This window comes from Alnus glutinosa, chromosome 2 (genome assembly GCF_958979055.1).
Source record: "Alnus glutinosa chromosome 2, dhAlnGlut1.1, whole genome shotgun sequence".
Classification (NCBI taxonomy): Eukaryota; Viridiplantae; Streptophyta; class Magnoliopsida; order Fagales; family Betulaceae; genus Alnus; species Alnus glutinosa.
In genome coordinates this window covers 15,969,228-16,041,316 of record NC_084887.1, presented here as the reverse complement: position 1 = coordinate 16,041,316, position 72,089 = coordinate 15,969,228, and the positions used below count along the sequence as shown (strand labels likewise).

Sequence of the window (72,089 nt, the reverse complement as noted above, 5' to 3'; positions counted from 1 at the left end):
TGGCAGCATCATCATCCTCATATTGATCTTCATCCTCCCCAGAAGAAGCTGAAGCTTCCGTAATTTGATCCTTCTCCATGGCCTCGGGAGATCCATCTCCTCAACATTTTCTGCCTCAACTATGGCAGGGGCTTGTTGGCATATGTGCGAAATGCTATGGTTCCATTGCTGCAGGCTAAACTTAGGAAAGTCCGTTATAGTGAAATCTTCATCCAAGAACGCCACCCCTTTGAATGCAGGAGCTGAGTGATAAGGAAGAGGAATGGTAGGGACCAAGTCTCTGCAGCTTTTGTTCTCTTGGCGATCAGCCCTTCCCAACACTTGTGCATTGTTGTGAGTTTTAATGAGTACTCGCAAGCGCACGAATCGTTTGCAATATAGTGTGTGTAAGTGAGAGGTCGAATCCACAGAGAAATGGTTAAAAATCAGTATCTTGTTTAATCAACCTCATTTTAACCTAGTTCCAAAGGTTTGAGGGTTGAACAAGAACAAAAGCACTTAGCAAAGAGATGAAGTGAAATATGCAAATAAAAATGAACTAAGGCTAAGGAATCTACCAAACCAAATCCAACAACTCACACTCTTGATTCCCACTTGAACACCCAAAGAATATTAAGCTTTGGATGTCATTCAAATTTCTTAACCACAAACTCTAGAACCATTAAATGAATCCAACTTAAAGATAAATCACAAAGAGTACCCATTTGAAATCAAATCATCCAATGTATCCATTCAGTGAACAAATCACAATGGATATCATCATTCAAACCGATAAAACAATGTATCCATTGGTTGAAACACATTAAATGTCCTATATCTACCACCAACCACATTCATTGCAAAAGATAAAGCATTAAATGAATGGAACTTGAACAACAAATATGATATATCATTAAATGTGCAAGTAGTATAACAAGAGTGTGAGTGTCATCAATGGAAAGGTTTCATCCTCAACCTTAGTTGAGGTTACTAGCCTTCCATGACTAAGAACACCACAAGAAAATGAAGAACAAACATGAAAATAGAAGAAAAGTTTTACAAATTGAAAGTGTCTAAGAACAAAAGCTACTGAGATAAACTACAAAATGCACGAAATTAAATCTATCTACTGTTCTCTAAACTCTCCCAACAAGGAGGCATGGCTATGGGTTTATAAAAGAAAATTAGGGCTAGAAACCCATGTAAAATGACTCCTCTAACCCCCTCTAGGGTTCCTCTCTTATTAGAGACAACCAAGGTCACGAAACCAGCGTGTTCTGCTGCGAAAATTAGAGGGAGAACTGCTTTTTGTCATGGAGACGCTTCTGATTGGGTGTTCTGACGCGCTTCTGCAAAAGTAAGTTATGGGAAATTTCGATCGATCGACTTTTCAGGACTTTCAAATTTTCAAGTATTTTCACATGAAATTTTTGCCATTCCTCTCTTATTGACCTATAAAACACAAGAACACAAAAACTAACAAAAACATCAGAAAATAGCAAGGCTAAAGGTCTAACTAATGTAAATCAAGGAGTCCAAATATATAATATTTGGTACTCATCAAATACTCCCAAACTTACATTTTGCTAGTCCCTTAGTAAAACAAAATGAAAAACTAAATCAAAGCATGAAACATAAATCCTCTTCCGTGGGAGAAACGATTGCATTTAGCATATACAACAAGTCTTTTAAACTCCTAGGACTCCTAAGTGGACGAGTGAAGTCTCGTGAGGGTTTGCCAGAAGTGATACCCACAAACATTGAAATGCTATATTATCAATTGAGCAAAAATCCGCATTAAAACACATGGTTCACACATCATGAGCATTTTTAACAAAATGAATACCACATCATCATGTTATCAAAAATCGATCGACTCATAGTTGAAAAATTGAGACAGCACATGTTCAAAAGTGTAAGGTGTTAATAACATAGAATCATAAGGTTTCAATTTTTCTCAAAGCATGTGTATCCGAAAATTCGCAGGACTTCCATTAGATAAAAATAACCAAGGCTTAACTTACATTTATTATTATTTATTTATTATTTTTGTGTCGGCTGTGCAATGCTTCACTCCATTAAGCTTTCTAATTGACCCATGTAACGAGTGTTAGGCTAGTGACTCCCAAACCAGATGGTTTTAGGGCACTACATGTAAAAACATCTCTAAGGGCTTAATTACTCAAGTAAAAAAGGCTACGAAGTCAAACTAGCCAAACAAACATCCAAGCTGAAATTCTCATCTTTTTACGCGAACACACAATGCTTAATGAGGCAAGGGGCCCGGTTACTCAATGAGAAGTCAAATTGGTGATATTATTCTAAACAAGTTTTTTTTTATTTTTTTTATTTTTTTTTAATATATATATATATATATAACAATAAGCCAAGGTTTCATCAACAAGTCATCCTACAAATCTCAAGACACATAATTTTTAATTCAAATCTCATACCCCACAGAAACACTGCTAATGTGCTTGTGATAAACAATTTAAACATGTCAAGTCTCTCTAATCCAAAGATGAGTCAAAAGATCTCAGATTTTAATGATATGCAAAATTCAACATGTTAAACAAACCAATGAGATGCAAACCATAGTAAGATGTAACCATGCTCAACTAACAATAAGGTATATATATATATATATATATATATATATATATTTAAGCAAGTATTAACAAAGCAAACATTAAATAAAAACAGACAGAAATGTCTACCCCACCCCCAAACTAGAATGACACATTGTCCCCAATGTGGCTAGAGATACAATACCGAAATGGTGATGCAAGTTGGGCACACTGCAAGAGAAACGCTCCCCTAAACTTGAATGGCAGACACTGTCCTGAAAATCTCAACTAAAACACAAGAAATAAAATCAAATGATAAGGAAAAATGATGAGGGTTGCCTCCCACAAGCGCTGAGTTTTCAGTCTTCAGCCAGACTTTCCATCCTGACGACAATCACTCTGAGTAACTCGGGTCCTCTAAAAGGGTTGTCTCAACCTCCGAGCTCTGTAACTCCAAAAATGGCTTCAGTCATTGCCCGTTCACCTTGAACGTGCTGCCATTTTTTGGATCCTCAATCTCAATGGCCCCATAAGAAGACACTGATCCAACTATGAAAGGACCTATCCATCGAGATCGGAGCTTCCCTGGAAACAGATGCAAACGTGAATTGTAAAGAAGGACTTTCTGACCGGGCTCAAAAAATCTCCTCAATATGTTCTGGTCGTGAACCTTCTTCATTTGTGCTTTGTATATCCTAGCACAATCATAAGCATCGTTCCTCATCTCTTCCAATTCATTGAGTTGGAGCTTCCTCTGTGAGCCAGCCTTTGTGAGATTGAAATTCAGCTGCTTAATGGCCCAGTAGGCTCTGTGCTCCAACTCCACAGGTAGATGGCATGCTTTCCCGTACACTATACGGTAAGGTGACATGCCAATCGGTGTTTTGAAAGCTGTCCGGTACGCCCATAATGCATCGTTCAACCAGAGAGACCAATCTTTCATTGACGCGTTCACCATCTTCTCTAAAATCCTCTTGATCTCTCTGTTTGAAACCTCCACTTGTCCACTCATCTAAGGGTGATAGGGAGTGGCAACCTTGTGCGTGATGCAATATTTCTTCATTAGCTGCTCGAAGACCCGATTGCAGAAATGCTTACCACCGTCACTAATAATTGCTCGAGGTGTACCAAAACGAGCAAATATAGTGTCCTTTAAAAACTAGACCACAACTTTGTGGTCGTTGGTCTTGCAGGCAGCAGCCTCTACCCATTTGGACACGTAGTCCACCGCAACTAGTATGTACAGATAGCCGAAGTAGGTCGGGAAAGGTCCCATGAAATCGATGCCCCATACATCAAAGATCTCAACAATAAGAATGGGGTTGAGGGGCATCATATTTCGGGGTGAAATACTCCCTAGCTTCTGACAGCGCTTGCATGAAACACAATAAGTGTGAGCGTTTTGAAAGATGGTCGGCCAGTAAAAACCGCACTGCAAAATCTTTGCAGTGGTCTTCTTTGCACTGAAGTGGCCTCCACAGGCATGATCATGACAGAAGGAGATGACACTGGATTGTTCAGGCTCGGGAATGCATCTCCTAATGATCTGATCGGGACAATACTTGAACAAGTAAGGATCGTCCCAGAAAAAATTCTTCACCACGGACATGAATTTGGACTTATCTTGCCGCCCCCAATGCAAAGGCATTTGACCGGTGACAAGATAGTTCACTATGTCAGCAAACCATGGTGAGTGAGAATGAGCAATATGCATCAACTGCTCATCGGGGAAGGTCTCAAAAATGGGGACGGCTTCGTCTGTGCAATCCACGGTAATCCTCGAGAGATGATCAGCCACCACGTTTTCAGAACCCTTCTTATCCCGAATCTCAATGTTGAACTCTTGTAAGAGCAAAATCCACCGAATGAGGCGAGATTTAGCATCCTTTTTGGAGAAAAGATACTTCAATGCCGCGTGATCCGAGTAGATGATGACTTTCGATCCTAGTAGGTAGGATCGAAACTTATCCAGAGCAAATACGACTGCCAGCAGCTCCTTCTCAGTGGTCGAATAATTCAGCTGGGCGTCGTTCAGAGTTCGACTTGCATAATAAATGACGTGGGGGAGTTTGTCAATGCGCTGCCCCAACACAGCTCCAACGGCGTAATCGGACGCGTCACACATGATCTCGAAAGGTGTATCCCAGCTTGGGGGCCGAATGATGGGTGTGGACGTCAGAATTGCCTTCAAGGCCCCAAATGCCTTCTTGCAGTCCTCGTCAAAAATGAAAGGGGCCTCCTTCACCAACAGTTCGTACAAGGGCTGAGCGATCTTGCTGAAGTCCTGGATGAATCGCCGATAAAATCCTGCATGGCCCAGAAAAGAGCGAACCTCTTTCACCGTTCATGGGGGCGGAAGGTTGGATATCAGATCTACCTTCACCTTGTCTACCTCAATCCCCCGATGAGAGATGACATGCCCGAGCACAATTCCTTGTTGTACCATAAAATGGCACTTCTCCCAATTGAGTACCAGGTTCTTCTCTTTACACCTCACCAAGACTAACGTGAGGTGGTGCAAACACTCCTAAAAAGATGAACTGAAGACTGAGAAGTCGTCCATAAATACCTCCAGGAAACGCTCCATCATGTCAGAAAAAATGCTGATCATGCACCGCTGAAAAGTAGCGGGTGCATTGCATAGCCCAAAGGGCATGCGTCGGTAGGCGAACGTCCCGAACAGACAAGTGAAGGTCATCTTCTCTTGGTCTTCAGGGTCCACAGGGTCCTGGTTATATCCAGAATAACCATCCAAAAAGTAGTAATACTCGTGCCCGGCCAACCGCTCCACCATTTGATCAATGAACGGAAGAGGAAAATGATCTTTCCTGGTGGCGGTGTTCAGCTTGCGGTAGTCGATGCAGACTCTCCATCCAGACTGTACTAGAGTTGGTACCAACTCGCCCTCCTTATTCTGCACGACCGTTACTCCAGCTCACTTGGGCACGACATGAATAGGGCTTAACCATTTGCTGTCAGAGATTGGGTAGATGATTCCTACATCCAATAACTTGATTACTTCTCCTCTGACGACTTCCTGCATGGTCGAGTTGAGCCTTCTCTGTGGCTCCCTCGATGGTTTGGTGTCTTCCTCTAGATGTATCTTGTGCATAACCACCGAGGGGCTAATTCCCTTAATATCTTCTATGGTCCAGCCTATAGCTTCCTTATGCTCTCTCAAAACGTCTAACAATTTCTCCTCCTGAGCAGCATGTAGATCCGAAGCTATGATTACAGGCAAAGTCTCGGCTAGACTAGGAGCTTATACTTAAGATTGTCCGGCAAGGGCTTAAGTTCTTTCTTAGGAGGCTCAGGTACTGTTGCCTCCTCTTCTTCCTTGCTCTCCAGAGGAGCAAACTCTAAAATGGCATTTGCTTGCTCAAGTAACGCATCCAAGTCCAGATCCTCTCCGAACTAAGCAAAGCATGCCTCCAGGGGGTCTTTGGTGCTTGATTCTTCCTCTATGATCTCCTCAATCAAGCAGGCACTTCCGATCTCATCGCATTCCCTCGGCCTCTTGCTGATGTCAAAGATGTTTAGCTCCACTGTCATATTGCCGAAAGAGATCTTCATTACCCCCGTCCTACAGTTGATCAGGGCGTTAGCCGTAGCTAAGATTGGTCGCCCGAGGATCACCGGTATTTGAACTCCAACGTTCTATACCGGCTCAGTATCTAGCACTATAAAATCCACGTGGAAATAAAACTTGTCCACCTTAATCAAAACATCCTCCACTATTCCCCGTGGTATCTTAACTGACCGGTCAGCCAACTGCAGTGTCAAGGAGGTAGGCTTCAATTCTCCTTGCAAGTGAACTGAATAGGGGAGGAGATTGACACTGGCTCCAAGGTCAAGCAGAGCCTTCTCAATGTGGCTGACTCCTATCGTGCAAGAGATAGTAGGACATCCAGGGTCCTTGTACTTGATAGGCAGCCTACATTGGAGGATTGAGCTGACTTGCTCGGTCAAACAAACTTTTTTTGGGACATTGGTTTTCCGCTTGACGGTGATCAAGTCCTTCAAGAACTTAGCGTAAGACGGTACTTGCTGGATGGCATCCAAGAACGGGATGTTGATCTGCACTTGTTTGAACACCTCCAGAATATCCTTGAACTTTCCTCCTTTCTTGGACGCGAGAAGTCTATCAGGGTAAGGCGCCTTAGGTATAAATGACCTAGGAGGAGTCTCTATGGTCGGAGCTAATGTAGATGGCTTGGCATCTCTCTTCTCTACGCTCCTGCTTCCTTGTCCTTCTTATGCAACAGGGTTCTCCTCAGGGTGAATCACTTGGTTGTCTACTTGTTTCCCTAACCTAAGTGTGACAACAGCTTGCACATGCTCCAACCCATGCACTGCATTTGATGAACTTCCCTCATGGAACTGTAACTTTGGATTTGGCACAGGCTGACTAGGGAGCTTTCCTTTCTCTCTCTCCCCCAGGTGACTAGCAATTTGCCCGATCTGGGTCTCCATCTTGGCAATAGCTTGAGTGTTCACCATGGTAGCATTCTTTACGTCATTGATGGATTGGCCTGTGAGCTGGATGAAGGCCTTAAGAGTGTCTTCCAGAGTGGATTGTGAAGAAGAGGCAGGGGCTTGAGTAGGGGCTTGGTATGATGGTGCTGGCTGGGTAGGACGACTCTGCTGGTGAACCGGCTGATGAAATCTAGGGGGTATTGAGTGTGGGATTGGTGAGGAACTCCCCCTTGAGTCATAGGCTGGTTTTGCTTCCATGAGAAATTAGGGTGGCGAAAGGTCTTGGAAAATGGTCCATTGGCTTGCTTCCTATAGTCGTTGAAAGCGTTCACTTACTCCATTGGTGACTCGACAAAAGCTGGCAAAGATGGGCAAGTTTGTACTAAGTGCATGGGACTAGCATAGATGGAACAACAATCAACGTGGAATGGGTTGGCAACACTGATGGATTTGCTTACAACTAGAGCTTCGACCTTCTTTGTGAGAGCATCTATCTTCATTTTTAATTCTACATCCTCCTTAACCTCGTAGATGCCTCCCTTCTTCTGAATGCGAGCAGCTTTATCTCGACAGCTTGAAAAATCCCACTGTTGGGAATTGTCGGATAACTGATCTAAGGTCCTATACGCCTCCTCTCCCGTCAAACTCAGAAATGCGCCTCCGTTCATTGACTCGATCATGCTACGGTTGGATTGAGTTAATCCTTGATAGAAAAATTGCACGAGTCTCCACTTCTCGTATCCATGTGGAGGGCACTTAATCAACATATCTTGAAATCTCTCCCAACTCTTAGAAAATTTCTCATCTTCTTCTTGAGTGAATGAGCTTATTTCCTTCATACACTCATTGACTTTGGACATGGGGAAGAATTTGTTGTAGAATTTGTTTAGCAAGTTCTCCCAAAAAGTGATGGAACCAGGCATGTTTGAATCCAACCATGCCTTGGCTCTATCATGGAGTGAGAAAGGAAAAAGCCTAAGATGCACAGACTCTTCAGAAAAATTTTGAAATTTGAAGGTGGCACAGATGTCTTTGAATTTCTTTACATGGCTATAAGGATTTTCGAGGTCCAAGCCATGGAATGCGGGTAGGAGTTGGATGACATGGGGCTTAAGGTCAAAGTGAGTGGCATTGGTTGGGGGTAACACTATACATGAAGGAGAATTTGTTGCAATGGGTGCAAACAAATCCCTAAGTGTCCTAGTATGATCGACGTTTTCTCCCCGATTCCTCTCATTCTCACCCGCATGCATGCTATCTCCCATCTCAATAGAATTTCTAAGCCTTCTCCTAAGAGTTCTTTCAATTTCGGGATCTAAAGATGTCAAGTCTAGGTTCAATGATCTTCTACCAAGCATACACCAAACATACACAAATGTTTAACCAAAAGACAAAAATAAAGAAAAGAATTTGCTAATGGGGATCAAAGTTCTCCAAAGTACAATCTAGGCTAGTTCCCAGGTAGGTGAGGGGGGTCACACTGGACACACTTAAATCCCAAGACCTTTCCTTGCCAGAATTCACCTTGTCATTGCCCTTAGATAGCTAAGTAGACCCATACTAGCAAAAATGTTTTTTTTTTTTTTTAAAATCAAAAGAAAAATAACACAACTAAGATAAAAGGTAAAGACTAACAAAAATGCATACAATTTACACAAAGATAGCAGCAAAAGTAAAAATAAGAATACTTACAAATTGGGACCAAAGAGAATTTCTGGTAAAAATTTTTGCTACTGATCTTATCCAGGAGCTGCCTTCTGAGTTGAGGTCGATCGATCTATCAAAATTGTAGTAAATCGATCGAATCTTTGAAATGTTGCAGGAACAGAAACAGGAACAAAAACAGAACAGAAACTCTTTTTTTTTTTTTTTTTTTTTTTTTTTTTGTTAGGACAAAACAAAACAAATTGAGGGTAATATGAAACACAAACTACACAGAATTTGAACTAAATTATAATGAACTAAAAGAAAGATAAAACAAACAGCAAAATATTATCAAGCAGAAACAAATTATGAACAAAAATGAACAAAATGGACTAAAAGAAGTACTGGAAGAGAAATACTCACCTTGTTCCGAGCTACTGCTGTGCAGGAAATTCGTTCGATCGAAGTCTATTTCGATTGATCGAAACTCGATCGATCGAATATCTTTTCGATCGAGCTACTTTATATTAGGCAGATGCTAACTTGATCGATTGAAACTCGATCGATCGAATTTATTTTCGATCGATCGATTCTTCAGGGCACCCAGTAAGTTGTAGAAGCTGCAAAACAGATCCGGGAGAAACAAAGAACGAACTTACAATACAGAATAAAAGCTAAACAACAGAAAAATGAAACAAAAATCTATCTAACTAGTAGAAAAACAAAATCAATCAAACCGAACCAATTTTTTTGAACCGATTTCCCCGGAAACGGCGCCAAAAACTTGTTATGAGTTTTAATGAGTACTCGCAAGTGCACGAATCGTTTGCAATATAGTATGTGCAAGTGCGAGGTCGAATCCACAGGGAAATGGTTAAAAATCAATGTCTTGTTTAATCAACCTCATTTTAACCTAGTTCCAAAGGTTTGAGGGTTGAACAAGAACAAAAGTACTTAGCAAAGAGATGAAGTGAAATATGCAAATAAAAAGGAACTAAGGCTAAGGAATCTACCAAACCAAATCCAACAACTCACACTCTTGGTTCCCACTTGAACACCCAAAGAACATTAAGCTTTGGATGTCATTCAAATTTCTTAATCACAAACTCTAGAACCATTAAATGAATCCAACTTAAAGATAAATCACAAAAAGTACCCATTTGAAATCAAATCATCCAATGTATCCATTCAGTGAACAAATCACAATGGATATCATCATTCAAATCGATAAAACAATGTATCCATTGGTTGAAACACATTAAATGTCCTATATCTACCACCAACCACATTCATTGCAAAAGATAAAGCATTAAATGAATGGAACTTGAACAACAAATATGATATATCATTAAATGTGCAAGTAGTATAACAAGAGTGTGAGTGTCATCAATGGAAATGTTTCATCCTCAACCATAGTTGAGGTTACTAGCCTTCCATGACATAGAACACCACAAGAAAATGAAGAACAAACATGAAAATAGAAGAAAAGTTTTACAAAGAGAAAGTGTCTAAGAACAAAAGCTACTAAGAAAAACTACAAAATGCACGAAATTAAATCTATGTACTGTTCTCTCAACTCTCCCAGCAAGGAGGCATGACTATGGCTTTATAAAAGGAAATTAGGGCTAGAAACCCATGTAAAATGACTCCTTTAATCCCCTCTAGGGTTCCTCTCTTGCTAGAGACAACCAAGGTCACGAAACCAGCGTGTTCTGCTGCGAAAATTAGAGGGAGAACTGCTTTTTGTCATGGAGACGCTCCTGATTGGGTGTTCTGGGGCGCTTTTGCAAAAGTAAGTTCTGGGAAATTTTGATCGATCGACTTCGGGCAAAATTTCGATCAATCGACTTTTCAGGACTTCCGAATTTCCAAGTATTTCCACATGAAATTTTTGCCATTCCTCTCTTATTGACCTATAAAACACAAGAACACAAAAACTAACAAAAACATTAGAAAATAGCAAGGCTAAAGGTCTAACTAATGTAAATCAAGGGGTCCAAATGTAACGCCCCGAATTTGAACCTGCAAATTCGTAAGCAGAAACCTCCGGTTTCCACGTGACATTACTACATCAGAGATAAACTCTCGCAGCGGAATATATATTTTTCTTCTAAAGACTTAGGAATTGATAGCATAACACATTTAGAATTGACTGAAATACCTCGATACGTTTATTAAAAGTTACTTAGGTTTTATCTTTACATCCTATATGCACACTAGGTGCATCAAAATTAGTGCCACAGGCGGCACATAAGCATATAACATAAAACATGTCGAACATGACATTGTTATAAATATTTACATGCCATAAAACAAATCACACATAAGCACAACTAGTAATTTATAAACTAGCACATAATAGTTTGTTGATGGTTTCAAAAACCATCAAAACTGGCATATGGGTCCATGCCTTCGTTCTCCAAATCTGCATCAGTAACTATGCAAATATGACGTCATCATATTTACATAGACAAACAAGTGAGTCATCCATTTTCATAACTAAGTTACCATCAGATTAATAACAGTTCATAAATAATATAAATGCAAGAGTTGTATGAATATGCATCGTAGTAACCATTTAGTTTGTGTTTTATGATCATCTTACTTCAGACCTCTCGTTCTTAGGTATCCAAACCCGTTCATGTCCTTTGCCTCACACTTAAAGTCTTAACTGTTTGCACTGGAATCCTACCGGTCCCAGCATTAGTTATATATTAGGAATTTGGACTCACCCTGGGTCACTATGAACCCCTTGGATCCACTGACTAGCCTTCCTTCCACTTGCTAGTACTTTAGCTTGTTGATGGCTATCTCATCAGCCGTTATTAATTGGACACAACATGCAATGCATGAACAACCACATGCAATAAACACACCACATAGTCCTAATGAAATATAGAATCATTCCTCAGTAAGTACATCCATACTTACTCTCCTTGGTGTAGTTTCTTAGCTCCTTTTCTGTAACAAATATATACAAAGAAGATGATATATACATCAATCCTTTTTCCAATATTAAAATTGATTATATTTTTACATCACTTTACTCATCATTTTTAGTTATCAATTAAAAGGTAATTACTTCAACATGAATCCTACAACGATTCATTGAGAAAATATTACAATGTTTCATGTTTAAGCACCGAAACACAGCATAATGCTCTTGGTAATATAACACTTAAACATGAATCCTAATAGGATAATATTTTTATGTAAAGGGATAGGGAAATTAGCGGCACAACCACTTTGTAGGATTGCATTTTAAAGTAAATGAATACGGGGGTTGTTAAACCAACTCCGTAGTAATGCAATAAATAAACAAGTAAATAAATACGAGGGTTGTCAAACCAACTCCGTAGTAACGCAATAAATAAACAAGTAAATAAATACGGGGGTTGTTAAACCAACTCTGTAGTAACGCAATAAATAAACAAGTAAATAAATACGGGGGTTGTTAAACCAACTCCGTAGTAACGCAATAAATAAACAAGTAAATAAATACGGGGGTTGTTAAACCAACTCCGTAGTAACGAAATAAATAGACAAGTAAATAAATATGAGGGTTGTTAAACCAACTCCGTAGTAACGCAATAAATAAACAAGTAATGAAATCAAATAGTAAGGAAGAAGTGTCAAGATTTACTTACCAATTTGATTTGGAGAGAAAAATAACTTCAAGAACACCAAAGTGGTTGTGTGGTAGAAGGAGAGAAAAAGGGAGAGAAAACTAAAGCAAAAGCTTTCTTGAAAGTTGTCTAGGATTTGTGTGGAAAAACAAAGGGTCTTGCATGCTTATTTATAGGAGGAAAGCAGGGGTATTTAGGTCCAAAATGAAATAAAAGAATTAGCTTATTGGATAATGTCTTGCAAATTTGGATTTTAGAATTTTCGTCCAACTAGAGGGCAGCCTACTCCGAGAATTATTTTGATGGTCAAACCTACTCCGATTGACGTGAAATTTTGAGGGTAGATAGAGGACTTCATGACAAACATTTTCTCTTTTTAGTTCGTCCCATTTCGAGTTCGTTTTGACTTAGTTCCAATCAAGTCAAGGTTTCTGTCTACAAAGCCAAAATATCTTTTATCCACTTTCTGCGTTCACACTTGCTTTATTGATTTTTCTTTCTTGTCATGATTACTCTTGAGATATCCTATCCTTTCATCATTACTCTTGTTTTTTTATACATAAATGTTTCTAGAAGCATGGAGATATTTTTCTTGACAGTTTTTCGTTTAATATCGACAGTTGGGTTATTTAGGCTCGGTTCAAAAAGTCAACTGGTGGACTTTTTACTAACTTTTGCCACATGATAGATCTTTCTTTTGTAAGCACAATGGTTTTTGAATTATCTAAATCTGAGTCCGTTTGACCTGTTTTCGGTTTAATCAAAGTTTAAAGCTTAAATGTTACTTTTAGGTTTTAAAGGGTTTTTAGATTTTGATCTTTTAATTTTTTGAAACAACTTTAGGTTTGCTTATAAAAACATGTGGATATTGTCTCCTCAACAATATTAATGATTTCTCAAGAGCTTGAAATTACTGGGCATTACACCAAATATACAATATTTGGTACTCATCATGCATTTAGTCCAAGATAAGGACTGGGGTGGAGAACCAATAACCGCTATGGATGGCATACAATGCTACTAACAAGCTGCATCTACTATCACAGGCTTAATATCAACAGAATCTAAAGCATGTGAAGTAGAAGTGCTTAAATCAGCATTTAAACTAGGCTTGTTAGAAATATCTGAATGAATACACAGCATGCTTTTCAAATTATCACTTGAGAATTTTTTCAAGAGATTTTCAGATTCCTTTAATTTATTCTCAAGTGTATCAATAATGTCAAATAGCATGGTATTCTCAGATTTCAAAGAGTCAATCAACACATGTGATTCAGGCAATTATATAATTAAAGACTCGTTCTTGCTTCACCTTTTTAAGCTCTTTTTGAGAAATAATTTTATCGAATTTCGTAAAAACTTTAGAGAGCTCAATATCATAATTTTCTTCAGATAACTGAGAGAAATCCATGATAAAAGGTATAATAAAAAAATAGAAGTCGCAAAGAGATAAGGATCACACTCAAGAATTAAATCCTTTAAACGGAGTGTACTCGCTTTGATACCAATTGATAATTATTGGACTTCTAATTTATCAAGTGTGCAACAAAATATCACAATGCGGAAAATAAACAGACATATATTTTGTTGACGAAGGGGAGACTCAATATAGAGAAAAACCACTCCGGGACAGCCAAACCCAGGATATCCACTATTCAGAAGACAAAGCTAGTTACAAAACAATAGCACTCACATATCCTTATGCAGTGGTTGTACCTTGAACTCTAATGTGTAACCCAACACGAACGCCTCCCAACCAAGTCACCTACTTGAAGGGGTCTTCAATGGAATCCTTTACCTTAGGGCCAACCCCTAATATAGAATTCAGTTTTAGCACAACAACAGCACTTGGCAACGGCTTGAGAGTGAGCAGATCAGCATAGTAACTCTAAAATATAACTCTCTAAGCACTATAGAATTCAATGCCGAATTCTTACAATTCTCAAGACTAGGGGCATCTATTTATAGGTTGTAGGTTCAAATGAGCGCTTGACTTGATATACCTAGGCTCTGTCCGGACGGTAGACATAAGGCGTCCGGACGGACAACTGTGTGATCGGCTTTCCAAATTTCATATAAATTCTTTCCTGAATTGAGCTACGTCCAAACGGTGTTGCCCTGTCATCCAGACGGTCGCACTTTTGCTACACGCAATTTCCATATCAAGGCTTGGCGCGTCTAGACCATAACATCTGCCGTCCGGACGGTGAATCTGATGCATGCAATTTCCATATATGAAGCTCAAGCATCCGGACCATGAAGACCGTTGTCTGGACGTCTGAATTTTGAATGCACGACTTGCCTTATGAATGAGCGCGTCCGGACTCTCATCCACATCGTCCGAACGGTTGCAGCTGTCTTCCCATATCTGGGTCTTGGAAATAAATCCCATAGTTGATTGAACACTGAGTGGCATCCGGACGTGCTGTTGAAACGTCCAGACGGATGCAAGCTGGAGCAGTTCGAAGCTTCTCGACATAGAGGAAGGTCCAGACGGAAAGTTCTCGTGGTCCAGACGGATGATGCTTGGACAGTTGAGCATCCAAACGGTATAACATGTTGTCCAGACGGTTGCAAGGGAACTGCTCAACATGTTTTGAATTCTGCACAGAGTCTTCTTGAAGCTCACAACTAAAGAGTAAACTCTGAATAAAATAGCTTCCCTGTATAAAAGCATCATTGTTTATGTTACTGACTGATGAGTGTCCAGGCGTTTCACTAGGCTATTCGGACGATAAACTCGGGATCAGACTTTTGCTAAGCTGTAGACTTTGCAGAGTCTTCTTGGAGTCCGGAAAGTCCTTCTTGACGCTTGTGACACTGATCTTGTCATAATAAGGCCCTTTCCATATCAGAGAAATAAACTCTAAATATTTGAAGACTCTAAACTGATACGACATCCCTGTGAAATCAGCAACAGTACATGATAGTGATTTTGCTGAACAGAATGCAACCAACACAAAGACTAACAAAAAACAATAAAAACATGCTATAAAGGTAAAAAGAAAATTATAACCCTAGCATGTGGTAAGATCGAACCTGTCTTCAAAGAAACGGAATCAAAATTACCAATACAGAAAAACAGTCGCCCGACTTGCTTTTTTGATCTTCCCCAAATAATACCTGCAAAATTTTCTCAAAAGCAACAAGAGAAATAGGGGGCAAATAACAGTGGTTTCTACATTGTATAGAAAACAAAGATATAACATGTAGAAAATCATGCAATGCAATCAAATCTGATGCACTAAGATTAGGAACCAAATCCTAGGCCAACTAGGTGAGTCCATTCCCCCTCAAGGGGTGAATGTTTGCCTCCTTCCTGACCCATGCCTACCTTCCTTTTGGTGGTTGTTGACAGGACTTCATTTGATGATCCATCCACTGTATCATGCTCTCCATCCAAATAGGCAGCTCCCTATAGAATTGATCATCCTCCATCTTTTATGGCTTCTTCATGAAGTGCCTTGATTTGTTAGTCTTGGGTTTGTCATTCTGATTGGCAGGAACAAATCTTTGTTGATGCCACTGATGATGAGCCTGATGCCATGGGGCCTGATTCCTTGGAGCTTGATGCCATGGAGGTTGATACTGGGGGCCCTGATGTCATGGAGCCTTATGCTGGGCCAGAGGTCTTGTGCTGAAATTTGTTTGTCTGGGCACCTCTTTCTTGACCTTTGATCTCTGAGCCTTGAGAAGTGAGCACTGGGGTCGGACATGCCCGCTTAGACTGTAGTGATGGCATATGGGAGGTCATCTAATGGTGGGAGGCTTCTGAGCGATTGAAATATCTCCACCAATTACATCCTTTCCTTTGTCCACGATAATAGGTGGAGGCTCGGGGACTGTGGGCTTAACAAAGACAATCCTAGTAGTAGAGGAAATGCCAGAGGGAGGTTCTACATACCTGAGTCCAGTCTTATCTATTGGGCTTTTCTGGATTGACAGCATATGGGTCAGCTTCTCATCGGTGACCCTCTCCAACTGAAGCTGTGTCTCTAGTAGCTTCTCCTCTCGGTCTTGTATCTTGAGCAGCAATGAACTCTTCTCAATCTATAAGCTATTCAGCTCATGGATGTGCTGCTTACGAGTCTCCCTCAGCTTCTTGAACTCTACATAGAGGATTTTGTATGCCTCCTTGAGTTCTTCCCTGTCTTCATCACTGTGCTCAGAGTAGTAAGAATCCTCATCTTCATATGGAGCCACAAACGCTCGAAACTTGTCTTGATTAGGAGATTCTTCTTCTTCGGACTCTTCAATGTGAGTCGCATTATAAGCTTTCCCTTTTCCCTACTTGAGATTCCCTCAATCAGCCCGTATATGCCCAAAGCCTGAGCATTCAAAACATCTGGGGCATTTGGGGTCTTTCTTCTCAACTTCCTTAGGTTCAGACTCTCTGGGGGCCTTCTTTAGTCTTTTGGAGAATTTCTTCTTGAATTTATCATTCTTCATCAATCTTCCGAAATTCTTGGCCAGCATTGCCACTCCATCTTCTTATTTCTCAGAGTCCTATTCAGATGAGACTTTGACTTTCTTTTAAGATTCCTTGAGGGGCAATAGTCTTCACCTTCTTGACTAGTGGTAGGGACAGCTCATAGGTTTGAAGAGATCCCACCAACTCTTCAGTCTTCATCTCTTCTAAGTCTTTTCTTTCTTCAATGGTAGTCAGCTTGATTCTGAAATGCTTAGCCAAAGATCTTAGAATTTTACGAATGAGTTTTACATCCGAGACAGTCTTCCCAAGACTCACCATCGAGTTTCTTAGGTCACTCATCTTGGAGTAAAACTCTCTGAATGTCTCATCATCCAACATCTTAATCTCTTCAAATCTAGGAATCAACATTTGAAGTTTGGCAGATTTAACAAGTTTTGTGCCTTCATATGTTGTTTCTAAGATTTGCCATGCTTCTTGAGCAGTTCCAGTAAATTCAGACAATGAAAGCCCTTGACATAGAGCATGAAGGGCTTTATCATTGGAAAGTCGAGCGTTTCTTTCATTTACAAGCTCAATATTCATATCCACTGGCTTAGTCCAACCAGTTTCAATAGTTTTCCAACAATCAATGGATTTTAAAAAGAAACGCATACGAGCTTTCCAATAGCCATAATTCGTGCCATCAAAGGCAAGAATAGTAGTAAGATTTTAAGACATCTTGAATAAAACAGAAGTCAATAGAAAGGATAACACTCAAGAATTAAATCTAAACAGAGTGTACCAAGCTTTGATACCAATTGAAAAATAAAGTTGACTTCTAATTTAGCTGGGCGTGTGTATCGTGTAACAAAATATCAAAATGCGTGTTAGTTTCTAATTGGCCATATTTTGTTGGACAAAATCACTTCACAGGGATTCCGCTATTCAGAGTGCTTCCAAAAGATTCTGCATATTACAAGTCAGAAAATTCGGTTCCCTGCCAGCCACACGGACGACGTGCCATACCATCTGGATGCCCAGCTGTCCAAAGCATCATCCGTCCGAACGACAAGAACTTTCCGTCCGGACCTTCCTCTGTGAAGCTTCGAAACTGCTCCAGCTTGCATCCGTCCGGACGTTTCAGCAGCACTTCCGAATGACTTTTAGTGTTCGACAAGCTTCAGAATTTCCTTCCAAAACACAGTTATAGGAAGATCACTGCAACCGTCCATACAACGTAGATTCCAGTCTAGACACGCTCATCCATAAGGCAAGTATCGCATTCAAAATCCAGACGTCTAGACGTCAGTCAGCATGGTCCGAGCACGTGAAGCCTTGGTATGGAAATTACTTGCAGCGGATGTGCGACCGTCCGGACGCGGCTCAAAATAGGAACAAATTTTAGCGAAATTTTGGGAAAGCCGATCGCACAGTTGCCCCTCCAGACGCCCTATGACTACCATCCGGATGACACCTAGTTTTTATCAAGCCAGACGCTCATTTGAACCCTCAGCCTATAAATAGAGGTCCTTAGGCTTGAGAACTGTAAGAATTCGGTATTGAATTCCCTTATTGCTTAGAGAGTTATATTGTGAGATTATTGAGCTGAGTTGTCTCTCTAAAGCCATTATTGTGTGTGTTGTTGCTGCGCTTATTTGAAGTCTATCTTAGGGGTTGACCCTAAGTTAAAGGATTCCATTGAAGACCCCTTCAAGTAGGAGACCTGGTTGGGAGGCGTTCGTGTTGGGTTACACGTTTGATTTCAAGGTACGACCACTGCATCAGGGGTATGTGAGTGCTACTACTTTGTAACTAGTCTTGTCTTCTGAATAGTGGATGTCTTGGGTTAGGCTGCCCCAGAGTGGTTTTTCTCATATTGAGTTTCCATTTCGTTAACAAAAATTCTTGTGTCTTTTAAATTCCGCGTTGTTATTTTGTTAACACTTTGTGCACACACACACACTTACTTTGTTTTAGAAGTCATTTCAATTTTTCATTTGGTATCAAAGCTTGTTACACTCTTGAGATTTAATTCTTGAGTGTTTTCCTTTTTACTTCTATCTGTTAAAATGTCTCAAACTCTTAATACTATTTCTACCTTTGACGATACGAACTATGGCTATTGAAAGGCTGGTATGCGGTTCTTTTTAAAATCTATTGACTGTTGGAGTATTGTTGAAACTGGTTAGACTAAACCAGCTGATGCAACACTAGAACTAGTCCCTCAGAAAACGCACGACTTTTTAATGATAAAGCCCTCCATGCTCTATATCAAGCACTTTCACCGTCTGAATTTGCAAAAATTTCAAACTGTGAATCTGCTCAAGAAGCGTGGCAAATCTTGGAAACAACATATGAAGGCACCAAACTTGTAAAATCTACAAAACTTCAAATGTTGATTTCCAGGTTTGAAGAAATTAAGATGTTCGAAAAATAGACATTTGGAGAGTTTTACTCCAAAATGAGTGACCTAAGAAACTCCATGGTGAGTCTTAGGAAGCCCGTCTCGGATGTAAAATTCATCTGAAAAATTCTAAGATCTTTGCCTGAGCGTTTCAGAATCAAGGTGACTAGAATTGAAGAGAGCAAAGATCTGGAAGAAATGAAGATTGAGGAGTTGGTGGAATCTCTTCAAACTTATGAGCTGTCCCTGCCCCTGGTCAAAAACCTGAAGACCATTGCCCTGAAAGCTTCAAAGAAAAAGGTAGAAGCCTCATCTGAAGATGACTCTGAGAAGGAAGAAAAAGTTGTGGCTATGTTGGTCAAAAATTTCAGAAGACTAATGAGAGATGACCGATTCAAGAAGTTTTATGAAAAAATGAAGAATGTTCCCAAAGAAGCTGAACTTGAGGAAGCAGAGAAGAAAGATCCCAGAGGTCCGAAATGCTTTGAGTGCTCAGGATTTGGGCATATACGAGCTGATTGTGGGAGCCTCAAGAAGGGCAAAAGGAAGGCATACAATGTGACTCTTAGTGATGATTCAGAAAAAGAAGAAGCTCCTGAGTTAGAAAAATTTCTAGCCTTTGTGGCTCCTCTTGTAGAAGATGACGATTCTTATTACTCAGAGCATAGTGATAATGGGGATGAACTCAAGGAGGCGTACATAGCTCTCTATGTAGAGTATGAAAAACTGAGGGAAGGTCGTAAGCAGCACCTTCATGATTTGAACAGTTTGCAGACTGAGAAGAGTTCTTTGCTGCAAAAAATACAAGAACTAGAAGATAAGTTACTAGAGACACAGCTCCAATTAGATAGAGTCACTGATGAAAAGCTGACTCACATGCTATCAATTCAAAAGAGCCCAACCAACAAGATTGGTCTTAGGTATGTAGCTCCTCCCTCTGATACTCCCTCTACCTCCAGGACTGTCTTTGTTAAGCCTGCAGTCCCAGATCCTCCCCCCACTGTTGAAAATAGAGGGAAGGGCAAGCTTAATGGAGATGTTCCGGGCACTCAGAAGCCCCCTTTCCGTCAGAAGATCTCCTATATGCCATCACTGCGGTCTAAGCGGGCATGTCTGACCCCAGTGCTCACTTCTGAAAGCCCAGAAAGCGAAAGGCAAGAAAGAAGTGCCTTGGCAAGCAAATTATGGCACAAGACCTCTGACCCATTATCAGTCTCCATGGCATCAGGATCATTACCAAGCTCTATGGAGGCAAGCACCAAGGCATCAGGCTCCTCAATATCAAGCTCCTTGGTTTCATGCATCTTGGCACCAGGCATCACTGCATCAGCGGCCTCAGCAGTGATTTGTACCTGCCAATCATAGTGGCAAATCCAAGATCAAATCAAAGCACTCTAAGAGGTGGCAGAAGGTGGAAGATGATCAATACTACAGGGAGCCACCTATTTGGATGCAAAGCATGATGGAATGGATGGGTCAACAGATGAAGTCCTGCCAGCAACCACCCACTGGAAGGCAGGCTTGGGTCTAAAAGAAGGGAGATGTTCACCTCAAGAGGGGGAATGTACGCACCTAGTATGAGAAGGTGTACATTCCTAGGATTTGGTTCCTAATCCTAAGGCATTAGGTTTGATTGCTTGACTTTTACTTGTTATATTTTGTGCCTACAATGCAATCTAGGAACCAGTTTTTGTTTTGCCCCCTATTTCTCTTGAGAGAATATTGCAGGTACTATTTGGGGAAGACAGAAAAAGCAGGTCGAGCGACTGTTTTTCTGTATTGGCAACATCGAGCTTACACAGGTTTGATCATGCCTTGTATGTTATATGATGTCATTTACATATAGTATTTTGTTTAATAAAAAAAAATGGGGAGAAATTGCAGGAAGAGGTACCCTATGTATAATTAACAGTTTGAAATGTAAAATCAAGAAGAGGTACCCTCTGTTTATCCTGGTCCTTCTGAGACCTTTAGGGGGAGTAATTTTTGTGTGTTTTATTATTACTCTGTTTTACCCTTTGTCCCTTTGTGACAAAAGGGGGAGTAATTTTTATTTGGACCGGGATTGTATTTTTAACCGGTCAAGTAATTTTTGTCCCAGAATGGCCAAAGGGGAGTTTGTTAGTTTGTAATTGGCCACATTCTGTTGGACAAAATCACTTCTTTGTAATGATGCTTTTTAACAGGGATTCCGCTATTCAAAGTTCTTCCAAAAGATTTTGCACATTTCACAAGTCAGAAAATTCGGTTCTCTGCCAGCTGTCCGGACGCCCAACTGTCCAAAGCATCATCCGTCCGAACGACGAGAACTTTCCATTCGGACCTTCCTCTATGTCGAGAAGCTTCGAAACTGCTCCAGCTTGCATCCATCCGGACGTTTCAGCACACGTCCGAATGACTCTCAGTGTTCGACAAGCTTCAGGATTTCCTTCCAAAACACAGTTATGAGAAGATCGCTGCAACTGTCTGGACGACGTAGATTCCTGTCCGGACGCGCTCATCCATAAGGCAAGTATCGCATTCAACAGAATGTAGCCAATTACAAACTAATAGATAAGAGCCGAAGCAGGAGTGTAAGGCAACCCGATTGTGTCATGGCTGAGATACAGACAATATCAAGAGGGTTTGCAAGAGGGGGAGAAACTGACACAGACATAAAGGCCTACGTTAGGCTGTTAAAGAAGTGGGAGGTCCTGGCTATATCAACAGGCCTCACAAGTCCCTGAAGACGGAGACCCTGGTCATGGGGTTCTCGGATACAAACTACAAGAGAGTATCTCTCCCCCACACGGACGCTCTAGTCATCACCTTGCAGGTGACCAACCACCTTATTCACAGGATATTTGTGGATAATGGGAGTTCTGCCGACATCCTGTACTGGTTAGCATTCTTGCACATGGATATAAGCTGGGACAAAATTATCCCAGCTCAATATCCTTTGATGGGGTTCTCAGGAGAACAGGTTTTCCAGGTCGGTTCAATTGAACTCTCGGTAACAACAAGGGAACATCCGAGATAGAAGACCATAATGGTCAAGTTCCTGGTGATAGACCGACCATTTACCTACAATGCAATCCTTGGAAGGATGGTCCTCAATGAGCTAAGCCATCACTTCTACATCACATTTGAAGATGAAGTTCCCAATCGAGCAGGGAGTTGGACACGTAAAGGGAGATCAATGGGTAGCACGATAGTGCTACAACATTACATTAAAGGATGCTCCCGAGAAGACGGCTCCCGGGAGATGAGAAGTACTAATCACAATAGGGGAAGCCAGCTAAGGAGATGGAGGAATTCGATATCGGAAACTCGGGAAGAAAAATAAGAATCGGATCTCAATTATCCCCTCGGCTCAAAGAATCCTTAGTGGCTTTCCTCCGTGATAATGCAGATGTGTTTGCTTGGAGTCATGAGGATATGCAAGGTATTGATCCCTCGGTATTAACCCACAGGCTGAACATGGATCTGAGCCATAGGCTGGTCAAGCAAAAAAGGCAAAGTTGTACTTCTGAGAGGAATCAAGCCATACACTAAGAAGTAGAAAAGCTCTTACAAGCGGGGTTCATCCAAGAAGTTGATTATCCCGAATGGTTGGCAAATGCAGTGTTGGTGAAGAAGGCAAACGGCAAATGGAGGATGTGCGTTGATTTTATCAACCTAAACAAGGCTTGTCCCAAAGACAGCTTTCCTCTTCCTCGGATGGATATACTGGTCGATTCCACCTAGGGACATGAACTCCTTAGCTTCATGGACGCCTTCTCGAGGTACAATCAAATTCACATGAATGAAATTGATCAAGAAAAGACTTCCTTCATCACTGATCGGGGACTCTACTGCTACAACATGATGCCTTTCATACTTAAAAATGTGGGAGCAACTTACCAAAGGCTAGTCAACAAGATGTTCTGGGATCAGATAGGAAGGAATGTGGAAGTGTATGTGGATGACATGCTGGTCAAAAGCATACAAGCGGCCAACCACATTGTAGACCTTGACAAAACCTTCAACACACTGAGGGGCTTCAAGATGAAGTTAAACCTGGCCGAATGTGCTTTTGGCGAATCCTCGAGTAAGTTCTTGGGATTCATGGTTTCTCAACGAGGAATAAAAGCCAATCTCGAGAAGGCCAGTGCGGTGCTGGATATGCAGGCTCCCCGAACAACAAAACAATTGTAGTAGCTGACTTGGAGCTCGCAGCTTTAAATCGCTTTATCTCACGGTCCATGGACAAATGCCTGCCCTTTTTCAAGATCCTTCAGAAGACATTCATAAGGAGTGACGAGTGTGAAGAGGCTCAATCAGCTGAAAGAATATTTGACCACCCCGCCTTCACTAAGCCAAGCCTTCAAGGGAGAAATCCTCTATCTTTACTTGGCAGTCTCTCCCTCGCCAGTAAGCTCAGCCTTGATCCGCGAAGAAGCTGGGACACAAAAATTGGTCTACTTTACTAGTCAGACGCTGCACGGAGCTGAAGAAAGAAACCTTCGTGAAAATTGAAATTGACTTCTAAAATAAATAGCAAGTGTGTGCTTAACGTGTCAACAAAAAATAACAATGCGGAAAATAAATGACAAAAGAATTTTTGTTAACGAAGTGGAAACTCAGTTAAGAGAAAAACCACTCCGGGGCAGCCAAACCCAGGATATCCACTATTCAGAAGACAAAGCTAGATACAAGATAGTAACACTCACATATACCCAATGCAGTGGTCGTACCTTGCTCTCTAACGTGTAACCCAACACGAACGCTTCCCAACCAGGTCTTCTACCTGAAGGGGTCTTTAATGGAATCATTTACCTTAGGGCCAACCCCTTAGATAGACTTCAGATGTATCGCAACAACAACACACTTGCAATGGCTTCAGACGAAACTAAATCAGCTCAACAATCTTTAAAATAATTTCTCTAAGCACTTGTGGAATTCAATACTGAATTCTTGCAGTTCTCAATGCCCAGGGGTCTCTATTTATAGGCTGAGGTACAGAATGGGCGACTGCTGTAATATGTATGGACGCCGTCCGGACAACAATGCGACAGAATTTTTAGAGATTTTCGCTGAAAATCTTTCCTGTTTAAGAGCCGCGTCCGGACGGTGGGACACTGTCGTCCGGACGGTTGCACGTCCGCTGCAAGTAACTTCTATATAAGGCTTTGTGCGTCCGGACCATGGGGATGAGCGTCCGGACGGCTGAACTTCAACACGCAATTTCTATATCTGCTATGCGCGCGTCCAGACCATGATTGGCAGTCGTCCGGACGGTTGAAGTCGAATCGACAATTTCCTTAACTGATGAATGCGCTTCCGGACCAAGGCTGCCTGTCGTCCAGACTGTGATATTTGAATTGCGATTCTTGCCTTATGTATGAGTGCGTCCGGATGAGAATCCACGTCGTCCGAACGGATGAAGCAATCTTCCCTTAAATTGAACTTGGAAAGAATCTGAAGCTGATCAATCACTGAGAGGCGTCCGGATGGGCTGCTGAGACGTCCGGATGAATATAAGCTGGAACAGTAGTACCAACCCACGCTCATCGTCCTGTGCCACCTCTAAGTTTGCATAGAAGAGTCTGACCAGCCTGGTGAGGACGATGCAGGCACAGGTGTAGAGGTATCCCCAGTGGTAAGTCTGGATAGTCTCATAAATACTATCCAGCGGAGGCACCATGATGTCTGATCGGACCACATTGCGCTTAGCAATGACTGTGCGATCCATGATTTTGGTCTGGAGTGCTCTGCTCTCCTTTCCTCCTCAGTCCTCTGACGGACCCTGCGCTGGGAACTGATTGCAGACATGATTCTGCACAAAAAGGCCAACAAGATTTTGGCAAGAATAATCCGAAAATATGCTTGTTAGATCAGGATAAAAAAAAAAAAAAAAAAATGGGCAGAATAATGGCAGTAAAAAGGACTTTTGAAAAAATAAAGACAGTGAATATCACAATCAAGTCCTAAAAACATCATCACAAATAATCCCAACATGGCAGATACTTGCATCTCATAATCTCAAAAACATTCCAAAAAAAATTCTAACAGTTTCAAAATAAATAAATTGACAAGAGATTTCTAGAAGAATACCTGGAATGTGAGAGAGTTGTAAAAGGACAAAAAGGAGCAAGAGGAAAAAAAATCCAAAAGCTCACTTTACTCACAAACTGCCAAAAAGAAGGATTTTGTGGGGTATGGTGAAAAGAGGTGAGCAGGGATATATATATAGCCTTTGTGGGTCCCCCATCCGGACGGTATATTAATACCGTCTGGACGCGCGCTGCCTCGGAAATGAGCAGACTGGTCGCGCTCGTCCGGACGATTAATCTTAACCGTCCGCCTGATGCTGGCCACGCATGTCTGGACGTTAAACAGCTCCCGTCCGGACGTCTAAGCTCCATCCCCGTCCGGACGCCAAGAAACTACCGTTCGGACGCTCCACACCGAAACTTCAGAAAACTGAGGAAAATTTACAGAAATCAAATTTTTCCCAAGTCAGTTTCAGAACACACATGTATAAACCACTGATAACACAATCAGAGAGCATCTCAAAACTAAGCAGAGATATAAAAGAGAGTTGAGATTTTAATTAGCACAAATATTTTCCTGGACATAGAAAATTCAAATAGACAACACAACTCATGCAATGCATGTGTGTGTGTAAAGACTTAACCCACAAGGTATGATTATCACAGAAATGACCAAGAGCAACCAGAATTTATAGACAAGAGAGAAAATCTGTGACAGATTAGCCAAAAGTCAAACCTTATAACTTACTAGGGCCTAACCACCCTCATCTAATACACTCCTCTAGAGATGCAGCACCTAATTATTTTACTTGTACCATGAAGGACAAAGTAAATTTTTACTTGCACGTAAAGGGCAAGGCATAAATCAAATTTAGCACATAAGCAATGAATATACAATTTAAAGTGCATAATTTATATGATTTACTGCTTGATTCTTATGGTGCTGCAATCTAAAGGGAATGCCAGAGTTTTTAGGTTCTAGGTTCAACTAGCAGGTGGTCAATTTGGTCATCTTATCAAAAACCTCTTCTCTTAGCCAGAATTTCTAGAAACAAAAAGTCAGAGAAGGAAAGATGTACCTTTTAGGGGAGTCGTGGATAGTGCACATTTTTCATTGCATGAGAAAAGAAGCTATCCTACTTTTGCATATACAGGAAAACACTTGGCAAATTATAGTTAGAAACTCTCAAATATATCTAAGCAAAGTAAATTAATACCCAAGGAATTGAGATATCAGGAGAAAATACATGCAATATCTGATATGCCAAGAGAAAAAAAAAATATCCTGCAAATTATCCAAAATTTATTTATTTATTTTTTTAAATGCAAGAAAACAAAACATGCAATATGGAAATGACATCATATGCAAGGCAAGATCAAACCTGTGAATACTCAATGATGCCAATACAGAAAAGCAGTCGCTCGACCTGCTTTTTCTGTCTTCCCCAACAAATACCTGCACAATTCTCTCAAGAGAAATAGGGGGCAAAACAAAAAACAAAGGTTCCTAGATTGCATACAAAATATAGCAAATGAGATATGCAATCAAACCTGATGCCATAGGATTAAGAACCAAATCCTAGGCATAAACACCTGATCCTGCTAGGTGCGTCTGTTTCCCCTCATGGGGTGACTGTCCTTCTTAACCCAAGCTTGCCTTCTTGTGGGTGACTGCTGATAGGACTGCATCATCCACTTCATCATGCTTTGCATCCAGATAGGTGGTCCATTGTGGTATTGACCGTCTTCCACCTTTTGGGGCCTTCTAACTTGCCTGGATTTGTTCTTGAAGTTGCCACTATGATTGGCTGGTACAAATCGCTGCTGAGGCCACTAATGCTGAGATGTCTGAACCCTACGAGCATGAGACCAAGGGGCTTGATATTGATGCCTCGGTGCTTGTCCCCATGGTGCTTGGTAATGATGCCATGGAGTCTGATGCTGGGCTGTAGATCTAGTGCCATTAACCTACTGGGGCACTTCTTTCTTGGCCTTGGCTTTCTGTGCCTTCAGGAGGGAGCACTGAGGACGAACATGCCCACTTAGACCGCAGTGATGGCATATGGGAGGTCTTCTGATGGAATGAGGCTTTTGAGCGCCTGGAACATCAATGTTGACCTTGTCCTTCCCTTTATCTTCAATAGTGGGAGGAGGCTCTGGGACTGCAGGTTTTACAAATACAGTCTTTGAAGTAGAGGGAGCATCATAAGAGGGAGCTACATACCCGAGACCAGTCTTGTCAGTTGGACTCTTCTGAATAGACAGCATACGAGTCAGCTTCTCATCAGTGACTCGTTCTAACTGGAGCTGAGTCTCTAGCAGCTTCTCCTCGAGCTCTTGTATTTTGAGCAGCAATGAACTCTTCTCAGTTTGCAAACTGTTCAGATCATAGAGGTGCTACTTGCGACCTTCCCTCAGCTTCTCACACTCTATATAGAGTGTCTTGTAGGCCTCTTTGAGCTCTTCCCCATTATCACTGTGCTCCGAATAGTAAGAGTCTTCTTCTTTAGCATGAGGGCCAACAAAGGCCAAAAAAATTTCAGACTCTGGAGCTTCTTCTTGTGACTCATCACTGAGAGTCGCATTGTATGCCTTCCCCTTGCCCTTCTTAAGATTCCCGCAATCGGCCCGGATATGCCCAAAGCCTGAGCATTCAAAACATCGGGGTCCTCTGGGATCTTTCTTCTCTTCTTCCTCAGGTTCATCTTCTCTGAGAGGTTTCTTTACTCTTTCAGAAAACTTCTTCTTGAACTGATCATCTTTCATCAGTCTTATGAAATTCTTGGCTAACATAGCCACAGCTTTTTCTTCATCCTCAGAGTCATCTTCAGATGAGGCTTCTACCTTCTTCTTGAAAGCCTTTAGGGCAATGGTCTTCAACTTTTTGACCGGGGGCAGAGACAGCTCATATGATTGAAGAGATCCTACCAGCTCTTCAATCTTCACTTCCTCAAGATCATTGCTTTCCTCAATGGTGGTCACCTTGATCCTGAAACGCTCAGACAAAGATCTTAGAATCTTTCGGATGAGTTTTACATCTGAGATAGGTTTCCCAAGACTCACCATGGAGTTCCTCAAGTCACTCATCTTGGAGTAAAACTCTCCAAAGGTCTCTTCTTCTAACATCTTAATTTCTTCAAATCTAGAAATCAACATTTGAAGTTTGGCAGATTTAACAAGTTTCGTGCCTTCATATGTTGTTTCCAAGATTTGCCATGCTTCTTGGGCTGATTCGCAATTTGAAATTTTTGCGAATTCAGATGGAGAAAGTGCCTGGCACAGAGCATGGAGGGCTTTATCATTTGAAAGGAGTACGTTCTTCTGAGGGACAAGTTCAAGTGTTGCATCCTCTGGTTTAGTCCAACCAGTTTCAACAATACTCCAACAGTCAATAGATTTCAAAAAGAAACGCAAACGTGCCTTCCAATAGCCATAGTTCGTACCATCAAAGGCAGGAATAGAATTAAGAGTTTGAGACATTATAAAAAGAAGTCAAAAAAAAAAATAACACTCAAGAAATTAATCTTCACAGAGTGTACCAAGCTCTGATACCAATTGAAAATTGAAATTGACTTCTAAAATAAATAGCAAGTGTGTGCTTAACATGTCAACAAAAAATAACAATGCGGAAAATAAATGACACAAGAACTTTTGTTAACGAAGTGGAAACTCAGTTAAGAGAAAAACTACTCCGGGGCAGCCAAACCCAGGATATCAACTATTCAGAAGACAAAGCTAGATACAAGATAGTAACACTCACATATACCCGATGCAGTGGTCGTACCTTACTCTCTAACGTGTAACCCAACACGAATGCTTCCCAACCAGGTCTCCTACCTGAAGGGGTCTTCAATGGAATCATTTACCTTAGGGCCAACCCCTAAGATAGACTTCAGATGTAGCGCAGCAACAGCACACTTGCAATGGCTTCAGAGGAAACTAAATCAGCTCAACAATCTTCAAAATAACTTCTCTGAGCACTTGTGGAATTCAATACCGAATTCTTGCAATTCTCAATGCGTAGGGGCCTCTATTTATAAGCTGATGTGCAGAATGGGCGACTACTGTAATATTACAGACGCCGTCCGGACGGTGAACCTAGGCAGTCCGGACAGACAACAGTGCGATAGAATTTTTCGAGATTTTCGCTGAAAATCTTTCTAATTTAAGAGCCGCATCCGGACGGTGAGACACTGTCGTCCGGACGGTCGCACGTCCGCTGCAAGTAACTTCCATATAAGGCTTCGTGCATCCAAACCATGGGGGATGAGCATCCGGACGGCTGAACTTCAACATGCAATTTTCATATTTACTATGCGCACGTCCGGACCATGATAGGCAGTCGTCCGGACGGTTGAAGTAGAATCAACAATTTCCTTAACTGATGAATGCGCGTCCGGACCAAGGCTGACTGTCGTCCGGACGGTGATATTTGAATTGTGATTCTTGCCTTATGTATGAGTGCGTCCGGACGGGAATCCACATCGTCCGGACGGATGAAGCAATCTTCCCTTAAATTGAACTTGGAAAGAATCTGAAGCTGATCGTCACTGAGAGGCGTCCTAACGGGCTGCTGAGATGTCCAGACGAATACAAGCTAGAACAGTAGATTCTCGATACAGTAGAGGTCCGGATGGAAAATGCACGTCGTCTGGACGGATGATGCTTCGTCTGACTGGTGTCTGGACGGATAGAACAGTGGACAGATGGGCATCCAGACGGGATGGCACAATCGTCCGAACGGCTGATAGGGACTCTGAAAACTTCTGACTTGAAAACTGTGCAGAATCTTCTGACATCACTCTGAATAGTGGAATCCCAAATAAAAGCATCTTTACAAACAAGTGATTTTGTCCAAACACAGAATGAAGCCAATCACAAACTAACACTTCAGATAGAGAAGCTAGCGTTTGTCTTGATCGTCTCAACTCAGAGGTTGAGGCTGTACTTCAAGCACACGCTATCCGAGTGCTAACTGAGTATCCATTGAAGAAGGTGTTACAAAAACTGAACCTTTCGGTAGCAATCAAGCTGGATTTCCCGACGACCAATAACGAAGAATAATATGAGGCAGTTCTGGCAGGGTTCGATCTAGCCAAAAGAGCTAGGAGCAAGAAACATTGAGATCCACAATGATTCACAAGTTGTAGTGGGCCACAAACAAGGAAGATTTGAGACCAAAGGAAAGAAAATGATAAAATACTTGGCTAAAATCCACAGCTTCCAAGATCAGTTTCATCGGGTGGTGATCACACAAATCCTGAGAACCGACAATACCTAAGCCGACTCACTAGCACGGTTAAGTTTAGGGACGAATAAAGATATCGAAGCAAAAGGTGAGAATCCTAGATCAACACTCTATAGTTGAACCCGAGCCGATAATGCAGATCAACGACATATATGACAGTCCTGACTAAGCCAAAGATGTCATCGAATACTTGACAAAAAGAGAACTGCACGAGGATAAAAAGGAGGCTCGAAAAGTACATGCACAGTTTGCTCTGTACACCTTCGTCTATACTACCAAGGGTACACTTTACTGCTCTTAAAATGCCTTTCCAGGTCAGAAGCTGAGTATGTTTTAAAAGAAATACACCAAGGTGTCTGCGGCGGACACTTGGGGGGGGGGGGGGGTCGGATGCTAGCACACAAAGCTGTAAAAGTCGGGTACTATTGGCCACTCGCCAAATGGGGAGTTGATATTGTCAAGCCCATGCCCCCGAAAAAGGGAAGCTGTAGATTCCTTGTAGTTGTTGTCGATTACTTCACCAAATGGGAAAAAGTGGAGCCTCTAGCGACAATTACTACTGTGGCCATAAAGAATTTCTTATGGAAGTCGGTAGTTTGTCTGTACAGTATACCCCATGCCTTGGTTACCAATAATGGCACGTAATTCGACTGCAAACCCTTCTGAGACTAGTGTGCCGAGATCAAAACCCGGCACTAATTCTCCTCAATAAGCCATCCCTAAGCCAATGGACAAGTGGAAGTGACTAACAAAACCCTGATGAAGACTTCAAAGAAGAAGCTACCCAATAGACAAAGAGGATGAGTCGAATACATCCCGGAGGTGTTATGGTCATATCGAACTACTTCCCGGACTGCCACAAAAGAGACACCTTATTCTCTTGCATTCTGAACCGAAGCTGTCATCTTGGCCAAGATCGATTCTCCCAGTTTCAAAATCCAGCATTACAATCCCGGTCTTATCGAGGCCGGAATCAACCTCCATCTTGACCTTTTGCATGAGAAGAGGGAAGAAGCAAGGATCCGAGTAGCCGCCTATCAAGAAAAGACTGCACAGTACTTCAACAAAATAGTGAAGCCTCGGTCTTTCATCATCAACGATTGGGTTCTCTGAAAGGTGACCTTAGCTACTAAAGACCCGACTGAAGAAAAATTGGGTCTTGTTTGGGAAGGCCCCTACCGAGTCATCAAGTGTGAAAAATATAATGGACTTCTAATTTATCATGTGTGTGTGATGAATTGTGTAACAAAATATCTAAATGCAAAATTGAAAGAAGACATATATTTTGTTAATGAAATGCAAACTTAATTAAAAGAAAAACCACTCTGAGACAACCAAACACAGAACATCCACTATTCAAAAAACAAAGCTAGTAACAAAGTATTCGCACTCACATACCTTATGCAGTGGTCATATTGTGCACTTTGACGTGTACCTATACACGAATGCTTCCCAACCAGGTCTCCTACTGAAAAGGGATCTTCAATGGATTCATTTAGCTTAGGGCTTTTCCCTAAACTACACTTCAATGGGTTGATCAAATCACACAATAAAAATCCTACGAGAGCTAGTAAATATCTCTGTTTCTACCTACACACCCTCTCTCTTAGTACAATGGAATTCAATACCAAATTATTGACTAATAAATGCCTAGAGACCTCTATTTATAGGCTATAGAAAACCTAATACAAGTCTGAATCAGAGTTCTCTGGGTGACATCCGGACTTAGGCAATTAGAGTCTGGACGGCAAGCAGCAACTGACTTCAAAATACGCCATTCTTCAATAATCTTCAGTCATCGAGTCTGGACAGTATAGCCCTATCGTTCGAACGGTTGCTGACAATGTTCACTGTTCGCAACCTCCAGTTTGTCATTCAGACACTAGTGCAAACAGGTGCACTCGGGAGTTGCTGTTCGCTGGGCAGTCCGGACATCATTGTGAGCATGAGTTCCCTGTGGTTGATGTCTGATGAGGTGCTCGGACATTCTTCGAACACTGATGGGCATCCGGACGCTTCCTCTGGGCCGTCCAGACGATAAGTAGGGAATCGAATTTTGTTGAGCTGTAAACTACGCAGAATCTTCCTGATGCCTGGAAATTGCCTTTCTTGAGCTGATGACACTAATACTTGTCATATTAAGGCTTTCCATGTTAAGTAATTTAACTCTTGAATATTCTAAAGACTCTGGAAAATGTGGCATCCCTATTAAGGCAGCAGACATACATAATAGTGATTTTGTCAACATAATGCAGCCAATTAAAAACTAACAAATTGCCATCGCAAGGGTGCCTATCATCTAGAATCAACTGAAGGAAAAATGATTCTGAGGCCATGGAAGGCCAAGCATCTGCGCAAGTATTATATATAACATATTCATGTATCCAGTTTCTCATTGATCAAATGAATAAGATTGTTATTCACATAACAACTTATTGTCAAATACTACAGAGACGTAAGACATTTTCACTTAACTTCAACCGAGGTTTCAAGTACAAGAGTAGAGGAGCTACTTTTTCACTTAGCCTCGGCTGAAGTTTCAAGTACAAAAGTAGAATGGGCATAGTTTCCCGAGCCTAGCTCCCAAAAAGAAAAATCTTTTACACTTAACTTCAACTGAGGCTTCAAGTACAAAAGTAGAAGAGCTACTTTTTCACTTATACTTGACCGAAGTTTCAAGTACAAAAGTAGAGGAGCAAAGTTTCTCAGGACTCGCTCCCTAAAAGAAATTACTTTTCCACTTAACATCCTACGAAGTTTCAAATACAAAAGTAGAGGGGCACCCCGGAATCACCGAGCCAACACTTTTCCACTTAACTTCCTATGAAGTTTCAAGTACAAAAGTAGGGGGCGCCCCGGAATCACCGAGCCAACACTTTTCCACTTAACTTCCTACGAAGTTTCAAGTACAAAAGTAGAGGGCACCCCGGAATCACCGAGCCAACACTTTTCTTGAAAAATAAATCGACTTCTAATTTACGGTGTGTGTCTGAACAACGTGTAACAAAATATCATAAGTGGGAAATTTAAATGTGATAGATATTTTGTTAACGAAGTGGGAACTCAATTAAGAGAAAAACCACTCCAGGGCATCCAAACCAAGAAATCCACTATTTGGAAGACAAAGCTAGTACAAAGACAGTACACACTTACATACACATATGCAGCAATCGTATCTTGCACCCTGACATGTAACCAACGTGAACGCCTCCCAACCAAGCCACCTACTTGAAGGGGTCTTCAATGGATTCCTTTACGTTAGGGCTCCTCTCTAAGATAGACTTCATATGAAACAGCAATAGCATGCCGGCAACAGCTTGAGAGCTTACAGATCTTCAAAATATCTCCCTAAACACCCTCTCTAAGATATAGAGAATTCAATATCGAATTCTATAAAGAATACATGCCTAGAGGCCTTTATTTATAGGCTGCGAAGACCTAAATTGAGTCTGTCTCTGATTTCTCTAGGCAGCGTACAAACGGTCAGCTATGCAACCGGCTTTCCATAACACACTTCACGCGTTTCCATAAAAAGGCCTTGTCCGGACAGTGTTGCCCTAGAGTTTGGACTGTTGCACTCAGTCTACACATAATTGTCATAACAAGGACCGCGTCTAGACGGTGTTGCCCTGTCGTTCGGACGGATGCAGAATGTATGCACGCAATTTCCTTATCAAGGATCTTGGTGTCCGGATGGTGTTGCCTTGTCATCCGGACGGGTGCAAGCTGTCTTCCCAATCCGTGTCTGCAAGGAGAGTTGGAATCTTCTCGAACTCTGAAGAGTGTCCGGACGTGTTGCCATGACGTCTGGACAGATGCAACCTTGAACTGTTCAAAGCTTCTCAACATTGATGGGTGTCCAGACGAAAACGTAGGATCTGACTTCTCTGAGTTGGAATCTGCATAGAATCTTCTTTGAGCACTGAAATAGTCTTTCTCTAAATACTTTGAAGATTCTGAAATATACGGCATCCCCAATTATGACAGCAACATTACATTATAGTGATTTTGTCAACAGAATGCAGCCAACAAAAACTAACATTTCCACTTAACTTCCTACGAAGCTTCAAGTACAAAAGTAGAGGGCACCCTGGAATCACGGAGCCTATACTTTTCCACTTAGCTTCCTACAAAGTTTTAAGTACAAAAGTAGAGGGGCACCTTGGAACCACCGATCATATTTACTGAGCTTAAAACTCTTTCAAGTTCGGTAATGGGGGTTACTATGGGGAAATAACATAACAAGATCTGATTTGATCTAGAAAAACAAACTTCATTCATTACAAAAACCGAGAAGCCTAAAAACTAAGAGATCCACATGAAGCGTCAAAGGCCCGGCTACTAGAAGAAGCCCTAGCTCCATCCAAAAGCACTAGAGGCAAGTCTGGATCTTCGGGATAACTGGCTTGCTTCCCCCATCCCATGGCATCGGGAACCAAATCTCCTCCCAATTGGATGAGCTCAGCAATAGCCTCCTCAGGGAGGTCTAGAAATTCCGCAATAGAGACAGTCTCGACTTGACACCAAAAAGACCGTGGATGAAGGACAATCGTCCAAAAAGTCTTGAAACCTAGATAAAGCCACGGGCCCAACTTTGATCCTAAAGCCACGAAAAGAAAGACAACTGCTTGAAGAACCGAGTAGATTTCGACTTATATTGTTTACACTTCTTCTTGAGTTTCCTCCTACGACTCTTGGCCTTCTCCAGCTTCTTCATTAGAATCCTTTTACTTTCTTCTATAGCTTTTTGCCTATCTTCGGCAACATGCTGACCTTCCTTGACAGTCTTTCGCTTCTCCTCAGCAATGTGAAAGTTGGACCGTGCAATAGAATCACTACCCGAGAGGGCCTCGCACCTAGCCTCAGCATCATTCAGCTAAGTCTTCAACTCGGTTGATCCCTGAGACAGTTCTTCCACTTATCCGGTAAGCTCCCCAGACTTCTCCTCAGCTAAAGTCTCTTTTTGCCAACTCTCCATGAGTTCCTGATCGTACTCAGCTAAAAGTTTCTTAAGGCCCTCCACCTCGGGTTCTAGATTTCTCCGCTGCTAAAGTTCATACTCCAGACCAGGGCTGAGCATGGGCTGGGGGGGAGGGGATGCCCTTTTTTTGGCCCCGCAACCCCATAAAATCCCCCAGCATCTGTGCGGGGTGGTTGGGGATGGGACGGGGATCCCCGGGTTTTGCGAGGATCCACGGGTATAGAGGTTAAATCCATGGAGGCATTGAAATCTGCTGCTTTCTTTTCTTTCTTGCTCCCGCCATCTCCTATCAGAAAGCTTTTTGGCCTCAATCCCTACACAGCCCAGTAAATGAGTTACTTGTAAATACCAAATTCTTGACATAAATTACTTCTTTATGTAAAAACAAAACACAAATCAACCGGTAGCCTGTTCCCACGGGGGTGTGGGAATGGCGGGGCGGGTCTTGTTCCCACCGGTAGCTCAAAGCTTGATTTGCAGAGCAGCACCAGATCTCACCCAATCAACCAAAACTAAAAATAAAACACACATCAACTGATTCAACACCAAATCGCACAAGCCGAAACAAATAAGATTTATAAATTATAGAACCAAACAAATCTGGCACGAAGAATGAGAGAATGAGAGCGCAAAACAGACCTAAAATGGCAAAATGTCAAGAAATGAAAGAGATGAGTCTAGATTCCAAAAGATGGAGATTGAACTTTGAAAAGGCTTAGTGGAACTGTGGAAGTGGAAGAGCGGCACTCGCTTAGAGAATTACGATTTCATTGATAAGAGTATCTTGTTCCTTCAGGTTAGACTTTAGAGAATGAAGTGAAGAAGGCTCTAGAAAGCAGGAAGTAGAAAATAAGATGGGAAAAAAATGGTGCGGTGTTGGCTTTAATTAGGGTTAGGTTAGGGTTTTTTATTTTCTTTTTCTTTTTCTTTTCCTTGTGGGGCAAGGTGGGGTGGGTCCTAGGTGTTTTTTAACCCACAACCCGCCCTGCACGAGTTGGACAAAATCCAATCCGTACGCGCATATTTTATGCTTAAAACTGCTGAAATAGGGGTGGGGAATGGAGGGGGGAGCAAGTCGGGGTGGGTGGGCGGGTTTTTGCCCACCCCTACTCCAGGCTTCTCACTTGGGTCCTCAACTTGGTCACCTCTTGAGGGTAACCACGGAGATACTCGGCATGCTGGTCATACAAAGCCACCAACTTGACAGCTTGCTGTAAAAAGAAAGGAAAGCTCAGGACAATCCAAGTGATAAAGGAATGAAAAATAGAAATAGTAGACATTCAATACCGAAATCTGTTGATGAAAGAGAATATCACTGAATCTCTCAGAAGGAAATTAGCCAGATACATTCCTCTGAAGAAGGTTCTCCGAGATAACAGCCCTTATAGCCTCCATAGGGTCTCCACACATGCCGTCAGCCAAGGGCCGAATTTACAACCTTTTCCCAGAGTTACTTGTTCCAAAAGAACTCGCAAAACCCGAGAGTCTACCTACCAAAGGAGAAAAGGGGTGAGATCCTGTAGGCAAAGCCTGTCCCCTTGTCTTCGGAGTCTATGCTCTCGGTCCCTCTGCGTCCGAGGTTAGTGGAGGATCTCTTGTGTTAGTATTTTAGCCTCATTCTGTGTTTGGACAAAATCACTTATGTGTAAAGATGCTATAAACAGGGATTCCACTTGTCAGAGTATTTTTAGAAGACTCTGCACTGCGAAAAAGATAGAAGATTTCAGATTCCCTGTCAACCGTCCGGACGACGTGTCATCCAGTCCGAACGCCCATCTGTCCACTGTTCCATCCGTTCAGACTACGTATTCATCTCGACCGGATGCCAGACAGACCAGCATCATCCGTCCGAACGACGTATTCATCCCGACCGAACGCCAGACAAACCAGCATCATCTGTCTGGACGACGTATCTTTTCCGTCCGGACCCTTCACTGTGTCGAGAAGCTTCTGTTCTAGCTTGCATCCGTCCGAACCTCTCAGCAGCCTGTCCAGACGTCCATCACTGATCAATCAGCTTCAGATTCTTTCCAAGTTCAGTATATGGGAAGATTGACACACCGTCCGGACAATGTGGTTCCCCGTCCGGACGCGATCATAAATAAGGCAAGAATCGCAATTCAAATATCACCGTCCGGACGTCAGTCAACCTTGCCGATTCGACTTCAACCGTCCGGACGCACGCATAGCAGATATGGAAATTGCGTGTTGAAGAATTGCCATCCGGACATTCTTCCCCCTTGGTCCGAACGCGCTAAGCCTTATATGGAAATTACTTGCAGCAGACTTGCAACCATCCGGACGCAAGTCTTAAACAGGAAAGATTTTCAGCGAAATTTTTGGAAAATCCTGTGGCACAGTTGTCCGTTCGGACGGCCTAGGTTCACCGTCCGGACGGCGTCCGTACATATTACACCAGTCGCCCATTCTGCACCTCAGCCTATAAATAGAGGCCCCTGGGCATTGAGAACTGCAAGAATTCGGTATTGAATTCCACAAGAGCTCAGAGAAGTTCAAGATCCCTCTAAAGCCATTTCAAGTGTGCTGTGCTACAACTGAAGTCTATCTTAGAGGTCGGCTCTAAGGTAAGGAATTCCATTGAAGACCCCTTCAGGTAGGAGACCTGGTTGGGAAGCGTTCGTGTTGGGTTACACGTCAGAGAGCAAGGTACGACCACTGCATCGGGTTAATGTGAGTGTTACTATCTTGTATCTAGCTTCGTCTTCTGAATAGTGGAATTCCTGGGTTTGGCTGCCCCGGAGTGGTTTTTCTCTTAATTGAGTTTCCACTTCGTCAACAAAAACTCTGTGTCTTTTATTTTCCACTGTGCTTAATTTTTGTTGACACTTGTTACACACACTTTATTTTTTAGAAGTCAATTTCAATTTTCATCTTGGCCCTTTTGCCTCGAAGTTTGGGGAAGGGTCCTTCAGTTCTTCTACGTACGAATTTGGTGGAGGATCGTTCAGTTTTGACGCCCCCAAATTTAGTGGAGGGTCCCTCAAGAAAGACTGAGAGCATCCCCAGTTCCTCCATAGTCATGGTTTGCAAAGTCGTGAAAGTTTGGAGTAGATATCCCCTGTTTGTTTGCAACTAGAGTCAGCAAATCTCTGGAGACATCCTCAGCTCTTCTACAAGTGGAGTCTCTAATACCTTCGAAGTCCTAGCCGGAGCCCCTAGGGGTTTGTTAGGTAAGAACCTCTCTTATGGCAAAAAGCAACGCATCCAGAGATGGAGTAAAGAAAAAATTTCCAGCTAAGGGAGAAGATGAAAGACTTACCCTTGTCTTTATGGCTAACGACACAACGTCTTGATCTTCAAACTCAGACCCATCCAAGACACATACGAAATCGGAATTCACAGAAGCCTCTTCCTTCCGATCCGACAACTCTTCCTTGGACGACATAGGAGGAGTCAGAATACGAATTCTCAGATGGACATAGCAAGCCTCTAGGTCGGGCACAAGATCCTGTAGCTACTGACTTATCTCAACAGGCTTGGGATTTTTTGTTGCTTCATCTCCCCTCCCACCTCGGGAGTACGGGCCTCTTCCTAGCTGCCGTCTTGACCCTTTGGCCATTAACTTGGGGGCCGCCGCCGCCGGCCCTTTTAGCGTCGCCCATCAACTTGCTAACAGGCTGCAGCGTCACTTCTTAACTTCTAGCCTAGACTCGCACCAAAGCCTCAAACATCTTCCCTTTCCCCTTGTCCAGAAGGGTCTGCACTTTCTTTTTCCCCTTATCTGGGGCAGTTTGCTTCTTCTCCTTCCCCTTCTTCGGGGCATCCTGCTTCAGAGTCTCGGCTCCACTCTTCTTCCTCTTCAACTTGCCCTTTTTGGCATAAAGGACCCCGTTCTCCGGAATAGAATATTCGAGAATGTCCTGCATGTTCGTGTCTATGACAATGTGATCGAAGTTAATTAGCTCGAAGTTTTTTCCTTGTTGAGAGAAGTGAAGCATTGTGGCCACTTGGTGCCTCTCGAGTGCCTCTAACTTAGGAGGTTACCTCAAATCATCAACCAAGGGCGCCCATTCCTAGGGAACCCTCTGATCCTCTAAAAGCACCTCGGAATCAGTAACTTCCCACAGACATGAGACTTTGAAGTTCGTTGCCTCCAATATTTGTTGTTGGAGTAGGTGGGGCAAAGGTAGATAAAGATTGGCTTTACCCGCACTGAGATCTCCACCATCCCGTCGAGCTTGAAGAAAGCAAGGATTTGGACAACATGAAGATTGAAGAACTTGTTGTGTCTCTTTTAACCTATGAGTTGTCTTTGCCCCCTGTCAAGAAAGCTAAATCCATTGCTCTCAAGGCTGCAAAAGGTAAAAGTAAAAATTCTTGTGAAGAAGAATCTGATAATGAGGATAGTATAGCTATGTTTGCTAGGAATCTCAGAGATTTACTGAATTTCGAAGGGGATCCCGAAGGTTTTGGGCACATCCAAAAAAATTGTAGAAACCTCAAGCAGGCGAAAAGAAAGACTCTCCATGCTACTCTCAGTGATAATTCAAGTAAAGATGAGAGTATTTTGGCCCTTATTGCTCCACATGCTGATTCTGAAGAGTCTTAGAGTAGTGATGAAGAAGAACTGAAAGTGGCATATGGAATCTTATACATCAAGTCCACGAAGCTGAGAGAAAGTCCAATCAAAAGAATGTGATGGAGCTGAACACTATAAATATAGAAAAAAGCACATTACTTCAGAAGATCATGGACTTGGAAGATAAACTGATGGATCCACAGTTACAGTTGGAGAAATTCTCAGACAACAAGCTAGCCTAGATGCTGACAGGACAGAAGTACTCATCCGACAAGACTGGTCTCGGGTATGTAGCTACTACTGATGCCTCCAACGTTGCCTCTACTTCAAAAACTGTGTTTGTAAAGCCCTCAGTTCCAGAGCCTCAACATGCCTATGAAGACAGAGGTAAGGCAATTGTGATTTCTTGTGAGAATGCTAACATTACACCTACAAGACCTAAGCATTCCACAATAAGAAGCTTACCTACACGTCATCATTGTGGGATGGTGGGACACACCAGACCAAATTGTGGTCACTTAAATTCTCTGAGGACTTGGAATAAGAAGGATGCTCATAAGAAGGATAAAGATGTTGAAAAATGTTCCAAGTCAAAATATGTCCCTCCACATAAGAGATAACCCACTTAAAGGTTTGTCCCTACCTGCCATCATTGTAGCATCAGTGCTTACATCTGACCCAATTGTTCACAATTGCAAGTTCAGAAGCCAAAGGTCAAGAAGGAATCGCCAAGAAAAGAAACATTAGACACTCGACCTTCGAAGGCACATCAAGCTTCATGGCATCAGTGGCAACAACAAATCTGTAAAACAAGCTTGGTTGCCAAAGAAGAACAAATTTCAACATCTTGAGGAAAAGCCGCAGACACCTAAAAAGGATCCATCCTATGAAGAATTTCCCATTTCTGGCAGCCTTATGCGGAGCTTAATCAGATATATGGAACTGCAGCCGAAGGATGGAGGACAGGATAGGCACACTCACTTCCAAAGGAGGAGCGGACCCACCCAGTAGGTGAGCTCACACATGCCTAGGATTGTAGTTCCTAAATCCTAGTGCATGCTAGGTACACTTGCATTGCATCTTTTATATTGTCATATCCTGTGCATCCTTTGCATATTTGTCATGGAACCATTTTGTCTATCCCTATATAGTTTCTCTTGTTACATGTATTTCATAGGGATGACAGACAAAGTACGTCGGGCGACTGCTTTTCTATCTTGGCATAGGTAAACCTCTGTGACGACCCTTTTTTTTTTTTTAAAAAAAAAAAAAAGAAAAACATATAATGAATTGTCACAGTGGCACGACTACATGTCGCTCAGCCAACATACGATACACATTCCATAACATGTACCTGATAATCAGAGTTACATCTACGCAGCGGATAACACCTATTAACATTATTAACATAGCAGAAGGTACATCTATATACAACAATTAATCACAACAAAAGAGCCATTAATATGTCTATCTACTTAAGGCTTCTACATAGCTATTAAATACATATCAAAAGACTGGCTCATAAGTACAAGTGTCACAGGCGACACGAGTCATAAACAAAGTCTACTAAAAGGCGGACAACACATGGTACAACCATTATAACTGTCGCGCCGGACTTTAGTAATAACGTCCCAAGTACTATGCTACGACGCCATTCATTCGATCCACTGAACCTGCAGTCAAAGCATCAAAGTCTGTACGGTTGTAGGATTAACCACATCCATACAGGTGAAAGTATGAGTTCACCACCTCAGTAGTATAAGACTCACTAAGTATACAACATAAACAAACATAAATGCATGCAGGGTCCAACAGTGTTATTCACAAATTATTAAGTTCACACAACAACACATTATCAAGTACAAGTCACGTTGTTCATCACACATTCTTTTATCACAGTTTTCACCTACAATATTCCACACATACCATAAACAGTATTCCACACATCACACCAGTGCTAGCACTTCAATGCTAGGCTTACCGTCAATATCGTTCGTAAAGCTACGACCCGCAGGGCACACACCTCACGTGAGCTAACACTTCAATGCTAGGCTTACCACATATCTCACTAGTACTAGCACTTCAATGCTAGGCTTACCATTAACACCGCCCGTAAAGCTACGACCCGCAGGGCACACATCTCACGTGAACTAGCACTTCAATGCTAGGCTTACCACATATCTCACTAGTGCTAGCACTTCAATGCTAGGCTTACCACACATCTCAGCCAAGAGCTGCTACCCTCTAGCCTACCACTCATCTCAGCCAAGATCTGCTACACTATGGCCTACCACTATGCCAGATACTACAACACTGGACTTACCATCTATCAACTACCGGGTTCTCATAATACCAAAGCATCCACACCATATACATATCATCACATGTGTATTCCCAAACATCTTTCTTTCAACATATACCACATTCATTTTTTATCAACAATTCCATAACCATATACATTCCAATTTCACAACATCCATTTATCATCACAATTCTCAATCCAAATATATCATAACTCATTCACATATATTTTACCAACGATTCCATAACCATCAATACATTCCAATTTCAACAACATCCATTTATCATCACAATTCTCAATCCAAATATATCATAACTCATTTACATATATTTTTACCAACTATTCCATAACCATCAATACATTCCAATTTCAACAACATCCATTTATCATCACAATTCTCAATCCAAATAAATCATAACTCATTTACATATATTTTTACCAACTATTCCATAACCATCAATACATTCCAATTTCAACAACATCCATTTATTCATACAATCTACAATCCAATATATCCCAACTCAATCACAAACAATTTTATCAACAAAATTCCACAATCATAAACAACCAAATACTATCAATATCAACTTATTATCACAATTCAATTACATATATCCTCACCAACAAGTTCTATAATCATAAATGCAAACAAACACAACAATACGTAAATCTAAGCTCCTAGGGTTCCTCAGTGAGTAGAATACTCACCTGGCTGTATTGGACTCATCACTCGAATATCCCCCACATTCTAGTTACCTTGAACTCGCCATTGGGAAACAATTGAAGTCTCCACCTTACGTGCCTGCAAGCATATATGATGTTAAACTAAGCTATTGAACTCTATTCTCTATGACACATATACTACCTGCGTGCTCGCACGTCACATTACTCGCTTCTAAAACTAGCTAGATACTTTGAGCTATTATTAGGTTGATCTTAGTTATAGGTTTGTATCATATCTTGTTTATTAATACAAGAATGTATTTATTATTTTCATTAGCTTATACATCATTGTTGTATCTCATTATTATTATTAACCCTTTAGATTAGCTTAGGTTACAATTCTCATGTTGCAACATTTACGCATACTAACGCTTGAGGCATACACTAAGAGCTCAAAGCTAAGCATCACACTTGGACTCAATTTACTATTAGTCCACCACAACTCTACATTAACGCTCTACCTTATTATTGGTACGCTTATCCAGTAAGTCTTTCCAACCTATAGACTTAGTGACTTACACTTTAAAGGTTATCTACTGTCTTTAATTATATTAGACATCACAAATCTATATTCTTCTAACCTTGACCATTACATTAATACTTTACTACTTTCTAATCTTCCAAATAATCTAGATTATAGGATCTAAACCCATTAGCTATTAGCTATTAGCTATTATTATTATTATTGCATATCTTATTTCACTTATCACTTAGTACCTTAAACACTAATTGACAATTCGTTCTCTTTTAAACTCCAAATGAAGCATAATAAAGAATCTAACTTTAATCGATTCAACTTTATCAATCCCATAGCCAAAATCAATATCTATATATCAAGACCAACTTCTTTCTCAAGTGGGAATAACCCCATATCTTCTACCCAACATCTCATAGCAATTATCATATCATTAAATCACCATTTATTTTAAAATCTATTAGGCTACATAATCCAATTTTCACCAAAGCCTAATGTATACTCATCCATTTTACTATGAAAAACAACTCTCAACGATTTACACGAAGATTAGAATTTATTACATAATCTAACACATTAACTTCAACATTAGGTCCACTCCAAATCAATCCACACACCACACGGCCATAGCCATCCATAATCAAAATCACAAACCAACTCCAATAAACCCCCAAAACAGGACACTTTTGAGCCTTATTCCACACGGGTTCCACCCAAAATCATTAAGAATCTCATACATATATTCAGCCCACAAAAATCAAGCCAATCAACTCCTTTAATAATCAATCCATAAACATCACAATAACTAGATACACAAAACCCATCCACAAAACTCAAGAAAATATCATTGAAAATCATAACCCATTCTACAACATCAATATTCATTCAGTTATCCTAAAAATATAGACAAGCCACAATAAAACCCTAGATTTCTCAATAATACCCAAAATCAATTTCTATTTTCGTTTAGCATAACCCTAAAATCATAAACACAAACAATAACCCATAAAAACCCTAAGATTTAAATGTATAAATCCCACCCCAAAGAAAGACCCATTCGGTTCACCTTCATCAAAACCCAAAGAAGATTCAAGAAAAATCAAAGAAACAGAGGAGATGAATCTCACCAAAATAGGGCCAAAATCCACGCCCCTGTTGCTGCCTCCCATGACCTAACAGTGGCCCAGCCACCATAGCTCCGAAAATTGCACCACTACCGGCCAAGAACTGCTCTCCACACTCGGGTTGGGTCTCGCTCAGTTCATCTCTCTCTCTCTCGGGTGGATCTCTCTCTCACGGTCTCAATCTCTCTTTCGGGTGTGTGCTAGACGAAGAGGGGAAAGAGAGATGAGGGAGAGAATCGTGTTGCGTGTGAGGGAAAAAGGGAAGAGAAGAAAGGAAATGGAGATGAAAGGGGTCGGATTGCTGCTGTTTGGGCGACTGAAGGAGAGGAAAGGAGAAGAAGAGAGAAGAAAGGGAATGACTGTTGTGGTGTAGCGACGGAGAAGGGAGAAGGAAGAAAAAGAAAGAAAAGGAAAGAGAAGGGAGAGGGGCGTGCGTTGGGGAAAGGGGAAGGGGCTGGGTGAGCGTGCGGGGGGAGAAGGAGAAGGGAGGAAGAAGAAAAGAGAAGAAAAGAGAAGGAGAAGAGAGAAGAAAAGAGAGATATGCGTGTGAAGGGGAGAGAGATTCGGATGGTCCAAAAGAGAGGGGAAAAAGGAAGAGAAAAGGAAAGAGAAAGGGAAGCAAGAGAAGAAGTGGGACATTTGTCCCATTGTGAGTGGTTGGGAGAAGATAGAGTAATCTTCTCCTAGCCAATCCGGTCGTGACACATGGCATAATAATATTTCTTTTTATTTAAATGTCTAAACTTCTATAAATTACACTAGGACCCTACAATATAAAGGTCCTATCATTTAACAATTAATTTATAACCCCACATTTAATTTAACCACATTCTACCCATACAAATAATTATTTGTTACTCTAGGACCTATAGTTATTATTATTTATTATTTCCTAAAGACCCATTAGTAAATTTTATTATTTCAATTTTCATTATTTTATCTTAGACTCATTTTATTTACATAATATAAATATTATCACCTAGAATATAATTATTAGTCTCATCTATTGAATAAATATGATTTATTAAATGCTAGATCCCTTATTTATTTTCTTGGTCTTTACAACCTCTCTCCCTGAGGTCAGGTTTGCCCTTACCCTACATGCTTGGATTGATTGTCTTTTCTTTTCCTTTTATACATGTTGATTTTTTTTTAAAAAAAAAAAACAAAAAACAAAAAACAAAGGTGTAAGGTGCAAGGTTTTTCTTCTTAGTCTTTCAGCTATCTCATGGATCTTTATCTGCTATCTCAGTTATTTATGGTTTGATAGAATATGCCTACATATTATTGAGATTCTAAGTCTGATTTATGCTAAGTTTTCCTGCTGCATCTATATTAGATAGTTGCTTTCCTCATGTGATGAAAATGTGTACTATCCAAGGCTCCCCTAAGTTACACTTTTTATCTCTGATTTTGTGCTTTCGAAAATTCTTTAAGAGAGATTTTTGTGTTCTAAGATGGTCAAATTGACCAACTCGCTAGTTGAACCTGGACCCCATAAATTCTGTCTTTCTCTATAGGTTGCAGCACTAAGTGATACAAGCAAATATAATTCTATGCTTATTGATATATGAATAAATTCACTGCTTCTGTGCTGACTCAGCTATTAATCTTGTTCTCCATGGTGCAAGTAAAAAGAAAAATAGTGTTGTTTCTTAGGGGGAGAGTATCAGCTGAGGGTGACTAGGCCCTAGTAAGATAAGATTTGACTTTTGACTGATCTAACTATGAATTTCTCTCTTATTTAGAAAATTCAGTTGCTTTAAATCATACCAGCGAAGATCATACCTTATTGAGAAAGCTTTCACACACACACGCATAGCATGAGTTAAGTTTACTTTTGAAAAATTTCTATCTGCAGGGAAATTTTTGTGCTTATTAACTCTTAACTCTCAATTATATCTTGGTATATTTTTGAAATGCTATTGAACTGCTTTATCAATTATTTATACATTCGTGTTCTGAAGCTAACGTTAGGGAAAATATTATTCTGCAAATTTTCCTCTTGTTTCAACTTTTTTGTGTGAACTGTCCGAACAAACCTTATTCTGTGTCCAAACGCGTATGGCTTTCATGTTCTGACGATGTTGTGCTATGTCTGGACTCACGCATTTTTTTTTTCCCGAATGTTGTTCTTACACAGGCAAGGACAGGTTAGTGTTTCATCCGAACGAGATCTTTTTTGGGTAAATATTCGCGTTCCTTTTCCTTCTTGCCTTTAGCACAACATTGCATTGTTCGTTTATTTTTTTTCATGTTGTGTTTTCTCATGGTTTTATCCCAAGATTTTGGCATTCTCTAGACATCTCTTCTCATTCCCAGGTATTTTCTTTGACTTCTCTTATTCTTTTAAGCTTTGGTCATTTTTTAGAATATTGGAATAATCGTTGTTTGAGATGTTGATTTGAGATATTGTGCATGATTATCCTGTCTTTGTACTAGACGGATATTAATATTTCTATGTCTTTTGGATTGCCTTATTTATGCATTCATTTGTGCATCCACTTGACAGCCGTCTTTATACCACATACTTTTTGAACTAAGAGGATCTACTATGTTCTTGTGGATAAAGGAAAACCATTGGTATTTCTGTCTAATCTTGTCAGGAATATGTCATTCTGCGGCTTCCAGCATAGCATCAAACAGAGGACTCTTTGAAAAACTGACTAGTGTTGAAGTCTTATGTTCAAAATTTCAAAGGTCTCAGATTTTAGATGAGCTCATTCCCCCCTCTCATACAGAGTCTTCCGTAACTTCTTCCTTTAGATCTGCTCCAGCTAGAGATTCAATGGTGAATCTTCTTTATTGTCTTGCAGACCACTTGTTTAGAGGATTTCATTCTACGGATGATCGGTTTCGGGCTAGAAGACTTAAGTGACTGAAGATTTTCAGTCTATGGTTTCCCGACTTCAGGAGCAAGAAGTCGAAGTGGCTCAAATTCAGGAGATGTGATATCTTGAGGTTTTGGTTTTCTCTTATGTTGATTTGAGCTTTTGATGAGACACTTTACTATTATTCTTGTTGTTTTGAATTTTAGTAATTGTGGCTTTTCTATTATACTCTGTTTACCCTTTGTCCTTTTGTGACAAAAAGGGGGAGTATTTTTTGTTGTTTTGGACCGGGAATGTATTTCCAAACCGGTCAAGTGTTTTTTTTTTGTCCCAGAATGGCCAAAAAGGGAATTTGTTAGTATTTTATGTTGGCAACATTCTAGTTGACAAAAACACTTCATGTAATGGTTGCATTTTAAATAGGTTTATCGATTTTATTCAATGTCTTCAAGTTATATGGACAGTGTTCGTTTCAAGCCATGTGACTAGTCACAAGTTTCTAGAAGATGTCCATGAAGATTCCATGCAATTTCCAAGTCAGATCAATCGGTTCCTGTGCAACCGTCTGGACGGGGCTTTCAAGGTGTCCAGACACCCTACAGTGTCTAGAAGCTTCAGTGTTGAAGACGTCCGGACATCAGAGCAACACCGTCCAGACGCTAGGTCAAGCTTCTCCAATTTCTACATGGAGTTGGATTTTAGTTAACACTATTTGGGAAGTTTCTACAAGATGTCCGGACAACGTGGCAATACGTTCGGATGCTACCCAGTGTTCCAAAATATTTCGGGTTTCCTTTACGGACGCAGAAAGGACTAACAGTGAACACCATCTGGCCACTCGGTCAAGTGGTCCGGACATGGTCTTGTTATGGGAAGAATCTAGCTACTCTGGAAAGGCGATTGCAGAAAACCGTCTGGATAAGGCTAACTTCCGTCCAGACGCTCTACAGCCAGAGTCCGAATTTTTCTAGAATTAGGTTTTCTGAAGCCTATAAATACAAGCCTCTAGGCATGTGTTTTCTCAAGAATTCAGTATAGAATTTCATAGTGCTTAGAGAGGGTGTTTAGAGAGATTTGAAGATCCGCTAGCTCTCTAGCCATTGTCGGTGTGTTCTCAATAGTTCGTGTGAAGTCTATCTTAGGGGTCGGCCCTAAGGTAAATGATTTCATTGAAGACCCCTTCAAGTAGGAGACTTGGTTGAGAAGCATTTACGATGGGTTTCGTGTCAGAGTCATAGGGACGATCGCTACATCGGGGTATATGAGTGTTAATTTCTATGTACTAGCTTTGTCTTCTGAATTATGCATATCCTGGGTTTGGCTGCCCCGGAGTGGTTTCTCTCTTCATAGAGTTTCTACTTCGTCAATAAAATATTTGTCTCTTTTAAATTCCGCAATTTAAATATTTTGTTGCATACTATCACACACTTGGTAAAATAGAAGTCAAATTTATTTTTCACAGTATTTAAAATTCCTAACCGCAGCACCACACATTCACACAATTCACTCCACACTCCACATACAATATTCAATTCTCCATAATATCATTGATAAATTCAACATACTCGAAAGTACTCAAATCATCCAAAATAGATATATTCAACATACAGTCGGTTCAGATTTATAAAAACAACATATATATTTTGCAATTCTATAATATATAAAAATCATAGTTTCTGAGTGAGTAGAATACTCAGTTTTGGTTGCTCGTAAACCAACTCTACACAACCTTAGGTTTGGCTCGCAAAGTGCCGATAAAACACAACACATTGCAACATTTAGTTTCCTAGCTATTAACCACACTAAGTGGCCCTTTGAATTACTCAAAGGCTACGTCACTAAGTTACCCATAAAATTCTAGGGTTTCTAAACACATACCCACAACTATAAAAATACTAATCCAACCACAACAATATTAACCCATGAGTATTTACTTAGGGTTAAATACATAAAACACCACTTACATAAAATACCCAAAAGTTAGGATTTGAGGAAAACTTACCAAAAATTCACCAAACCAATAACCAAGATTTGGGTAGCCTCAAGCAAGTTCCAAGTAACCCAATATCTCGAGAAAACACTAGATTAAACTCACATTCACAAGATTTCACTGAAAAATCTCCAAACACATGAGTTTAGTGATTTACCTCAAAATGATCAGTCAAAACGTAGATCTACATGCGTAGATCACATTTCCGAAGTCAGATTTGAGATTGGACCTTTGATTTTTGTGGATCAAGGTTTTTGTATGAAAAACCTTAAGAAAAATCGTGTGGTGGGAGAGAGATTCGAATAAAATGAGCCAAAAGGGCTCAGATCCGCATTTATCTCCAGTGCCGTCCAGACAAGATAGGTGAGCCTTCGGACGCACGCACGAGAAGGCACGTGCTCGGGTGTCCGGACAAGGTTGCAAACAGAAACTTTTGGACTTTGGTGTTCGCAGGGGAGTTCGAACAACACTGCGAATAGGGAGAGAGTAAAATGACTAAAAATGATCCTACAAATTTTTCCCTAAGACAAAAATACCCTTATATATTTGGAAAAGAAAAAAGAACTAAAAACTAATAAAGTTGGTGTTATAGGGAGAGAGTCAACTTAATTGGATTATCCCAAACAATGTAACAAGTTTCTTGGACTCGATTGACACCTCTATTATTTCCTCTATGGAAGGTGCTTTAGGAATCAAAACCTACTATTCTAGTAATACTGATTCTTATAGAGAATTTCAATGCCCAATTCTCAAAATATATATATATATATATATATATATATATATATATATATATATATATATATATATATATATATATAATCTGAGTATCCAAAGGAAGCTAACCCTAAGCCAGGAATTTATGCTCTACAAGCATATATATGATAGCATTAGGGCCATTTCATAGGCCATAAAGAGAGAACGAGTAACACCAGTAGCGCAAAGATGTTGTTAGCAAATATACTATGAAGCAGATTATCTATTTTAAGTGCCGAAATAGGTTTATGTTGATGCAGTTTTTTGTATGCCCTGACCGACGATGGGCAAATGCAAAATAGATAAATCGTCATTGGATCCACCCCAAGGACCGGGGACACTTTGTTGCTTAAGTTAGTATGATATTTGGAGTGAAAATAAAGTAATGAGCTCGGATTTTTGTTGAACCCAAGTCCCCTTTACTCAATAATTAGCAAACAATATTTTCATGTACTACATAAAAGAAAGTGGTACACCTGAGCTACGTGAAGCAGAGTTTGCCAAAATTCATACCTTTAAGCTAAGATGTCTTTTTCATGGCTCCAGGTATGATCCCGAGTCTTTTGCTCAGATTTTTCCACATACCGAGAGGCTTGAAGTGTGGGCAAGGAATTTTGCTTGGTTTTTCCCCATGCTAAGAGACTTTCGCCTAGCTCCCGGTATGAGCTTGAGACTTTTGCTTAGATTTTTTCACATTGCAAGAAGTTTGAAGCGTGGGCAAGGATCTCTTGGTTTTCTCCCTGCTAAGAGACTTCGCCTAGCTCCTGATTCGAGATTGAAACTTTTCTTCACATCTTTCTATAATGTCCAAGAATATAATTAAAATGGTTTATTATAGTTAATATGAATTAAAAACAATTGGGAGTAATAGCATAGGAGTTTTGCTTAAAAAATTTATAGAAAAACCCATTTTTCAGCGTTTCGTTCGAATTGGGAGGATTCTCTTTCGAACAAGACTCTAAATGAAAAGAAAAAATGTGTTCCAGTAAGTCTTGTTCCAAGCTTGTTCATTGTTCCAAGTTTGTTCGAACAATGAGCTCTAGAGGTGTTCTAATGTAACGCCTAGTAATTTCAACTCTTAAAGAAATCATTGATATTGTTGAGGAAACAATATCCACATGTTTTTACAAGCAAATCTAAAGTTATTTTGAAAACTTAAAGATCAAACCCTAAAAAAAACCCTTGAAAACTCAAAAGTTACATTTAAGCTTTAAACTTTGATTGAACCGAAAACCAGTCAAACGAACTCAGATTTAGATAAATCAAAGACCGTTGTACTTACAAAAGAAAGATCTATCATATGGCAAAAGTTAGTAAAAAAAGTCCACCAGTTGACTTTTTGACCCGAGACTAAATAACCCAACTGTCAATATTAAACGAAAAACTGGCAAGAAAAATATCTCCATGCTTCTAGAAACATTTATGTATAAAAAAAAAAAAAGTAATGATGAAAGAATGGAATATCTCAAAAGTAATCATAAAAAGGAGGAAAAATCAATAAAGCAAGTGTGAACGCTGAAAGTGGATAAAAGATATTTTGGCTTTATAGACAGAAACTTTGACTTGACTAGAACTAAGTCAAAACGAACTCAAAATGAGACGAACCAAAAAGAGAAAATGTTTGTCATGAAGTCCTCTATCTACCCTCAAAATTTCACGTCAATCGGAGTAGGTTTGATCATCGAAATAATTCTCGGAGTAGGCTGCCCTCTAGTTGGACGAAAATTCTAAATTCCAAATTTACAAGACATTATCCAATAAGCTAATTCTTTTATTACATTTTGGACCTAAATACCCCTACCTTCCACCTATAAATAAGCATGCAAGGCTCCTTGTTTTCCACACAAATCCTAGACAACTTCCTTGAAAGCTTTGTACTTTGGTTTTCTCTCCCTTTTTCTCTCCTTCTACCACACAACCACTTTGGTGTTCTTAAAGTTATTTTTCTCTTCAAATCAAATTGGTGAGTAAATCTTGACACCTCTTCCTTACTATTTGATTTCATTTGTATTTATTATTACGGAGTTGGTTTAACAACCCCCGTATTTATTTACTTATTTATTTATTGCGTTACTACGGAGTTGGTTTAAACAACCCCCGTATTTATTTACTTGTTTATTTATTGCGTTACTACGGAGTTGGTTTAAAAACTCCCGTATTTATTTACTTGTTTATTTATTACGTTACTACGGAGTTGGTTTAATCCCCCGTATTTATTTTATCATTTATTGCCTTACTACGGAGTGGTTTAATCCCCCGTATTTATTTTATCATTTATTGCCTTACTACGGAGTGGTTTAATCCCCCGTATTTATTTTATAATTTATTGTATTCCTACAAAGTGGCTATGCCGCTAATTTTCCTATTCCTTCGTATATTTATTTTATCATCTATTGTATTCCTACAAAGTGGCTATGCCGCTAATTTTCCTATTCCTTTGCATATTTATTTTATCATTTATTGTATTCCTACAAAGTGGCTATGCCGCTAATTTCTCTATCCCTTTGCATATTTATTTTATAATTTATTGTATTTCTACAAAGTGGTTATGCCGCTAATTTTCTATCCCTTTGCATATTTATTTTATAATTTATTGTATTCCTACAAAGTGGCTATGCCGCTAATTTCTCTATCCCTTTGCATATTTATTTTATAATTTATTGTATTCCTACAAAGTGGCTATGCCGCTAATTTTTCTATTCCTTTGCATATTTATTTTATCATTTATTGTATTCCTACAAAGTGGCTATGCCGCTAATTTCTCTATCCCTTTACATAAAAATATTATCCTGTTAGGATTCATGTTGAAGTAATTACCTTTTAATTGATAACTAAAAACGATGAGTAAAGTGATGTAAAAATATACACATTTTTAATATTGAAAAAAGGACTGATATATATATATATCATCTTCTTTGTATATATTTTGTTACAGAAAAGGAGCTAAGAAACTACACCAAGGAGTGTAAGTATGGATGTACTTACTGAGGAATGATTCTATGTTTCATTAGGACTGTGTGGTGTATGTTTATTGCATGTGGTTGTTCATGCATTGCATGTTGTGTCCAATTAATATAACGGCTAATGAGATAGCCATCAACAAGCTGATGTAGTAGCAAGGGGAAGGAAGGCTAGTCAGTGGATCCAGGGGGTTCATAGTGACCCAGGGGTGTCCGAAGGCCTAATATATAACTAATACTGGGACCAGTAGGATTCCAGTGCAAACAGGTAAGACTTTAAGTGTGAGGCAAAGGACGTGAACGGGTTCAGATAACCTAGAACGAGAGGTCTGAAGTAAGATGATCCTAAAACACAAACTAAATAGTTACTACGATGCATATTCATACAATCCTTACATTTGCATTCTATATGAACTGTTATTAGATTGATGGTAACGTAGATATGAAAATAGATGACTCACTTGTTTGTCTATGCAAATATGATAACGCCATATTTGCATAGTTACTGATGCAGATCTGGAGAATGAAGGCATGGACCCATATGCCAGTTTTGATGGTTTTTGAAACCATTCAACGAACGATTATGTGCTAGTTTAGAAATTATTAGTTGTGCTTATGTTTTGTTTTATGGCATGTAAATATGTATAACGGTGTCATGTTTAGCGTGTTTTATGTTATAAGCTTATGTGCTGTTTGTGGCACTAATTTTGTTGCACCTAGTGTGCATATGACATGTAAAGATAAACATAAGTAACTTTTAATAAATGTACCGAGGTATTTCAGTCAGCTCTAAATGTGTTATGCTATCAATTCCTAAGGCTTTAGAAGAAAAAAATATATTCCGCTGCGAAAGTTTATCTCTGATGTAGTAATGTCACGTGGAAACCGGAGGTTTCTGCTTACGGATTTGCAGGCTCAAATTCGGGGCGTTACATCTAAAACCATCTGTCCCATTCCGTTCCCTTTTCATCTAAACGGGTGTCTAATAGAATGTCTTGTTCCATTTTCGTTCAAACTGGATTTTTATATTGGGTATTATCCCATCCTTGTTCCATTCTCGTTCGATTCTAGTCCAAATGAGTCGTTTTGCTATCGCGTTCAAACGGGCTCATTTATCTGTTCGAACGAAAGCATTTTCTGTTGGATTTTTGGGAACTTCATATGAGAGGCATTTGAATGAGCCATTTATCCATATGAGTGGTGAAGTTAGAAATCAACTATAAATAGTTGAAACTTGGATTTTCAGCTTATTTCCCTCATTCCTCTCATCTCACACGCACACACATCCTCAAGCTCTCTCTTAGGGTTTGCTCAAACCCTAGGTATTTATTATTGGAAGCCTCCAAAGTCAAATCCAACCTCGGGAATGCAATCCTCAGTGTTAGAACTCCGTTTCCACTAACTGATTTAAGGTAAAATCATTAAACCTTAAGTTTAGTCAAGTTGAGCTACAATTGTGAATATAGTGCATAATGTTGAAAATTTCTTTAGGGACTCTACTTGTTGGAGAATTCTAAGCTATGGGTAGTAGGTTTGTAGACCGGGACTTCAATTCTACCGAGTAGTTTGAGGTAAGTGATGTGGTCTTTTGAAAGTAAAAATATATCAATAATAAATAAACCACTCGCAATAGAACGAATCCTTGTACGACAAGACTATAGAGAGGGTGTCAAACTTCAAGGACTGGAGGGGTGTTATTATTAAGTTTATGAAGATTAAAAATAACTAAAGAAACTATTTGTTGATTTTGATTTTGACAAAGTGCATAAAATAAATATAAACGATAATTAAAATGTAAAAGAGAGAGAGAGAGAGAGAGAGAGAGAGAGAGAGAGAGAGAGAGAAAGTAGCTTATTGACTTCACCGCTATCCACACATCAATGGTTAATCATATTTAATCAGATAAATGCATTCTATGCATGTTATAAATAAACAAGAAATTACCTCTAATGAATAAGTATAATCCATCTTCGGTTGGCACAAACCGTCCATCTAACCACTAAGATGAGGTACAAACCGTCTTCCCTAGGTATGGATTAGCTACATCTTTAATATGATACATATAATCAATGGAATAGTATAACTCATCTTCGGTTGGCACGAATTGTCTACTTAAATTACACTAAACTAGGGTGTAGTACAATCTGTCTTTCCTAGGCATGGCCTATCTAATCCTCTTGATCATATGTCAATTAAACCCGTTGTATAATCATCATTCGTATAATCACAGAAAATTTGAATGATTTGAGTTTAATAAAGGTAAACAGCTTTCTAAGACAAGAAAAGAATTCTACAAATATTGATTATAAACTTGAAGAACAATTGCATTAAAAGATTAAAAGCAAAATCAAATTGTAGCAATTCTCATAATTATACATCCAACACACATAAACTAAAATTCACTCAATTAAAATACAATCAAACTATTGTACTTAGATAGGGCTACATCAATACCCTAGAAAGGTTTTTAGCCGCTCATGACGCTGCTACAATGGCCTCCTGCCATGGTTACTTCTCTTCAACTCTTCAAGCCTTCAAGAAGTATTTCTCTAAATTTGCTCTAGGTAACAGTGTGTCTTTCTTCAATGTTTAGAGGCTTATTTACAGAGATTAGAAGAGGCCTAAAAGCCCTAAGAATCCAAGAAAAATCGGAGCTTACTCTCTTAGTCCAAGTAGGAGACTAAAAATTCAATCCAAGTAGGAAAATGATTCCAAATTCGTCTAGATTTGAGGTCTTCTATTGTGGGGAAATTTTGGCCTAGTAAACGTCTGAATTAGAAAAAACCTATTTCTGACATATTTGTTTCATTTTGTATTAGCTTTTCAACGCCATTAATTTCATCGCAATTCAATACTTGAACAGAAAGTTATAATCGAAATACTGAGACGTGTGCAAAATCTAAATTTGAATTCAATCCGATTTTTACTCCAATTGAAGAAATTTCCATTTAATCATTTCCTTGATTTGATTAAACTTAACCACATCATATAGGTCTTCTATTATGATTAGTTAAGCTTAACCATATTTTCTAGGTCTTCTCAAAATGTGTTTTAAGCCCAAAATCAATGGAATCAATTGCGTGTTTATTTAAAACCTGAAAACAATAAGACAACACAAAATCAAACAATTAACAATGTTAAGGAATTGATATATGCACGTTAAGGGGCTTGAATGTGCAACATTCGGCGCTTATCAGTAAGGCCCAAACCCTAGTTTCTCCAAGTGTTATAAATTTTGTTGGAGTTCATCATTTGAGAGTCTTTATGGGTTAAATTTTGTTAGCTAAAATACGTCAATTGGAACCCTAAATTTCTATGGGTTAGAGCACCTGTATCAAGGTAGCTATTTCAAACTTTTCTCCAAAATTTGGAGAAAAGCTTCAATAAGCATGCTGCATTAAGCTCTTTATTGTTTCTCTAATTCCTCTCTTGTCAGATTTTCACTACAAATCTGGCTCACGAATTCTACTCTCTATTGAATTTTTCAAACAATTTTTTATCCATTCGCGCCTTCCATCTTCACTTCCATCTCTCTGGCGCCTTCCGTCTTCACTTTTGGGTGGGTCATCAAAATCTGGACCGTATAGGGAGATTGAGAGATCGGGAGAGGGAGAAGGAGAAGTTTCTTGTGGGTCGGCCGCTGCTGGGGAGGAAGTTGACGTCGGAGGGTCACGGACGGCCCCGGCGACGCTGAAGATGGGATTTTTTCCGACGTTTTTCAGAAGCCCAAACAATGGGGATTCAATTTTTGGGTAAATAGATTCTCAGGTTTTGATTTCCGGTTGATAGGTACTGAATTTTTGGGTAGAAATTCTCTGAGAGAAGCCGTAGAAGAATGGGAAAATTTTCTAGATTCTTGAGGTTTTCAAGTAAATAAAAATTTTGGGGTTATTTGAGAAGAAAACCGAATGGGCTTTGGGTAGGATTTTTTTATGTTTCTGTATGAATTTTTCCCCAGTTTTTCGGCTGTCAGTAGCCTAGTGTTTGCAATCTCATATAAACCCCTGTTTGAGTTTTGGGGTTTTGGGTGCTTTCCTGGGCTGAATCTGAGATGGGTTTGTGTGATTTTGATGTTGACGACAGTTAAAGTAGTTGTAAAAACTAACAAAAAAATAATATTTAGTTAAAATAGTGAAAAATTTAGAGAGCTTGATGTATGAGGCTTTTTAAAAGTGATGGATAAAATCAAAAAAGTACATTGTTTGAGATAAATTTGGAGAAAATTTTGGAGAGCTTGATAATGATGCTCTTAGTATGAGAGGTTGACACTTGAGATAATTATATACCAATGGGGAGTTTAGATTTAGAAAGTGTTATGGGTAGAGTCTTAATGGGTAAGTGTAACGTGAAATGCAATTGTATATTGCAAGGCTTGCTTCACAAACTCAAGTTAAGTAGACTATTGTAAGTATATTATTACTTTATGAGCAAAGATACTACATTTTAAAATTTAATGTTTTAAATGTTTTGCGAGTAGTTTAGTTGATGAATTTTGGTTGGTGGCGTTTGATAGGTTTGAGTGGCTCATTGAATAGATCACGATGACATCCTAGGGTCTTTGTTGTACATTTCCACACGTGGCATCGGGTGTCAATGGAACCCACTTGACCGTATAACGCCGGTTACACAACCATAATATCAAAAGACCGTTTAATGCGCTCAGATCAAAAACTCTGTAACACTGCAACGATCGATCACCTTCACCAGTGGATGACAATAGAATGCACTGCAAAGCTAGGGATATGTTGCGTGTGTTTACATTTTTCGAAAAGCGAATCAACACTCCACTTTAATTCACCCAACGGACCATAAATAATCACACCAAGAGTTGAGTACCCCTAGTTAGTTGTCTCAATCTTGAGCCTTGGTTGCAACTAATTACAATAGAAGACAAAAATCAACACTCAACACTTACTGTTTTTGTTGCTAAAAGTGAGTTTTTTAATAACGAAAATGGTGTCATTGCTAAAAATCTTGGTTACAATTTAATTAATATAAGGGTGGGTACACTAGGAAATTGTGTAAATGGATGAATTGACAAGGGAGATACAAAAAGTAAGAGAAATGGAAGTAAGAATTCATGTGTCATGAAGTAGGAAGATTAGCCAACCAGGGAAGCAGGTTTTGATGGACTAAGTCAGGGCTGTCATCATGGGGACAGTGTCCTACGCCTTGTAACACAAAGAGGGTTACATTTGGTAGTTGAGAAGGAAGTGAAGAGAAGTATTTACCAACAGGTCCGTCAAGAGGAGTAAATGGGTCTTGATCCCCCCATAGAAGTAGCACAGGTTGGGAGATTCTCGGCATCAACTGCACAGGATTTGGCCCTGGAGGGCCTGTCACAATCGAAACAAAAGCATCTAGTGCCCCAGCGTCATAAGTTGGTTCCATTATGATCTGCACTTTTCATCCAAAATATTTATTTTCTAAAGGGAAGCGTAAATTAATGTCCAAGAGGAGAGAATATATAGTACCTGTACTAGTTCTTCATCCACAGACTCCTTATTTCCATATACAGACAATAAAATGCTCTTCAAGTTATCTCTGCATCAGGGGACGGGGGACGGGGACGGACATACATATATATATATATATATATGAGATATAGCATTTTTAGATTAATTCTTCTTGATTTTGCATTTCAAACTGTTAATTATACATAGGGTACCTCTTTCTGACACGCTCAAATATAGCTGAAGCAATTCCGCGTTGGCTCAACAAAAAGTCAAACAACCAAAGCAATGGTAATAATAGCTTGATTCTCCAATCATCAACAATTGCCTTATTGTTCATACCACCAGCACAATTTAGCAGTACAAGTCCTCGAACTAGGCTTCTACTAGATTCTGATTGAAGGAGAACACAAAACAGAAGAATTAAGGCAAGCCATAGATATCTGAAGGCCAACCGGGCGTAGTCATTATCTTTACAGAAAATTAGACAGCAACAAAACCATATCTTACCTGCGGCAGCAATTACACAAGCAAGACTCCCAACAGAGTTGCCTATCAGCACAGTTGGCTTCTGAACAATTTCATCCAAGAAGTCCAATATCAACTGTTTACAGTGAATTAGAGGTTAAGACAGTAAAGTTACACGTTGAAGGACTGATGACATACATAGGATAAAATCCAAGTTTTAGCTTCAGGATAAGCATACCTGTGCCCATGTTTCCATGGTATACGAAAAGCCTGCTGGTTTATCAGAAGCTCCAAAGCCAAGAAGGTCAATTGCATATACAGTGGAATTCTGGGCGAGCGTCCGAATATTCCTGAAGGAACATCAAAGTAGAGAAAAATAATTTGTCAAGTACCTCAGCAGTTTTACAGGACCGATCAACACCGTGAGCGGAGGACTTTTGAATAGAAATGCAAGAACCATTTTTCATCTAATAAGCATTGGATGACTACTTTGTGCTTAAAAAGTGTTGGGAGTGCAAAACATAGGGGAGTTCCTCAAGTGAAAACGCGATAATAATGTTGAGATACTATCTTTATATAAAAGCTTATCCCAAAAGCGTCTGAATTTTAATAAGGTTATATTAACTACTCACTTAGATGTTACTCTTTGACGTGGGATGTCGTTACATGAAAATACTCCAGCAAATTCCCTCTTAAATGTAAACATCTAGTCTACCACAAGGAACATACACTCCCTTAGTGGAAACCTTTGCCAAGCCCTTCACCACTAAGAGCTCATCCTATCATTGAAGTCACATGCTCTTATATTGTCAGTCTGCAGGAGTAAAACATTCAAGAACCTAAAGTATACCATATAGCTACTGTCCAATATTTGTCCTGTACAGCCACTGTTGAGTCTACTGTATAGTCGCTGTGTGCAACATTGGCCCCTTATGAGTAGTGTACTGCACCCACAAAATTGAAAATAAAGCAATAAAAGCAACAAAGCAAGATAGAGAAGTAATGCGGTTGTGAAAAAAATTGCCTACCTCAACAGGATAACAATCCAAGGCTTTTTCTTCTTTGCTAGATTTCAGAGAAAAACATTTATGGATACAGGTTTAGAACCTTCTCTTAGAGCAAAGCCTATAGTACAAAACCATGGCTTTCTTATTTTCTCTCCATTCTTTATACCCGTAAGAGAATTTTTTTTATATCTAGAATAAACTAGGCTTCACCCACTAGGGAAAACAAAACATTATTTTTATTTTTATCCTTTCACAACCTTTAAGTAGTTAGGAAAATACGTTGGGGGAATCGGAGGTATTGGACCCACCCAACTAACATATTGTTAGGCTTTTAGTGTGGCCAAATTCAGTGTAAAAAGATATTTTGATCTACGTTTTAACCCGCTTTCCTTGTGAAAGATCAGGGATCGCTCGTCTTTCTCCTGCGATGACAAAGTTTTCTGACTTTATATCAGAGCTAGGTCTCATGGAGCTTCCCCTCAGAGGAGGGTCGGTCACGTGCTCCAATGATTCCTCTTCGTCAAGGCTTGACGGGTTTCTTGTTTTTCCGGATTGGGAAGCTAAATATCCTGGGCAAGAAGAGGGTTCCTAGTTTGTGCTTTGACCACAATTTCCTATCCTCCTTGTCTGTGGCGGTGTCCAAGGGGGGGGGGGGAAAGACCTTTTAAGTTTGAGAACATGTGGCTGAAGGAAGAGAAGTTTATGGATAGGGTGAGGCTTTGGTGGGCATCTTATTACTTTCAAGGCTCTCGTAGCTTTGTTCTTGCTCAAAAATTGAAGGCCTGAAACGTTGATCTTAAACTGTGGAACGAACAGGTGTTTGGGAATGTGGATTCCCTTAAAAAAGCCCGCCTTGAAGAACTACGTGCTCTTGATAGGCTTCAGGAAGAGAGGGTTAGACTCTGAAGAGAAATTGAGGCAAAGTCTAATTGTCAGAGATCTGGAAAAAAATTATTCTTCAAAAAGAAATTAGTTGGTGAAAAAAATCAAGGGTTCTTTGGCTAAAAGAAGGTGACAAATGCACAAAGTTCTTTCATCGGATTACAAAATCGAACAGTTGATCCAACTCCGTAGAATCTTTGTCTGTAAACGGCTCAGTTTCTTCAGATCAACCAGCTATTAGAGACCATATTGTTCAATTCTATATGACCTTATTTTCAAAGCAATACAATTGGCAGCCAAGATTGGATGGCCGTGCTTTCAATTCCTTAGTAGCGGACGAAGCCTCTCGGTTAAAGCTTCCATTTGAGGAGAGGGAGGTCCTAGAGGTGGTGAAAGGTATGGATAGAGATAAGGCACTAGGTCTCGATGGCTTCCCCATGGCTTTCTTCTAAGACTGTTGGGATGTGATCAAGACTAGTATCATGGGGGTCTTTTCTGATTTTCATCTCATTGCAAATTTGTGAAAAGCCTCAATGTATCCTTCATTGCCTTAATCCCTAAGACTCCTAGGGCGATTGATCTCACGAACTTTTGTCCTATTAGTACTGTGAGTGGCATTTACAAGATATTGCTGAAGTTATTGCTAATAGAATGAGTCGTGTTATGGAGAAGATCATCTCAAAGCCTCAAAACGCTTTTGTTAAAGGTAGACAAATTTTGGACTCGATCCTCGTTGCCAGCGAATGTTTGGATAGCCGTATCAAGCCTGGTGTTCCTTGGTGCTTTGCAAGCTGGATATTACGAAGACCTTTGATCACATCAACTGGAAGTTCTTATTGTACATGTTGAGAAGGTGCAATTTTGGGGAGAAATGGGTCTCAAGGATAGCACACTACATTTCTTTTGTGCGCTTCTCCGTTTTGATTAATGGATCTTCGTCTGGTTTCTTCAGTAGTTCTTGTGGGCTGAGACAGGGTAATCCTCTATCTCCCCTTCTGTTTGTAGTGGTCATGGAGGCTTTGAGCAAAATGTTTTATGTTACTGTTAACAAGGGTCATCTCTTAGGCTTCTTTGTGAGATCTAGGCTCCCTATGGTCAATATCCCACACTTGTTCGCGGATGATACTTTAGTTTTTTGTGAGGTCAACCCTAGCCATCTTCGCTATTTGCATGTCCTCTTATTATGTTTTGAAGCTGTATCTGGCCTAAAGGTTAATCTGGCCAAATCAGTCTTGGTTCCTATGGGCAACGTTGATAATGTTGTTGAGTTGGCTAACATCTTGGGCTGCGGGACTTCGTCTCTACCCCTGAAGTATCTTGGTATGCCGCTAGGGGCGTGTTACAAGGCTAAGCCTATTTTGGATGGCATCGTGTTAAAGATGGAGTCTTAGTTGGGCAGTTGGAAAAGGTTGTATTTGTCTAAGGGTGGCAGGGTTACCCTTATCAAGAGCACTATTTCCAATCTACCTACGTTCTTCTTGTCTCTCTTCCCCATTCTTGTTAGTGTGACCAATCGAATTGAGAAGCTCTAATGAGACTTTTTATGGGAAGGGATAGGCGAAGAATTGAAATATCACTTGATTAGCTGGCCAACGTTTACCCTCCTAAGAGCATCTCCAGCAGATGCTCTAAAAGGCTCAAAATAGTCAAATTTTGACTATTTTGAGCCTATTTTTTCACTTTAGCAGATGCTCTACTTTAACTTCTTGTTTAGAAACATGAACAGTGAATAGGCACATCTGCCTATTCACTGTTCACATATCTACTATTTTTTTATTATTTTTTTTATCTCCCCTCTTTCTCTCACTCTCTCGCCTATCGGAGAAGACGAGACCAAGATCTACCTCCTATCTCGGCGACGAGACCCCCTCCTATCTAGGCGGTCTCCTCTCTTTGCGTCGACCCCGAGGTCCGTCCGACCGAGCCTCCCAAAGCTCCGACGCCAAACGAGGCCGTCCTTGACAACCCAAATGTCAACGCCGTCTACGTGCCCCTGCCCATCGGCCTCCACATACGCTGGGCCATTCTCGCCGCCCAGAAGAAGCAGCACCTGCTGCTCAAGAAGCCACCATCGATCGCACCGGTTCTAGGTCTTGGGTGTGGGTGGTTTGGTTGGGGATGGGGATGGGGACGGAAAAGGGAGAGAAAGAAAATAAAACAATAAAAAAATAAAAAAGATTAAAAAATAATATTTAAAGAAAATGAAGAATGGAATAGAGAATATTGTTTGAGTGTTTTTAAGAAAATGAGTAGTTAAAGTAGATATTGGTACTTTTTTAATAGCTATTTTAATCAAAACTGTTGGAGATGCTCTAACTCTAAGGAAGGGTTGGGGATCAGAAATTTGAGGGTGTTCAATCGCGCTCTGCTAGGTAAATGGTTGTGGCGTTATGGGTTTGAGAGAGATGCGTGGCGGAGAGTAGTGGTAGATTCTAAATACGACAGCTTATGGGGCGAGTGGTGCTCTCCTGAGCCGGCATGAATCTTTGGGGTGGGGGTGTGGAAGAACATCATAAAAGGTTGGGATTCTTTCTCAAGCTTCACTAGATTTGTTGTGGGGGATGGAACTAAGATCATCTTTTGGCATGACTTGTGGTGTGGGGGCACGACTCTTAAGGTGGCTTTTCCATCTTTATTTGATATTGCTCGTATGAATGATGCCTCTGTTGCAGATAATTTGGAGTTTTTGGGCGGTTCCAACCAGTGGAACGTGAGCTTTACTAGGGAGCTCACGATTGGGAGGTGGATATTTGTGCTTCCTTTTTCCAGGCATTGCATTTAGTTAAAGTGAGAGAGGTAGCGAAGACAAGATGTGGTAGGTCTTCTCCAAAAAAAATGTTTGTTCAAGGTCAAGTCCTTCTTTTACTCCTTGGCTTGCTCTGGAAGTAGTCGTTGTTTGGCGCACTCAGGATCCTTCAAGAGCTACCTTTTTTGCATAGTCCACAACTTTTGGGAAGACCCTTACTCTAGACAATCTTAGGAAGTAGTATATTATCATGATAAACAGAAGCTATATGTGCAAGAAGACTAGGGAGTCCATGGATCATCTTCTTATTCACTATGACGTGGCTTATGCTTTGTGGAGTACTCTCTTCAATCATTCTAGGATGTCTTGGGTTATGCCCAGACGGGTTATCGACTTCCTTGCTTATTGGTGGTCATCTGGAAGGCCAATGAGTGCTGCGGTGTGAAAAATGATGTCTATTTTCCTCTCTTTGTGCTTATGGACGGAAAGGAACAATAGGAGTTTTGAGGATTTGGAAAGTACCTTGGAGATTTTATCATCGTTTTACCTCATGTTGTACTTTTGGACTACAGCTTATATGCACCCTTTGTCATTTAGTTTTGATGACTTTCTTGCTCATTTTTTTCTTTCTAATTAAGTGTTTTCTTTGTATACTCCCAGTATATTAAGGGGCGCCTTACGCTTTTTAAATGAGATTGGTTTCTTACTTATCCAAAAAGAAAAAAAGAAATTCTGGACATGATAACTAGATTGGAGTCTTGGTTGGAAGCTGTTCGAACAAAGTACTTCAAAGCTTCAAAATTTCAACTTTTGAGGAGTTAATTCATAAGGGTGGTTGCGATTCATTCAAATGGAAGTCTTCAATGCATAAAATTAAGAATTCCAAGATCGTCTAATTGGATCAGGGTCGGACCGCATCCAAACGCCGCCAACGAGAAAACTGTGAAACGCTAGCTGACTCAACTTAAAAAGTCATATTTTATCCCATGGTTTAGGGAAGCAAGATACCTCTAGAACCTCTCTTTAGGTATTTTGCAATCTGGTTTCTGAGCTCAACAATGGTCATCTTTCTCTATTTATATGAGCTCACAAACACACAAAAATAGCCTTCAACATAGTGCAGTTTGTGCTTAGTTGCTTGGCTAATATTAGGGTTTCAATTTGCAAAACAGGAAGTTAGATCTTTCAATATGTCGAGGATTGGATCTAAGCGTTTGAGCTAAGTAAACTGATTATTGAAGTAGATACAAAAATATTTATGCACGAGATTGCAAATGAAAACTAGATACTTTTCTGAAGCATGAAACGACATTATTTTCTGACATGATTTGAGCCCTAATTATATTTCATTTGCATGATTTATTCCTAAACTCAAATTATGATTTGCTTATCAAGCATGTTTTAACAATGAAATATGATGGCAAGATTAGGAAATGCTAAAAGGTATGTAAATGTGATTTATGACTACCCTAGAGAGGAAGTCAATATGAGATTTATGGTTACCCAATGAGAGTGCCGGTATGAGTTACAATTATCCGAAAGGGGGATATGCATTATGCATTACTCGATGGCATGTTTTTCGCTATGAGTACAATTATCTTGTAATTAGGTGTCGGTATGCGTTACGGTTATTCGATGATCATGGGTATCCGATATGAGCTACGGCTACCTTGTAATGGGGCACCAGTACAACGGCAAAGCCGGTATGTTTATGGTACATCACGGTGGGGTACTGGTATGTTATGGATTACCTATATAGGAATCCGGTATGTTATGCTAATCTCCACTGTATGAGGATTAATGTACAGGTATATTAGGTGCCTTGTGTACCAGTATGTTATGGATCACCTGTAATAGGGTTTCAGTATGGTAAGATAACCTCCACCATATGAAAGAATATATGCGGGTATGATGATGTGATGTGATGTGGTTATGGTTATAATGTAAATAGAATGTGCAAAAACGTTATGTTTTATATTTGAATATTTTTATGCCTCAAAGTAAAATTATCATGAATCATACCCTGGTTTATAAAACAATCACTTGGCATTTCTGCATCCCAAATCTCGTCCCCCTTATCCCACACAACGATCTCCCCAGATGGACCAAAACCTACCAGCCACTTTTGAGATTGGAGCAAACTATTGAAAACCTCACCCAAAAGGGAGGGAGCCCCTTCCACCCCGTCTTCCTTTAGAACCAGAGTCGATGGCGACGCAATCCACACTTTAGGCAATAGATGAGGAGAAACTTGTACTGCAAGACTCAGTTTGAGAAAACCCCGCGGAAGGAAACTCCCCCTTGGAGTAGAATGCTTAATATCAGTCTTCACAAAAGCTGCCACTCCATCGGAATCTAGCACAGGAAGTGCCATAGCCACCGACACTACCTTGGCAAGAAGACCATCCCCCATCTTCGAGAGCTGCAATGGTTTATTTTCCACCGGGATCAAGGGATCCAAACCAACCCCTCCCCCACCTGCGCCAGCGTGGGCTGGACCATGGCCCGGACCGAAGCCTAAGAAAGAACTCCTCAAGACTGCACCTTCAGAACACTAATCGACGCCCCGACCTCCGCAAGGAGAGAAACGTCAAAATGAGCTACATTGCCTTTCTTCGATTTCCGGTAATATCTCTACACCTGCTCGGAATCCGACGGGTAGATTTGTGCCCCACACTCTGACATCACAGGACAAGAAGAGTGAAGCCAAGCATCCAAAGCAGCTGCCCCCTAAGAATAGGCACCGAAGGAATCAGACCCATCTACAGTGAAATATGACACCTGAGAAAACCCCTAAGTACCCGAGAAATGCTTGTCATCCAAAACCATCGAAGAAAGAGTAGCAGTAGCATCGAACATGAGGGACCCTACGCCTACAACTTAGGGCAACGGAGCAGACGCATGCTCATATGAATCTCAAACATAGCAGCCCAAAATTATCGGCGAAGTAGAAAAACCAGTTGTCAAAGCAAAGAATCCCAGAACTGTTGCTGGAGATGACCATCCCAACGAGAAACCCACATCTACCGGTGATGGAACGAAGAGCTCAACTGCCGAAGACGTCTAACCATCACCAGAAGAGCAACCGACAGTAGGAAACTTCTCCAAAATGGCCGTTGGAGAAGAAGCTACGTGCACAAAGGGAACCGAGACAAAATTTGAAGAACAACCCAAACCTACCGGCGCCGGAGAAGAGCCAATGGCGGCCTCTGAAGACATCGGGACTATCTTCGGACCAAGCCCAAACCCACTAAAATAGCATCGGATCCTTGAACCAGATCTAAACCCAGCTTAGTAGGCTTCACTTAGAGCACTAGTAGCAGATGCCCTATAAGTAGTTCTATTCCCTAAAATAAGGAAAATTTGAAAAAAAGTTGCAAAATACATGGCACAGCAGATTCTTCATTTTTCATGGACTTGCTTGGGAAGCTACAATGCTTCCCAATGTATTGGGAAGCACTGTAGCTTCCCAACATGTTATTATAATCCAAAAAAAAGACGGTCTCTCTCCTCTCTCCTCACACGATTCCCAATCGCCTCCTCCCTTCTTCTTCCTCCTCGCGCATCTCTCTCTCATGTTCTCTACTCTCTCATTCTCCGGTAGAACTATTGGAGAACAGCCAAAAACCAAACAAGTAAAAATCAAACAAAATTACTACAACCCAAACAAACAAACTCAGATCAGATATCCAAGACTCTTTCTTCTTCTTCCCTCCGCTTCTGTCTCTCTCTCTCTCTCCCTCTCAATGCTCTCTCCTCCCTCACGGATACTCGTGCGACTCCTCCCGCCACCACATGATGGCCCTAGACCTCTCTGGGTTCAATCTCTCAGGCGCACTTTCGCCGGATCTCAGCCACTTGCCGCCTTGCGCTTCCTCTCCAACCTCTTTGTCGCCGCCAACCAACTCTCCGGACCATCCCAGGCGAGCTCTTGTCCCTCTCTGTCCTTCGATTCTTCTATTTAATCTCTCGACGCTCCCTGAGCTTTGGATCGATTTGGGAGTTGGGCTGTGTGTGGGGGAAGAGAGATTAGGTGGAGAAGAGAGAGGGGGGTGAGTTGGGGGATCATTAAATGAGAAAATATGAGAGAGAACCTGAAGAGAAAAAAAAAAAGTCTCAGAGAGAAAAAGAAAGAAGAAGAAGAAGAGGAAAGTGGAATCTGAGAAAAAGAAAGAAGAAGAAGAAGAGTAAAGTGGAATCTGGAATATGAGCGGATGCTTCAGAATCTGCAATGAAATTAAAACGAAAAAAAAAAAAAAAAAAAAAAAAAAAAAAAAAAAAAAAGTAAAAGATAAAAAAATATTATTTTAATATATAGGAAAAGATAAAGGGAAGCTGCTGTGAGGTGTTTTTGTTTAGGGAAAAAAAAAATGGTTTGATTCCCTAAATTTTCCCTAAAGTAGGAAAAATGGTTGGGAATCTGCTGCTAGTGCTCTTACACATCACCCTCACAACAACTACACTCACACAAGACACATTGGGGTGGGGCCTATTGTGTGGGCCCCGCCCCAATGTGTTTTGTGTGAGTGTAGTTGTTGTGCACAAGAAATGTAAATATCATTTCCCTTCTTAAAATCGGGCCTAAAACCCACCCTTCTAGATCCAACCCTAGAACGCACCAGGCCCAGCCCAAAGCCACTTTTAAACACCTGGCCCAAGCCAAAACCACCCAATAGCCGCTTCAATACAAATGAGGACAGTAAGCCCAATCTCGCCCTAAGCCCGCAAGCCCAGCCTATCCACAATTCAAAAATCTTGAGAAGCTTCCTGAATGCGCCAGAATTCTCTTGCTCTGACACGTCAATCTCGCGCTCAACGTAACCCTCTGCAACCTTCTTCATGGTTTACCTCTTTGTGATGTTTATTTACTAAGTCGTGGACTTACGCAATTGGTACCCTTTTAACCTGTGTAACATATATTTGTTTCAGAGTTTAGCAGGTATTAAATCTAGTTGGAGCTTAGAGTCTTTGGTTAGGCTTGGGCTATGGAGTGAAAACCTTAAGACAATTTTATTGTATTTCAACATTTATGAATTCCATAGATGTATTTGGTGATAGTTAGTTGTTATTATCTTTTATGGAGTTTGGATTGTAATTTATTTAAGAGATGTTTGAGGTATTAAATTGTTGCTCAGATCATTTTTTTAGCATTCCGCTATTTATTTTACTATGATAGGTGTTTAGGGTAGTTTTCCTAGTTAATTACAAGTTAATTGGTTTGGAAAGTTCTTCCAATAACTCTCTAGGTTAATTATTCTTATTAATTAAATATGGGCGCGTTACAACGCCAGCCACCGGCACTACCACCTACCACCGTCAACCACCACAAAATCTGGTTAATTTCGGATTCTGTCGTCGCTTTCCATTGTCTTCGGCAACCACCGCCATTCACCGCCCACGTTAGTTGATCAGCCATCGTCTTCAACCAGTTCCCAGCCACCGCAACACGTTGATATTGAAATATTCTCTATTTAAGGGTTGATCGTAATCAAATCTTTTACTATATTTGTATTCACTCACTTCTCTATAAATAGGGACCTTCATATTGTAAGCAATCAAGTCAATGAGAGCACAATGTAGACCTTAGAACAATTCAAAGTGGTGAACGTAGGTGTCTAACACTGAACTACCCTTCCGCTTTGTTCTCCATATTTTCTATTCCCCACAAAATTCTATACGGGTCTTACACTTTAGAGTCCAAGAACTAAGAGATCAGGCTCTGATAGCATGCGCTAACATGGTAACATGGTATACTTAATTTAAGCCATAATTATGAGTACCACGAAACGGCCAATTATTTTTTGGTTTCATATTCTTATGAATATTGAACAAGCAATTCATGAATTAAAGTTACCAAAAACTTGAATAAATAATTAATAAATTAATGTTCAACACATATATTAAGAAAATAAACCATTCAATTATATTAATCGTACCAAACCCTGAGCATCATTTGGGTCTCTGCTCTTTACAACTGCGATAACTATATATATATATATATATATATATATATATATATATATATATATATATATATATATATATATATATATATATATTTATTTATTTATTTTTCGTTAATTGTGCGCAAGTTGTGTGGCGGAGGTGAATTAGATAGGGATGTGGATAAGTGGGCGATGCTAAATAACAGAAATATGTAATGTTGACCAGAAACAAAGATGAGATCGACGAAGATAACAATATGATAATATGATGGGTGAACTGGTACTGAAAAAGACTAACCTGCGCCAGTGTGGAATGGAAGCCCCAAATCCATGCACAAGAAGAAGAGGAGGATTGGAATTTGAATGAGAAACGAAGTAATTGATGGAATATTGGCCCTTCCATTGCCACTTCTCGCACTTCTCCTTTATCTCCGCCACCTCCAACTTCCCACCACCATCACCAGATGTGGTTGTGGTACAGCTGTTGGTGGTGGTGCTGAAACTATTACAATGACGATGACAATATTTGTGACCGTGGAAGACCCTGTCCAAGCCTCTCTCGTTTTTTGTTCTATGACGAAATTGCAAATGCACATGAGCAACTGAATGGGAAAGGGAAGCCGTTACTCCGACTACCATTCTTTCTTTCTTTCCTTGTCTAATTTCCTAATCACATTCCAAGAAGACGAGAATGAGATTTCTGAACAGATAAATAATAAATGAAAGCCCAAACCAAGCTCCACCAATGGGCCGACCCTCTATTTCCCTCGTTTTCACCTGTTTCAGTTGATGTAAAAAGAAAACAAGATAAATTTGGTTTAGAGTGTTAGGAACTCAGTGCATAAATGATATATCAGGCTCAAACATGCATTAACTTAAGCATGTTGATGGACACGTACGTATCATATGTGTATATATATATACCCCAAAATGATCACTCCAACAGACTTCATCAAACATTTAAAATTTTGCCAAAAATCACAACGTACATTTTGTTCATTTATTTTGAAAGCTTTTCAGGTTGAAAGGTTTACGGAAATGCATAGAAGAGGGTTGATTTTGATGTCGAGATTAATTGATGATCTATTCTAAAGATATTATGTTGAGGTTAAAGAATAGAATTATTTGAAAATCGGCAGTTGAATAAAAAGGTTAAAATGACAGTTTGAGAGATTGGTATTGAAACATAGAAGATAAAGGTGTTTTTGGTATTTTGATTTGAAATATATATATATATATATACGATTTTATAAGATATCGCGAATCATGGAGTGTTTGGATTTGCATTTTAAAAATCGGGAGTTCTAAAAACATGGAAAATATTGCGATTTCTAAAAGCAGATTAAGAGGTGCTTATTTTATAACATGGGATTTTAAACCAAAATCACGATTTCCAACTGTAAAAAAATTTACCAAGATTTCAAGCGGGGAAGCAAAAACACCCACCGAAAATATGTAAAAATCTTTGTTTTCTATTTACTCTCGTTCCTCTATCTGTCTCTCAACTCTCTCTCACTAGCGTTGGACAACACCTTACTGCACGTCTTCTACAAGCTAACATATTTCTTCTTCCTATGATCTAACGACTATTTTTCTCTTTAAAGGGATAACACTCATTTTCTTTGAATAAATGATTTTTCTTCTTCCGTAAGTTATGAATAAATAAAAGAACCTTTAAAACAAACGACAATGAGCTATCAACTATTGTCAGGGTTGTTTGTCAAGGAATAATACATTACAGTACTGTTCATGTACCTTTTTTTTTTCATTTTTTTATACTTTTCACTACTAATCAACATCAAAATATTCTTACTTTTTTCACTTTTTTATATTACATCAATAATTTTTTATTACTATTCAAATAAAAAAATTCACTACAATACAAAACTTTTTCACTTTTTTATACAAATTCTTTTTATTTTATATCACATCATCACTTTTTACTAATTTCAAAAACTAACAACCCACTACTCTGTTCTGTTCTGTTCTGTAATGTCACTTACCAAACAAGCCTGTCATTTCACGACGTCTACTTCTTCTGACATTTCACTTTTGTCATTTCACATGTGAAGATTGTGTATCTAGTTGTTGTATCTATTACTCTGATGTTGCACATTTTTTTTCTTTCAAACTTAGGCATATCGGGGCTATTATGCAAACCCCTTACTCTCCCTCAACATTTCTCTAAAAACCCCAAATTCAAAACATTCCAACTTTTTTATATCAAATTAATCATTTTTTATATTACATCATTACTTTTTAATAACCTTTTTCACTTTTCCTTACAAAAAATTCAAAACTTCTTATTACTTTATATCATATCAATCATTTCTTATTACTATTTAAAAATAAAATCACTATCAAAGGTTTATCAAACACACCCATCCTTCTACCAAGTGAGTGGTGATTTCAGTAGGATTTTATGGATTAGTTTTATATGACATTTTTTCTTTTTCTTTTTTTGATATTGCACTTAATCTATTTATTGTTTTTGGGATAGGTTTGGTTACTTTCGAATTCTTTCTGAAGGAGACCTC

At 40.1% G+C, this 72,089-nt stretch overlaps 1 protein-coding gene across 4 annotated transcripts; it reads right to left on the bottom strand.

The window, feature by feature from the left end:
• Positions 1-41,362: 41,362 nt before the first annotated feature.
• On the bottom strand, positions 41,363-70,303 carry LOC133859819 (pheophytinase, chloroplastic). 4 transcript variants are annotated; one of them, XR_009898805.1, is made up of 8 exons: positions 69,851-70,301; positions 59,211-59,322; positions 59,015-59,108; positions 58,720-58,897; positions 58,526-58,595; positions 58,283-58,448; positions 42,901-42,994; positions 41,567-41,584 (listed from the first exon to the last, which is right to left on the bottom strand). XR_009898805.1 is itself a non-coding variant. In XM_062295363.1 (7 exons), exons 1-7 carry the CDS (start codon positions 70,189-70,191, stop codon positions 41,529-41,531), a joined length of 1,017 nt encoding a protein of 338 aa, XP_062151347.1. In that variant the 5' UTR covers positions 70,192-70,303; the 3' UTR covers positions 41,363-41,528. The 4 variants fall into 4 exon arrangements, 3 of the variants coding, with proteins under 3 accessions (XP_062151347.1, XP_062151346.1, XP_062151348.1); XM_062295363.1 differs by lacking the exon at positions 42,901-42,994 and having other exon boundaries at positions 41,363-41,584; positions 69,851-70,303; XM_062295362.1 differs by lacking the exons at positions 41,567-41,584; positions 42,901-42,994 and having other exon boundaries at positions 58,014-58,448; positions 69,851-70,295.
• Positions 70,304-72,089: the final 1,786 nt, after the last annotated feature.

Bases quoted from the DNA above. Each gene is read 5' to 3' on its own strand.
- LOC133859819 (XM_062295362.1), bottom strand. From the start codon at position 70,191: ATGGTAGTCGGAGTAACGGCTTCCCTTTCCCATTCAGTTGCTCATGTG. The intron at 59,323-69,850 runs GTTAGTCTTTTT...ATGTTCCTTCAG, and splicing joins TCCATTCCACACTGGCGCAG to GAATATTCGGACGCTCGCCC. The intron at 58,898-59,014 runs GTAAGATATGGT...TCCTTCAATCAG, and splicing joins TTGTGTAATTGCTGCCGCAG to AATCTAGTAGAAGCCTAGTT.